This window comes from Mytilus edulis, chromosome 13, assembly GCF_963676685.1.
Source record: "Mytilus edulis chromosome 13, xbMytEdul2.2, whole genome shotgun sequence".
Lineage (NCBI taxonomy): Eukaryota > Metazoa > Mollusca > Bivalvia > Mytilida > Mytilidae > Mytilus > Mytilus edulis.
The window spans coordinates 22,752,065-22,813,012 of record NC_092356.1 but is presented as its reverse complement, the minus strand read 5'-3'; the positions used below and the strand labels follow the sequence as shown (position 1 = coordinate 22,813,012).

Below are 60,948 nucleotides of genomic sequence, written 5' to 3'. Positions count from 1 at the left end.
TTATACGTATGAAGGATGTGTCACGGTACTTGTCTATCCCAAATTCATGTATTTGGTTTTGATGTTATATATATATGTTATATTTGTTATTCTCGTGGGATTTTGTCTATATGTGTTACATTTTAGTGTTATGTCGTTGTTCTCCTCTTATATTTAATGCGTTTCCCTCGGTTTTAGTTTGTTATCCCGATTTTGTTTTTTGTCCATGGATTTATGAGTTTTGAACAGCGGTATACTACTGTTGCCTTTATTTTACAATAAACAATCGGATACTAAATGAAACGTCCTTAACCAAATAGTAAAATCAAAAGCTCAAACACATCAAAAGTATGGAAACAAACTTTCATATTCTTGACTTGGTACAGGCATTAATTTTCCTTATAAATGTAGAAGAATGATTCAAGAATGCATATAAAAAACAACAAATACAGAACGTCTGCCCCTCATCTTTTCTGACATTTCAACATTTTTAATGCGGTGCGATTGAGAAGAGATTCACGATATGATGTCAGCATCCCAATTGTGAATTTTCTATTTTTATGTAGCAGCATTAATTTCAGCAGCGCCTGCATACGGAGTATATAATATCTTTCAGTTGATAAGATATTCATGAACTTGTTTTTTTTTCTATCATAGAGGATTGATGTTTACAAGGAAGCTTTTGAACCAAGAATATCAATTGGTGAAGATAAAATTGTCCATTCGAAAATGTTACAGACGCCATCGAGAGTTGGTTGACCGTTTTGGAATATCTGTTTCACAGAATGTTATAGATATGTTTTAATTGTCATAAACAAAATCGGCCCTTTTTCATTGAATGTGACCTATTAAATAATACCTTTCACAGGGTTTGTAGTTACATGAACAACACGATGGGTTCAACATGTGGAGCAGGATCTGTGTACCTTTCCAGGCTTTTGATAGGCTTGTGTTGCTTGGTCCTTAGGTTTCTATGTTGTGTTTTGTGTACTGTTGTTTGTCTTTTCGTCATTCTGTTTTCTTGCTAGGGCATTGTTACTTTGAATCGATTTATGAGTTTGATTTTTTTAAACGTTGAAAAATAGAGCAGAAATGACATAACGAACAAGTTTTTGTCCACGTGCATTATGGTTGATCATTAAAGTTTCATTTGCGTCCGGTGGCAAATATCATGCAAGTTCATCGCGAAAACAAATTTGTTTACCCGTAAACGCATTATAAAATATACAATGCGAAATTTCTTCGGCTACTGGAACATGAGGATAAATAAGATAAGAGTATAATTTAATTTTGTAACAGGCAACCTACCGACCCCTCAAATAGTTTTTGCAAGAGTTCTGAACGTGCAGAGAGCGTGACATTTTATTTGCGATCCATCGGATTCAACGTCTGACTTGTTAACGGATTTAGTACGAATTAATACAACCTAAACAGCTACAAGAACGCCCGGGATTCATAAACAAATGAAAACAACACTTTTATAATAGACTGTATGTGTCAGAAGCTCTTCTCTTGATTAATCTTCACCAAGAAAGATCAAATATTTGATTGCCGAAGGTGTAGAAGCCAAATCCATCCATGGTCAACTTTGCCTAAGGGTGTTGAAACCTTAGATTCTTAATAATTTCTATATGTATAAACAGAAAATTTATGAAAGGTGTGTCATCAAACATGTCAGCTCCGAAGTGTTAACTTCTGAAATATTCACACTCTTGAGGACTGATAGTTCACCAGCAGCGGTATCAGTCAAGAAGAAGAACACCAAGGCATGAACATTTTCCTATAACCTAGTTCACCCTTTGTGATTCCAAGGACATTATTATTTATACTACGACTTTAATGGATGCTTTTACCTTTTACACAGACATCAGACAAATGAAATCGGAATCAATTTTGTTAACCATGGATTATCATTTGGTTGTTACTTTCTTCGTGGCCTTAATTATCAATAGAAATGAAACGTTTAGAAAGTTTGTATTGATGACACACCCAGAACATTTTTCTGGATCCACACCTGCTTACTGACAATAAATTATCTCACAAAAGGGCTGTCTTCTTGAATTCAAATTAAACAAGTTTTATATAGGCACGTAATACATAATGAGATAACTTTTGTGACGGAACTTAGTGTCCCTCGTCCCAACGACTCTCTGACCTATCCATTTGACCAATACCAATAAACGATGGAACTTAATGCCCTTCGACCAAATAACCCCTCAGACTGTCATTGACAAATACCACTACTGCTGCAGCATACCTTTTGTTGTTCTGGGGAAAAGCTCGGTAGTGCTAGGTTGGAATCTGCCTAACGACCTTTGTAAAAGAATAAACAACGAAAACTCAGTTTTGCTGGGAGGAAAATGATGTTTTTAATTATTCTTTCTTTTCTTTTCTTTTTGATCAAAATAATTTACAATACATTAATTATACACAATAACAACAAATAACATGATCTCTTGACAAATTACAAGTATTCCTGTTTCGTAAATTGCTGCAATTAACTCGTGAATTCCATGTCAATTAACTATGCCATGTATATGCATTTATGCAGTACGTATGAAACATCTGCTTTTTAACTTATTTATGATCATCCTATTTATTGTTGTGGGGTGAATAATCTCATGATATTATTTATTATAATGATTTTATCCGAATACAATAAAGTGTTAATATTTAATTTAATTAATAATTAAATAAAGAATCAAATTGATATATTATATTTCTTGAATTATATAGATAAATATTTTCTTTTATTATAACCTATATATTATTTCCTATTTCATTTTAATCTTAAATGCGTATACCTAAATTTTAAATGAATAAAACTAGCTTACCTTTGTAAAAGAATAAACAACGAGAACTCAGTTTTGCTGGGAGGAAAATATTGTTAGCGCGAACCCAAATATTTTTCTTTTATAGGTCCCGATGAATACCTGCATGACATCATTTTTTCCCCGTTCAAAACTAAGCCTTGTATTTTCTTCTTGTTATATTTTCTTATGCCAATAAGTTATTTGACATTTCTATTCTCTTTTACTTTTAACTGACTTAATAAATTAGAAATATATAATTTTTGTTTTAATAAGCTCTATTTTATTTCAATTTCTAAATATTTCTAAAAGTGTCCTAAATCCTTTCATAACATTACCCCCTTGTTAAGTTTGAAATCTCCTGATTTCATTTTGTTTCAAATTGTTTTGAATATAACTTTTAATCTTTGAATCTTATTAATTGTGATTAATTTATTTTTCCTATGAATTGTTTTTGCAATAAATGAAACACAAACACATATATATATATATATACACAAAAATATATGATGCATGCACAATAAAAAAAAAAATTTTACAATCAAGCGGTGCCGATCCTCTTCTGTGGAACAAAGTCTACCTGCGAAATAATGGAGATCTGTCTTTGGATGGACTCCAACTCGTCGCGACAATAAGTCATATGGAGATCTGTGTCTTATGTACTCCACATGTAGGGGAATAAAATGTGTTTTCTCTCTCTCTATCTTTCTCTCTATAAGTCCCCTGTACCATAGTGACACATATATTTGAATATGAATTTATTTAGAGAATTTAATATAATTTATTTCTTTTATTTGTTGAGAATATCGGACTTTATTGACATATCACCAGTAAATATGTTATAAAATTCCGGGTTTTTTTTTTTTTTTTTTTTTTTTTTTTTTTTTTTTTTTTATATGATACTGTTAAAATCATTTGCCTCTTTGTCTGCCCAAAGAATTTGTGAAGGCAGTATATTAATGAATTCGTCGCAATCTAAAAGGGTATAACTCAAATATGATAAACAAACATGAAACTCTAGGATGGTTATAAGTTTGTTTCTAGCACTTGTAGAAAATGGATTGATTTCCTGATATTTCATTTTTCTTCTCAACTCGCGATTTAATATTTCTTTAAGAAGGATTGTCTTCTGTACTTGTTCCATTATTAACCTAAAATATGGAATATTACGAAGATGTATTAGATTAAATAATTTTAGAAGAAAATACGGGGTTTGTTCTTTAAAACTTTGTTATTTTTATATATTATGCGTATATGTCTATAAAATTTACAAAGATTACACATACAGGTTAGCACGCGTTTGTTCTTATAATCGTACATATACATACGTTGTATATGCACGTCTCTATTCAAGGAAAATATTTTTTTATAATCTTGTAACACAAAATTTATGGTAATCCTACTCTGGATGATTTCATATCTTACACTTTTTGCTAATTCTGAGTAACCTCTTGAATTAAAATGTACAATCAGATTTATGTGATATCTTGCATTTTCATAATTTATTTTAAATTTGTTAATTATCAACATCACATCATGTTCATTAATATTTAAAAACGAAGATAAATGAATGATATCAATTATCTCCTTGACGGAAAGCAATTTGGTTTGACCTGAATGAAATATTTTATTCATATACATAAAAGCGTGAAAAGAAAAATCTGATAAATTAATTTCGTTTTCCCGAAACCGCAGTAGTCCTTGAAATATCGGCGCTTTGGTGATTAGAGCTGGGGTTGCTTTAACATGAGAATTTTTAAATAAGCACGTTATTTCCATCTCTGAAAATAGATGATACATTATTAATTTTTGTGGTGAAATCGAAATTTATTTGATGAACTCTGTATTATATAACTAAAGAAAAGAATTGTAAAGAATTAAGTTGTTATTTTTCTTAAATAATTAAAACGAATTTGTCTCAAACATTTGCATATAATGCATCTACACGTTAATTTTCTAGTTCTACGGTTAAATTGATATGTAGATAAAGTATGTACTGTTCTACTCAATGTAAATATTATTTTTGAATCAAAAAGTAAAAAATTTACACTTATCCTGGCATTTGTAATATCAAATAAAATAAAATCACTCATGTCTAAATAACCACTTGATTTCAGATGAACAATCGTACGTATAAAATAAAAAGCATTTTCATAAGTAATGTTAAACTTTCTAAAAATATACATCAAATTCGAAGAATCTATATTCAAAAAGGCAGCTAATTTTATTATATCGATTATTTCCTTAATATTTGGCCATTTAGTGTTCAAGGAGTTGACTCGTCTGTTTATGAAACAGAAGGCCTCTAAGGAAAAATCTGTTAAATTAATATGGGTCCTCCCAGAACGAATTAATCCCTGAAAAGTTGGACAAATTTGTGTACAAGCCGCCGTTGCACACACTGTTCTGTCTCCAAAATTACATGTAATCTTCATTTCTGAAAATAAATGACGTTCATAAAAATTTTGTATCTCTTCAAAAAAATCAAAAAGGAAAATTATTTTGTGAAGATTAATTTAAATTTTATTGAAATTGTAGTATTCTGACAGTAGCATTCCTTATCGTTTTACTACGATTTAAGAGATATTTGGATAAATTGAATAAGTCGGTGGTTTCGCGATTGATTTATTTCTTTCTTTGTAATTTGACCCCTCAGCGATTGGTTTAGGATTTTTGGTTTTTGTTTCCTTTGTGCCGACTGGATATTTTATGTTATGATGTACAACCATGATGTACGCGCAGAAAGGTTTCTTTATTATGCGACGTAGTAAGTAAGCTCTTAATGGTGACACTCGAATATACGGTTGAATTTGAAGATACTGGTCGGTATATTTATTTATTATAGTGAATTCAGAGCATTTTAAGTGAACAATAGGTCTGAGTAGTCCTGAAATAAATACGTCACTAACTTCAGCCGGGATTTTGAAATCGAAAAATGTTGGACACAATGGCAAATTTAGGATATTAAGAAGGAAACACTTTTCGCCATTAGTTATTTCTAAACAAATAATGGTGTGGAGCGAACGTTTATTTATGATATACAGAATTATGAAACATATGCCCACCAAACGGAAGAAGGTTAAGACAAAGATAATGTGATCCCACTTAATATTGTCGCTTAACACTTTTGTCCATTCATTGTTCAATGTATTTTGAGTAGTTGGGAATTCATAATTGAAGGAGTCTGCCTTTACCGGTGAATAAACTGACATAGCCGCTGCTATGATTTTGAATTTGTAAATCAGATATATTGTAGCTATTGCATTTAATGAAGCGATTACTATGGCCGATAATGACAGAATGTCTTGTTTTGTAAGCCAACTTTCTGGAAAATCTACTTCTCCATCTACTAATGAATCAGCCACATGAGTGTATATTTTACTTCTTTCTTTAGCTCGTTTTGCCATTTTTTTAAGACTCACATCTTCTTTCTTATCTGTCGCTATTATATGTTGAAATTTATGTTTATAAATTTCAAAATTTGGAAAATTGACCGAGACTGGGTCATCAAACGTCGTATTGCCTAAAATATCGATTAATTTTGTCGAATTGAAGAATTCTTGGAGGAGAGCCAGATTTACCAGATGCAGTTTGGTTGTCTCAGTGGAGTTTATTTCACAATCATACACATGTGCAGGGAAATGGGTTGTTGATGCAATAATTGCACAATGACATGGTATGCTAACGATACAAAAATCACAACCTGGGCGTACATATGAACCTGCATTGCAATCCAATGTGAAATTATATATCTTATAGACGAGAATTTTATTAGGCGCAATTTGTAAGATATGGGGATGAATATTGTTTTCCAAAAATCTAAAGTTACAGTTTCCCTTAATTCCCTCTTTGTTATTAAGAAATATATGTCTATAATGCATTCGGAAGTTTCTTCATCGATGTTGTGAAAAGTTGGGTTGGCATTGCAATGTCGTATATTTGTTGTTCTTTCACATTGTTGAATAGTAAATTTTGACAATTTAGTATAGAATTTGTTATCTTTGGTAACCAACAAATAATCAGGTATGTCTTTTAAAATTGAAGCATGATTACTAGTCTCATTTATTGGAACCATAAACGAAAGTACTTTCCAAACATGAAATTGTTTATTTAATGTGGAAACTGGGAATTTGAGGGAAATATATATTGTAGTGGAATTCCTATAAATCAAAAATTTACCATATCTATTATAATAATAAGAAGGGTCAGTTGATAGCAATTTGTATACTTCGAAATTTGTTTGTAACATTGTTTGTATATTATCTATAGCTGATGCTAAAGATTCTGGTGGTAAAATGAAGTGTGACAGTTTACCTTCTGCTAAATTTGTCAGTCCAACCCGTACATCATTTATGTAGTTTTCCATACCCCGTATTTCTTCCCCTTCAAGAGTCATAATTTGAGTGTAGTTTGCAAATATACGTTGAAAAGCAGCACTAATATTAGTCATCTCTTGTTGTAGAACTAGAATTTGGTATTTATTAACTATTAAACCCATCATTGTGTTAACAATTCTTGCGTTGTAATGGGTAACAAAGGAGTCGAAGTCTCCAGCATATTGGGCTAACGCTTTTAATACTGTATTTGTTTCTTTGCCTATTTTATTTACGTGATTAACTACACGTCTTAGGTCACTTTCCGTTGAAACTCCGAAGAGATCCGAAGCGATATCTCCGACGAAAGGCAGAATTGCTTTTCTAAATCGGGAGCTGTTTGTAGGTAAAGTTGGTATAATTTTGGTAAATAAATCAAATGTATGTATAATATGGTGTTTTACATTAGATTTCATATAAGTAACTTGTGTCAGCATTTGATTCATCAATATACAGGAAGGATTTTTCCTTTGTACGCACATTTCTTTCGGTAGAGTCACATTAGGATTTAAATGTAATTAGGGCCCATCCATTGCGGTTCCAGTTTCTTTTTCTTACCGTACCGAAACTTCATTATTTTTAGATAAACATGATCTCCAACTGCGAATTTTGGAATCTTTGACTTTTTATCATAATAAATTTTACTTTTTAACTGCGCCTATTTCATATTCTCTTTACCCGTTTCATGGATAATTTTGACCCTTTTAATTAGTTCATCAATGAACTGTTTAGGTGCTTTTTTCCATTTTCTGTGTGGGAATTAATTGAGTGTCAATAGATAAAGTCATTTCTTTCCCAAATAGAACATAATAAGGTGAATATCCTATGGATTGGGTGACTGGCGTCATTCGAAATGCCATCATTATACTAGGTAACACTTCATCCCACGTGTCCTGTTCATTGGAGCATAACGCTCTCAAGCATTGGGCTAAAGTAGAATTAACTCTTTCGCAAGAGGAGTTTGTTTGTGGGTGATAGGAGCTAGTGTAACTTCTAGCTACCTTGAATACCTCACAAAGTGAACTCACTATACGCGATAAGAAATTTGCTCCACGGTCACTCGTCAAATATGACGGACAACCATATCATGTGAAGATTTCTCTATATAGCACGTCTGCTATATGTTTCGCCTCCTGATTTTTCAGGGGGAAAGTGCTTCCCCAGTGACTCAGGCTGTCTGTAACCAAGAGGATAACTGAATTCCCGGAACGGGATTTACATTACCCTTCAAGGACATCGACATGAATACGCTCAAAAACGTTTACTACTGGCATCGGATGTAATGACGCTCGCATTTGTGGACTTGATTTTACTTCCTGAAATGTTTTACAAGACGTTACATAATTGTTAACTTGTTGATACATACCAGGCCAGTAACATTTAGCCTTGATAGCTTCATAGCTTTTAATAACACCTAGGTGACAAGAATTATCATGAAATGCAATCAATATGCTATTTCTTAATTCTTGTGGTACTGCAATCTGTAACTTCTCCTCTTTTTTTTTTTTTTTTTTGTTTAGCTCGTGGTTGAAAAACGTGGTATAACACTTCATTTAGCATCTCATATTGCATGCTTTCATAGGGAATATTTTTCTTTTTATCTAAATTGTCTGGTAATTTCCCTTCTAATAAGTACTCATATATGTATTTGAAATACGGACATTGTCTCTGTTTTATTCCTATATTTTTCGCAACGGTATCTACCTTTGTAATATTATTGATAGTTGGAAGTGCATTGACCTTAGAATCTGTGTCTGAATGAGAGAGATGTATCTCGAAAATCTGACCTTGAGGAATAAATGGAATGATTTCAGGGTCAATACTCTCTGCTTTATTGGGTTTATCATCTGTACCATCTTCTTGATCGTTTAAATCATATTTTCTCCTAGATAACGCATCAGCGTGTGTATTTTTGCTTCCACTTCTGTGACATACTTCAAAATTGTACTCTTGTACTTGTAAAGCCCATCTCATTAACCTCGTGGAGTTATTTGTGATAGCTTTTAACCAACATAATGCCTTGTGATCTGTATATACAGTAAATTTACTGTTTGCCAAATATATTCATGAAAGTAGGAAATACCTTTGACCAGTGCTAATAGTTCTAATTCTGTCACAGTATAATTACGTTCTGCCGAGGAAAGATTACGGCCCCCATACCCAATAGGTCTTTCTTGTCCGTTCTCATCTTTTTGTGACAAAATGTATCCTATCGCTTGTGTTGATGCGTCACATGCTAACATAAATTCTTTTTCGAAATCAGGATACTTCAAAATTTGGGCAGTAATCAAGGCTTGTTTTAAAGTTTCAAATGCCTCATTGCAATCACTTGTCTATATAAATTTCATGTTTTTCTTTAACAAATGGGTAATTGGTGCTGCAATTTTTGAATAGTTTTTAACAAATTTTCGGTAGTAATTGCAAAGACCAAAGAAACTTCTTACATCATGTTGGTTATTTGGAATTGGAAAGGATTTGACAGCTTGTATTTTTGAATCATCCACCTTAATTCCCTTATCGGAGAATATGTGTCCTAAATATAACACTTCTGAATTCGCATTTTGTAGGTTTGATTGTCATGTTGGCCTCCTGTAGTCTATCGAATACTTGACCTAAGTGTTTAATATGTTGTTCAAAATATTCAGACCATGCAATGATGTCGTCAATGTATACCAAGCAATGCTTCCACGTTATCCCCCTTAGTATCTGATTCATAGCCATTTGAAAGGAGAAACTGGCGTTTGTTATACCAAATGGCATGCGTTTGAACTGATATAAATTATCATGGGTAATAAATGCTGATTTTGGTCTCGATTCTTTGTCTAGACCTATTTGCCAAAATCCCGCAGAAAGATCTACGACCGAAAATAGTGTCGCTTTGGAGGATGCGACTGTGTCTATTATGTCCTCTAACCGTGGAATGGCGAAGGTCAAGGGAACCGTAAATTCGTTAATCCTGCAATAATCTATCGCGAACCTGAAGCCTGCATTGTTCTTTTTTCTTACTAGGACCACGGGGCTAGAATATGGCGAATTTGAAGGTTCAATAATGTCATGCTCCAACATTTCGGCCACTTATCTGTCTATTTCTGTTTTTGCTGTTGGGGTAGTTCTATATGGTCTAGATTGAAAAGGAGTGTCGTTCGTCATTTCAATCTTGTGTTCAAATACATTTGTTTTCCTAGCTTCTTTAAAGTAGTTGCAGCCAAAAAATTTTGAAAAATTTCTTTTTGTTCTTTTGTTAGAACCGATTTTGACAAATCAAAATCTATTGGAGGTGGTTTATATTCTTCATTAGAATTTTCGTTATTGATATTGACAGACTCGTTTGGTATAAAATCTAGCTCGTTGTCCTTCGTGAGGTTAAACACGGATGCCTCTTCAACAGTAGAGACAGTAGCAACAACCAAATCAATTTCTAGCGTAATCTCGTTATCTGATACATTAAGTATTTGTATGTATACTTGTCCAGGTATGTTTTGTATCAAGCATTTCGCAGGAAAAACATTTAAATCATAAATCTCTTCAGTAGGTTCTTATAAGACCAATTCATTTTTATTCGTTCGTGATAACTTTACTGGGACGTTCCGAACTGAATTTGGACTTAATACTGTTTTTACCGAGACCCTCGCATACCCTGGTGGTTGTTCAGTAAAATTGATATTCATTGAACGATCTTTTAGAAATAAACTGTTTGTCTCCCAATCAATGCATGCTCGATTTTTAGCCAGAACATCAGTGCCTAAAATCATACTTTGTCTGAGTGCAGGAATGACGTAAAATGTTTGCGTAAAAGAAAATTTGTTTATTGAAAATTCTACAGTGATTTGACCTGTAACTTGGTGTTTGGCTCCCACGGCCCTTTCTATTTTGGTAATTTTGTGCTTTTCAAGAGGTAGTGTTGAAAATTTAGAATTTTTAAGCATTGAATGATTTATACATGATATACTAGACCCAGTATCAATGAGTGCTAAGCTTGCATAATCCCTGAATCGGATAGCCAACAAACAAGACTGAATTGGCGCTTGTAGCGTCATGTTTTCATATTTCGTTTCATGCCTATCCGAAGTTATGCCTCGGACAGGCGCGCAACATCGAAATTGGGATTTCCTGGCACTCAAACATGCTTTTGAAAAATGGCCACGTTTTCCACATTCATGACATATTGAACATCTTTCGCAGGGCAAAAATTTCTTGAACGACAATATCCTAGACAGTATAAACATTGTTGATTTTGGTTATTAATTCTATTGAAATTTCCCCTTGGTCTGTTATCACAAAATTTCTCCTATCCTGATTTGGATTTTTTTTGTCCTGATATTGACCCCTATTACTCTGATATTGACCTCTATTGCTCTGATATTGACCTCTGTTCCCGAAATTTTGATTAAATTGTCGCGGCACAAAGTTTTGACTCCACCTTTGATTTGATCCATTTTGCCAATTTTGATTATAATTTTGATTATAAGGTCTATTTGGATATGAATCCCATAGAGGTTGTCTGTCCTTATTATTTGCCGATTGTTGTTGATTATTTTCTGGCATGTATGGGGAAGTAGCCATAACAAGTGAGTTGATATCCTCATCTGGTTTACATTCTTGTATCGCGTTGACTGATTTAATGTCATCTTTTAGCGATTTGATCTCTGATAACACCTTATCATATGATGTTTTTATTTCATTCGCGTGAGACGCCGTAGCATTTTCTGCTAAGTGAGCTGCATGCCTTAATTCTTCGATATTTTTAGGTTCTTTGGTAATTACTTATGCTTTTATACCAGCGTTTAACCCATTCATTGCTACTGCCAGAAATACTGATTCAGGGATGCTATTATTAGTTACTATTTTTGATAACCTACTTAAAAGAGGGACGAAAGATACCAAAGGGACAGTCAAACTCATAAATCTAAAACAAACTGACAACGCCATGGCTAAAAATGAAAAAGACAAACAGAAAAACAATAGTACACATGACACAACATAGAAAACTAAAGAATAAACAACACGAACCCCACCAAAAACTAGGGGTGATCTCAGGTGCTCCGGGAGAGTAAGCAGATCCTGCTCCACATGTGGCACCCGTCGTGTTGCTTATGTGATTACAAATCTGGTAAATAGTAATCTGATGAACTTTCATCTTTCTTTTGAGTGCATTGTAGTACTGATAAATCCATTGTATCGGAAGCTTTTTTAAATCCCTTTTTGAACGCATCTATTAAAGCGGCATAATTGAATTTTACTCTTTCCGATAACGTATCGTACCAAATTTTTGCGTGTTTTTCTAAATGGAAAGGGAAGGAGCTAGCCTTATTTTGATCCGAGAGTTCATAAATTTGACACCACTGTTGAAAAACTGATAGCCAATTTAAAGCAGCCTGACCTGATATAGTCCCTTCAAATTTTTCTAACTTTAATTCCGAAGCCATATTGATAGCGTTAGGATAAGATTGATATGAATATTGACTTTTTAAATTAGATGTAACTGATTTATCTCCTACTTGATTATTTTTATTTATCTCAACATGATCCTTAGTTTTAACACTAGTTTTAATTTTAAATGTGTCACTATGAAATGGACTTACTTTTTCTTCACTTTTTCGCTTTTTGTCATTCTTGTCTTTTCTCTCACTTGTAAGGTCGGGTCCTGCGAATATTTCTGAAAATTGATAGTAGAAGAAATGTCATTAAATGGTTCTTGCACGAATTGATCGTTATCAATTATTCTGTGTTGATGCGATTGTATCGGCTGTTTTTTTTCTGGTCATTTACATTCTCCGTGGAATTACGTAGTTCTAAAAAAAATTCTGACAGAAATTTGTCGCCGTCTAACTTAAATATATTATCTGATTCAGGTACTTTGTCCGAATTAAATATTGGAGGAGCAGAAGGCTCTAATTGTGCAAATTTGTCACGTACAATTTGATCCTCTGGAGTATGTGGATCAGCTTGAAGTTTGAAAAGTTCAGACTCCTTCGGAGTTGACGTTTGTCCCCTATTTTTGTACTTTCTGTTTCGATATCTGTATTAAAATTTCTTTAACATTTTCTCCAAATCGAAGATTTTGTTCCTCTGTTCTTAGAGCACTTGGTAAGAATTTAGTTAAATTAGCGGGAGAGATCTTTTTTTTTGCTAGCCCTCGTAAAATATTTATGTGGTATCTTAAATTTTTCTGCTGTTGTTACTTTCCTCATTGTCGTTTTCTGCGTCCACCATGTTGTTGTGACGGAACTTAGTGTCCCTCGTCCCAACGACTCTCTGACCTATTCATTTGACCAATACCAATAAACGATGGAACTTAATGCCCTTCAACCAAATAACCCCTCAGACTGTCATTGACAAATACCACTACTGCTGCAGCATACCTTTTGTTGTTCTGGGTAAAAGCCCGGTAGTGCTAGGTTGGAATCTGCCTAACGACCTTTGTAAAAGAATAAACAACGAGAACTCAGTTTTGCTGGGAGGAAAATGATGTTTTTAATTATTCTTTTCTTTTTGATCAAAATAATTTACAATACATTTATTATACACAATAACAACAAATAACATGATCTCTTGACAAACTACAAGTATTCCTGTTTCGGAAATTGCTGCAATTAACTCGTGAATTCCATGTCAATTAACTATGTCATTTATATGCATTTATGCAGTACGTATGAAACATCTGCTCTTTAACTTATTTATGATCATCCTATTTATTGTTGTGGGGTGAATAATCTCATGATATTATTTATTATAATGATTTTATCCGAATACAATAAAGTGTTAATATTTAATTTAATATTAATACGTATACGGTGCAGGAAATGCTTACCCTTCCGGAGCACCTGATTTCACTCCCGGTCTTTGGTGGAGTTCGTGTTGTTTCTTTTTTATTATTTGAAACTGTTGATGTCAATGTCTTTTGGTTTTATGAGTCTGTGTTTACTCCTTGGTTTGATTACTATTGTCTTGTTATTTTTACATGACTCTCAAAACCATTTTGAATGTAGAATCACAATCTTGGATTGTAAAATAGCAATTCACAGTCGGCTAAGTTTTTTAATATCTTAAAATTGCTTAAATTTGGAAATTAGGTGACAGATTGTCAGAAACAATTAATTTACAGAACAGAAAAATAAACGAATCCTAGAATTGCTTTGGTCACTGTTTAAACACATACCTGTTTGGGCGGAAAAAAAGGGGGGGGGGTAAATGTTTCAACTTATTTATTAAAACGGAGGTAACTCATTCAATATATCAGAGATTTCTTTTCTAATCACAAAAAAATCTGTTTTTCAGAAATAATCTATGATGGACAACTTTACAGTCCTTATAGCCTGAAAAAGGCATGGTTACCCATATTTAGTTAGCATTTCTGCATGTGTAAGAAAAATTTCATGGATAAAATTTAGTTTTCGACTAACGTAATTCACATTATAAACGTCTGCAGTAACGGGTATTAATTTTGTCATTTTTTTTGTCGGCAATTTTGTCATTTTTTGTCGGCAATTTTGTCATTTTTGTGCCGGCAATTTTGTCATTTTTTTTCGGGCAAATTAATCTAACTACGAGAGAGCGATCCAGAATCCTAAACAGGTTGAAATTCACAGAACTGTTTAAATCCGTCTACTAGTTTTTATAAACATTTAAATCTGACACACATTCAAATTGATCATTCACATGTATTCCCCATTCGATTTTCCTTGAGGAGAGATATATATAAATTCCTTACAACCGATTCCTCCGCTCAAAAAAGCAAACTTTATATCCAATAAAAATTCAATAAATAAATCTCCTTTAAAATATTGACAGGGATAATTTACTGATCAAGGAATAATAACGTCGACACTTTCTATGTAGTAGTTATTGAAGTGGCATGTTGCGTTAAAGTCTTTTGATTACAATCCAATCGTTGAAGTAAATTTTCGAAAAATAATACCTAATCATTTAATACCTCCCAAACTTTTACGCAGCCATATGATTTGAAATGCATTACATAATTCACGTTTGAAGAAAACGTCTACACCCCTAGAACCTCTCACCACATTTACATACGTAATTTCTCGTCTGTTAACAAATCATTAGTACATATACCCATTAATCTTCTACTAGAGCTTTCTTACATTTTGATGAATCGTCAAGGAAGCACGTATTACATTTCCACAATAACAATTAAGGAAGTTCGCTACTCATTTTCAAAATAACAAGCTTTTCATAACACTTGTATATATAGATAGGGGTTTCATAAAGGAACCAAAAAAGCCAAAAAAAATATATAAGGTCAAAAACTATTAAAATATAACAAATATTTTATAAGACTTTTACAAATGGCTCATAATTATACATATAAATGATTTATAAAAAAAATGAGGGTCAATGGGCAAAATTTTTTAAAGCATTCAAATGGATAAAACCAGAGGATTCTGAAAATCTGACAAAAATCCTAAAACAAGACAAGCGAACATCCTTAAGAGTCTTTGTTTTATCCGTTAAAACTTCACTCTTTTCTAAACCAAATTTTTCTTTCAAAATAAAGTATATATCGCAAATAATACATGCTTTGATGGTTGTCTTTTGTTTATGTGTTGCATATTTGTTTTTCGTTCATTTTTGTATATAAATAAGGCCGTTAGTTTTCTCGTTTGAATTGTTTTTCATTGTCATTTCGGGGCCTTTTATAGCTGACTATGCGGTATGGGCTTTGCTCATTGTTGAATGCCGTACGGTGACCTACAGTTGTTTTAAATTTCCGTGTCATGTTGGTCTCTTGTGGAAAGTTGTCTCATAGGCAATCATACCACATCTTCTTTTTTTATATTTTTATATTGTTTAAGGAAAATTTCATAATCCCCTCGAGTTAAATGCTCGTTCCCTTACACTCAAAACAACAACAAAAAGCTTGAGTATTTTTGAGTTTTTTTAGTCTCTCTATCTGACTTAATTGTATATAATAAATTGAGACAAAGATCTAGAATTGGAGGCAAGGAACGCGTCTGTTGAGTAGAATATTTCATGAATGGTCAGGACCAAAACGGATTTATACGCTAAAATAACGATTCCATAGGAGAGCAGAGCTCAAGTGCATGGACACATCACAAGGTGACAATGAATATCATCCAGGGAGAGGCGGTGATTCACAAGTTATCAAACGAGCATGAAAGGGCATAGTCTATATGAAGGTAGTCTTCACTTTATCATTTTGGGCGTTGCAAATATTGAATTAAGGAAGTATTTGGTTTTTTTTTCTTATTTTTTTCTGAGGGAAGTGGACAAAGTCTTTCCCTTGGTATTTTTTTAGGTTAAATAATACAACATTGAATTTTTTTTTAAAGTGTGGGGAGGGAGATTGGAGCCCTTTTTTTTTTAGTTTTTAGGGGTATTTTATCTCCTGACCACCCTATATTTAGAATTTTTTGTAGAGTTATCTCCTTTTACCTGGTGGTATTACATTTTAACCTATCGTACGTCCCGAAATCCTATATTTCACGAAAAACCTAATTTAATAAGTATCGTTACATGTAGGGCAAAGGTCCGTAATAGGCTAACGTTAGGGTGCAATGTCATAGAAGTTGCTTGACGATTATAATCATGTCAAAATAAAAGATCCCCAAAACGAATCTTACGTATGATTCGTTAAGCGTACGTACCTCACGTCAAATTATTAGAAAGCTAAAATACTGTGGCCCGTATGCATAAAAGTACTTCAATTAAGATTTGTTCCGGACAGATTTTTCCACATGCCTTCGATAGATTAGTACTACTAAATGATAATTTTTTATGTTAATTATAGTAGTTTCAAGCATATCCGCCCTATTCTTTATTATCTAGTTAAACGTTTTCATACGCTTTTATAAGGAAGCATTAAAGAAATTTTCATTTTTGCTTGCATTAAGAAAACAATAAAAGGGACCAGAAAATAGACTATCTTAATATATATTTAAATATATCTATGTGGTAAAAACATTATATAAAAACAGGAACTGCTGTAATTTTTATAACTATGTAAGCATGATTTAATATAATTTATGTGGTGAAACATTATATAAAACAATGAACTGCGGTATTTTTCATAGTTATAGAACCATGTCCTGTTATCATTGAAGACAAAAAATCCTTGACACAATCATGAGGGGCCTGATGGGGGGGGGTCTCATCACGATTCACGAGTTGATTTTTTTTCCAATCACGATTATCAGAAAATGAACTTCCATGATCACGGATTACGAAAACATTAAAAAAATCTGTAGAAAAGCGGATCACTATAGCGAAAATGCGCCGATCAAGAAGAACGAAAATAACCCATCAGGCCCCTCAATCATATTCCATCTAAATCAAAAGTGAAACAATATAAAAAAAAAAAAAGGGCAAATGATTTACATGAACATTTAAGCAGAATCTAGCCGCGGAATTGTTAAGTATACTAAATATGATTGTCTGGTATACAAAACATATAGTACATATAGGCAATGAAAACAATTAACACAATTACATCATAATAAAGCATGAATTTAAAAAAAAAAACAGATTATACAATCAGAATTTTTAAGTACGTCGAGTTCAATTTGAAAACACCATTATAATATTAATTATAAAATAATTATTCTAATTTCAAATCGCACTTGGTTTTATATTAGATTTTTCTGTTATATTAGAGACATGACAAGTTTGTGCTTTTCTCAAATAAAGGATGATCGTTCCTATTGTTTGTTTTTTTTGTCATTTATGTGGACTCTTTTTTCATACATTTAGCGCCATTAGCATTTTTTACTAACTTTCCCCTGCTTTTCTTTCCATAATTTTATTACATATAGTTTGAAAAGCAATATCTGAAAGTCATTGAAAGTCCTTGTTATTTTTTCATAGCTTTTGAAAATCAGGTGCAGATGTTAAAAGTATGAAAACACAGAGATAATCATTTTTCTTCCAAATTTCAATTGCTTATATCTCGAAAGTATGCACACGGACCCTTATTTTTTCTGTTTTATTAATCCCATTCTTATGTACTATCAATTGATAACAGTCTTTTAAAGGGCTTGATAGTTTGATACAAAGAAGCAAACATCTTAACGATTGGCACTGACAGTTTAAATGTAGTCATTGGTCAAAAATGAAAGTCTATGAATAGATAACTGTTGTTGTCACAATCAAAACTTTTCTCATTGAAAATATAGTGTTTGTGTCGGAAATTTGATTTTTGTTGAATTTATTCACAACTTTTCAAAGATCATAATTTTAAAAAATTGTCTTGTAATTATCTCATTTTTCTCAGAAGTGCAATACCGTATTTTTTCTCTTTTCCGTTGGTTACCGATTCAGATTTATTCAAACATTTATAGTGGAATTCGACGTGACTGTCATACAAGTGAGAGGTTTAGCGCTATAAAACCAATCCACCATTTTTTACATTTGAAAATGCCTGTACCAAGTCAGGAATATGACAGCTGTTTTACATTCGTTTGATGTGTTTTATCATTTGATTTTGCCATTTGATTAGGGACTTTCCGTTTTGAATTTTCCATTATAGGTCAAAGTACGGTTTTCAACACGTAGCCTTGGTTCACACCGAACAGCAAGCTATAACGAGCCCAAAAATTACTAGTGTAATAAAACCATTCAAACGGGAAAACCAACGTTCGCATATTTCCAATACTCATCGACACATGTCTAAAGACGGCAGGTATGTTACCAAGGATTTTATGTACCGTACAAAGTTTGCTTGTCTAGCCTTCAATCATCCGACAGATACGAACCAGGATGGGTACTTCATTAAACGGCGCCCAGGACATAGGCTAGTTCGTACCGAAACCCACCGTGCAATGGGATATTCTCTTGTTAATAAACGACACATTCAGGCAGTTGTTATTCAAACACTTATTAAAAAACACTCAACGATTGTTTTGGGGTGAAAAGTAAAATCACAAAAATACTGAACTTAGAGGAAGATCAATTGGGAAAGTCCATAATCACATGGCAAAATCAAATAACAAAACGCATCAAAAACGAATGGACAAAAACTGTCATATTCCTGACTTGGTACAGGCATTTTCAAATGTAGAAAGGTGAGAGATCCGTTTGCGCCAAAAAATGCGTCCTTTTGCGCCACAACTTTTTTTCTCCAATGCTACGTTTGCGCCACATGTTTTAAAATTACATGGTCTCATTTGCGCCAAAAATAAAACATACGATTGCGCCAATTAAAAGAAAAATGACTTCCCTACTCCTGAATTCGGACTTTGAACCGGCAGTTTACACGGCAAATGTTTCCTTTTCTGAAACATATCTTCTTATTACTGCTGCTGCAAGGGTTCTTCCCAATTTAATGTATGTAGTAGCTTGTAACTTCACTTTATTGTCCAAAAACACAAACATTGAAGGATAAAATGCATAAAACAGTCCATAATAATTCCTAATAATAATAAACCCCATACGCATGGTGGGAACAAAGCACTGTGTCAACAACATATGTGGCTAAAACACAATCAGCAAAAGCTTCTATTTTCATCTCTAATGGCATATATATATATCTTTATTAAATATTCATTTTAAGTCATTTCACTTCAGATGCTCATCTTCATGGTGAAAAATCTCCGAACATATATATGATACTTTTTTAGCCAAAATTAAGAATAAATATTATATTTATAATCATTCATTTCTATGATAGATATCTGTACAGGAAAATTGGTGCAAATGAGTTCTAAAGATTGGCGCAATTGATACATTTGGAAAACAAAATTTGGCGCAAAAGATACCCCGGAAAAACAGTAATTGGCGCAAAAGGACTGCTGCCGTTTTGGGAATGGAAAAAGAAATATGGTACCCTTGTCTTACCCCACCGAGCAGTAAACACAATGACAAATACGGACGTCCGATTGGCTGGGTGAAATATATGAATTAACGACATGGTCCAGGCCGAATATGGACGCTGAAAGTCATGCCCTCTGCATAAAACGAATCGATTGCAAATTTTAATACTCATTGAAAGGTTCGTATGGAGTTGGTATAAAGACCAAATAACTATTTATTTTCCACAGTCTTAATCCTCCCGTTTATCCCAGTATATACACTTGACTGAACTTATTAGAATGTTTGCTTGTTTGTTCTCGTCCTGAATTTGGATGACACATTTGCAATATAAATTTTAAATAAAAAAACAACAATAAATCTAATTGACTACTTTATTGTATCGAACATTTCTAAAAGAATGTTTGTCAGAAGATGGAGCATAATTCATTATGTATTATAACATTTCACATAATTTATTTAACATCAAGCTTGGTACTAGCATGTCTTCTTTTCCAATTTTTTTTCCGTTTATGGTGTATCTAAAATAAAAACAAAACAAGATCGTGGCAAGGTTAATCGAAAAAGCTGGCATCAACCATCTCCTTTAACTTGGACAGTAGTGTAACAGTAAAATATAAAAACAAACTATAGAATTAAGTTAAAAAGGGCTTGTACTGTTATACCGCTGTCCAAGGTTAGGGGAGGGTTGGGATCCCGCTAACATGTTTAACCCGGCCACATTATTTATGTATGTGCCTGTCCCAATTCAGGAGCCTGTATATTCAGTGGTTGTCGTTTGTTTATGTGTTACATATTTGTTTTTCGTTCATTTTTTTACATAAATAAGGCCGTTAGTTTTCTCGTTTGAATTATTTTACATTGTCTTATCGGGGCCTTTTAAAGCTGACTATGCGGTATGGGCTTTGCTCATTGTTGGAGGCATTACGGTGATCTATAGTTGTTAATGTCTGTGTCAATTTGGTCTTTTGTGGATAGTTGTCTCATTGGCATTCATACCACATCTTCTTTTTTATATTAACACAACAGATTAATACTAAGCTTATAAAAACCATAACAAAGACACCAAAAGACACAAATTAATATAAGAATATGTGGTCTGAGTTCCGATGCGACAACTCTCATCCAAGTCACAATTTGTAAAAGTAAACCATTATTGGTCAAAGTTAGGTCTTCAAATGGAGCATTGGCTCACACCGAACAGCAATCTATGAAGGGCCCTAAAACTGACATGTGTAAAACAATTCAAATGTGAAAACCAACGGTATAATCTTTATAAAAAACGAGGAACGAGACGTCATTTCAAAATTTTCTAACAGATGTTCTTCACTGAAATTTTAAAAAATCAAGAATTTAAAATTGATATGATAAGTCGGAAGATCATTAGAGAAGACACAAAATAAGCTAAAAATATTGATAGGTCATGGAGCTTTTTTTTATAGATATCTGGTTTTTTTTAAATATGGCGGGAAAAGGCTAACTCAGACTTATACCTTATATTGGCATTGGTATTATTTGGGTCTCAAATCAAAAGAAAAGAAATCAAGATTCTGCTTAGATTTCGGAAAATAACCTTTTATGAGCTATTCAGTCTTAAATGAAAAGATAAATGGGTGTTATGGGGCCAAATATTTCACCTTGTATCGTTTGGAAAATACAAAGGAGTCCGAACAGCTGACACAAATTCCAAAACATCACCTTAGTACATTCTAAAAGCATATTGATAAATCCTATTTTCTCATATTTTATTTCAAAATTCAAATAGATATCTTCTTATTTTCACAATTTTTTTTCGTGAATAATCTATGCAAAATTTATAAATGCCGGTTTTACAGTTTTCCGTTATTTGTTTCAATACCAAAAGCTATATTTAAATTGTTTCGTTTGTTTTCACTTCTTTCACACATTCCTGCTTTAAAGTGTTTCACTTGCTTCAAAATCCCACGTGCATGCAACAAATGCCAACTTTCAAGTGTCCCGTTTAATTTGATTGGATAAAACTTCCGACCTCTTTACTCAAGACCATCATACCAGTCTTTTGGAAATGGCATGACTATCCTGTAGTTTGTTTGCTTGCATGGTGGAATACAGTTAAAAAAGAAGGCTCGTGATTTGTCCAGGTGCTATCAATATTGAAATAATTTTATCAAATTTGCGAAGAAGTCGAAATCGTCCTCTAATATGTTTTCCCCGATGTCCAAATATATGGTCTATGCATGCGTGTGTTTTACCATGTGTCCACATAGAAAATATGTTAACTTGCCATTTTTCAGACTTTAGTCTTTTAAATTGTTTCTTTATAACATAATATTGTTAACACTAGAAATTTTTAGTTTGAAGCTCAAGATTTCAATACAAGTGAACTGAAAGATCCTCTTAATATATATTTAAATATATCTATGTGGTAAAAACATCATATAAAAAAAGGAACTGCTGTAATTTTCCTAATGATGTAAGCATGATTTTATATAACTTATGTGGTGAAACATTATATAAAAACAATGAACTGCGGAACTTTCATAGTTATATAACCATGTCCTTTTATCATTGAATAAATATAATTCTTGACACAATTATGAGGGGCCTGATGGGGGGCGGGGGGGTCTCATCACACGATTCACGAGTTGATTTTTTTTTTCAATCACGATTCTCAGAAAAATAAACTTCCATGATCACGGATCACGAAAATATCAAAAAAAGTCTGTAGAAAAACGGATCACGATAGCGAAAATGCGCCGATCACGAAGAACGAAAATAACCCATCAGGCCCCTCAATCATATTCCATCTAAATCAAAAGTGAAACAATATATATAATAAAAAAAAGGGCAAATAATTTACATGAACATTTATTTAAGCAGAATCTAGCCGCTGAATTGTTAAGTATACTAAATATGATTGTCTGGTATACAAAACATATAGTACATATAGACAACACTATTACACAATTTGTAGACGAAACGCGCGTCTGGCGTATATACTAAATTTAGTCCTGGTATCTATGATGAGTTCATTTACATCATAATAAAGCATAAAAAAAAAAAAAAATATACAATAAGAATTTTTTTAAAGTACGTCAAGTTCAATTTGAAAACACCATTATAATATTAATTATAAAATAATTATTCTAATTTCAAATCGCACCTGGTTTTATATTAGATTTTTCTGTTATATCAGAGACATTACAAATTTGTGCCTTTCTCAAATAAAGGATGATCGTTCCTCTTGATTGATTTTTATGTCAGGTATGTGGACTCCTCTTGTTTTATACATTTAGCACCATTAGTATTTTTTACTAACTTTCCCCTGCTTTTCTTTCCATAATTTTAATACATATAGTTTGAAAAGCAATATCTGAAAGTCATTGAAAATCATTGTTATTTTTTTCATAGCTTTTGAAAATCAGGTGCAGATGTTAAAAGTATGAAAACACAGAGATAATCATTTTCTTCCAAATTTCAATTTCTTATATCTTGAAAACATACACACGGACCCTTATTTTTTCTGTTTTATTATTCCCATTTTTGTGTACTATCAATTGATAACAGTCTTTTAAAGTGCTTGATAGTTTGAAACAAAGTAGCAAACATTCTAACGATTGGCACTGACAGTTTAAATGTAGTCATTGGTCAAAAATGAAAGTCTATGAATAGATAACTGTTGTTGTCACAATCAAAACTTTTCTCATTGAAAATATAGTGTCTGTGTCGGAAATTTGATTTTTGTTGAATTCATTCACAACTTTTCAAAGATCATAATTTTAAAAAATTGTCTTGTAATTATCTCATGTTTCTCAGAAGTGCAATACCGTATTTTTCTCTTTTCCGTTGGTTACCGATTCAGATTTATTCAAACATTTATAGTGGAATTCGACGTGACTGTCATACAAGTGAGAGGTTTAGCGCTATAAAACCAATCCACCATTTTTTACATTTGAAAATGCCTGTACCAAGTCAGGAATATGACAGCTGTTTTACATTCGTTTGATGTGTTTTATCATTCGATTTTGTCATTTGATTAGGGACTTTCCGTTTTGAATTTTCCATTATAGGTCAAAGTACGGTCTTCAACACGTAGCCTTGGCTCACACCGAACAGCAAGCTATAACGGGCCCAAAACTTACTAGTGTAAAACCATTCAAACGGGAAAACCAACGTTCGCATATTTCCAATACTCATCGACACATGTCTAAAGACGGCAGGTATGTTACCAAGGATTTTATGTACCGTACAAAGTTTGCTTGTCTAGCCTTCAATCATCCGACAGATACGAACCAGGATGGGTACTTCATTAAACGGCGCCTAGGACATAGGCTAGTTCGTACCGAAACCCACCGTGCAATGGGATATTCTCTTGTTACAATATCTATAAACGACACATTCAGGCAGTTGTTATTCAAACACTTATTGAAAACACTCAACGATTGTTTTGGGGTGAGAGATCCGTTTGCGCCAAAAATGCGTCCTTTTGCGCCACAACTTTTTTCTCCAATGCTACGTTTGCGCCACATGTTTTAAAATTACATGGTCTCATTTGCGACAAGAATAAAACATACGATTGCGCCAATTAAAAGAAAAATGACTTCCCAACTCCTTAATTCGGAATTGGAACCGGCAGTTTACACGGCCAATGTTTCCTTTTCTGAAACATATCTTCTTATTACTGCTGCTGCAAGGGTACTTCCCAATTTAATGTATGTAGTAGCTTGTAACTTCACTTTATTGTCCAAAAACACAAACATTGAAGGATAAAATGCATAAAACAGTCCATAATAATTCTTAATAATAATAAACCCCATACGCATGGTGGGAACAAAGCACTGTGTCATCAACATATGTGGCTAAAACACAATCAGCAACAGCTTCTATTTTCATCTCTAATGACATATATATATATATATCTTTATTAAATATTCAGCAAAGCAATAAGTTTTGTTCTCTCTCTGTACATTGACTGTCTAATGCATTTTAAGTCATTAAACTTCAGATGCTCATCTTCATGGTGAAAAATCTCCGAACATATACATATGTATATGATACTTTTTTAGCCAAAATTAAGAATAAATATATATTTATAATCGTTCATTTTTATGATAGATATCTGTACAGGAAAATTGGTGCAAATGAGTTCCAAAGATTGGCGCAATTGATACATTTGGAAAACAAAATTTGGCGCAAAAGATACCCCGGAAAAACAGTAATTGGCGCAAAAGGACTGCTGCCGTTTTGGGAATGGAAAAAGAAATATGGTACCCTTGTCTTACCCCACCGAGCAGTAAACACAATGACAAATACGGACGTCTGATTGGCTGGGTGAAATATATGAATTAACGACATGGTCCAGGCCGAATATGGACGCTGAAAGTCATGCCCTCTGCATAAAACGAATCGATTGCAAATTATAATACTCATTGAAAGGTTCGTATGGAGTTGGTATAAAGACCAAATAACTATTTATTTTCCACAGTCTTAATCCTCCCGTTTATCCCAGTATATACACTTGACTGAACTTATTAGAATAGTTGCTTGTTTGTTCTCGTCCTGAATTTGGATGACACATTTGCAATATAAATTTTAAATAAAAAAAACAACAATAAATCTAATTGACTACTTTATTTTATCGAACATTTCTAAAAGAATGTTTGTCAGAAGATGGAGCATAATTCAATATGTATTATAAAATTTCACATAATTTATTTAACATAAAGCTTGGTACTAGCATGTCTTCTTTTCCAATTCTTTTTTCCGTTTATGGTGTATCTAAAATAAAAACAAAACAAAAGAATGAAAAAAAACAAGATCGTGGCGAGGTTAATTTAAAAAGCAGGCATCAAACCATCTCCTTTAACTTGGACAGTAGTGTAACGGTAAAATATAAAAACAAACTATAGAATTAAGTTAAAAAGGGCTTGTACTGTTATACCGCTGTCCAAGGTTAGGGGAGGGTTGGGATCCCGCCAACATATTTAACCCCGCCACATTATTTATGTACGTGCCTGTCCCAAGTCAGGAGCCTGTATATTCAGTGGTTGTCGTTTGTTTATGTGTTACATATTTGTTTTTCGTTCATTTTTTTACATAAATAAGGCCGTTATAGTTTTCTCGATTGAATTGTTTTACATTGTCGTATCGGGGCCTTTTATAGCTGACTATGCGGTATGGGCTTTGCTCATTGTTGAAGGCCGTACGGTGACCTATAGTTGTTAATGTCTGTGTCATTTTGTTTTTTTGTGGGTAGTTGTCTCATTGGCAATCATACCACATCTTCTTTTTTATATTAACACAACAGATTAATACTAAGCTTATAAAAACCATAACAAAGACACCAAAAGACACAAATGAATATAAGAATATGTGGTATGAGTTCCGATGCGACAACTCTCATCCAAGTCACAATTTGTAAAATTAAACCATTATAGGTCAAAGTTAGGTCCTCAAATGGAGCATTGTCTCACACCGAACAGCAATCTATGAAGGGCCCTAAAAATGACATGTGTAAAACAATTCAAATGTGAAAACCAACGGTATAATCTTTATAAAAAACGAGAAACGAGAAACACTTATGAACCACACCAACAAACGAGAAACACTTATGAACCACACCAACAAACGAAAAACACTTATGAATCACACCAACAAACGAGAAACACTTATGAACCATACCAACAAACGATAACTACTGAAAATCAGATTATTCCTGATATAGTACCAATTCCCAGGATGTCTGAATGAAGTGCAACACCCATGACAAGATGTGATCGCCATGATAAAGTTTCAACAAGGAGTAAGAATATTCAACAGTGTTTTTTTTTAATTTTACAAAATACGAGCGCTATTTGTCATGACTATTGTCCAACCATCTTATTAGTTACTAGTTATCAAATGAAATAAAGAATATATTAACAGGAAACGAATTCATCCTTTTTATTGTTTTTAATGCTGTTAATGCGTTTAAATACGCTGTTTAAACCGCAACCACGCTTGATAAAAATGTGCCTTTACATACATATAACATTATAGAACGCTACTCATCTGCATTGTGCAAGACATGCGCACTACCTGTGCGAATTTCAAACGCGCAATTTTACACCAGTAATGAAAACCTACTTTCATTTATGGGTAGACTTTACATAGATAAATTCAGCCGTATAAGAAAAGCAAAATGAGAATGTTAAATTTGATGTATGCCTTTTTGTGCTACTTTGTTACATTTGTTGTTTATGTAGTGATATTAAGATGATAACACAATATTGACTGTTGTACCCCTATTTTTGACATTTTTACTCTTTTAGTATGTTTGTTTTGTTCATGCATCGTTGACAATGTAATGGAATTTGATGCGACTGTCATACAAGTGAGAGGTTTAGCTAGCTATAAAACCAGGTTCAATCCACCATTTTCTACATTAGAAAATGCCTGTACCAAGTCAGGAATATGACAGTTGTTATCCATTCGTTTGATGTGTTTGGACTTTTGATTTTGCCTTTTGATTTTTGATTTTCCTTTTTGAATTTTCCTCGGAGTTCAGTATTTTTGTGTTTTTACTTTTTTCTGTGTGAATAGACTTACAACCATAGATATAGGAAGATGTGGTGTGAGTGCCAATGAGACAACTCTCCATACAAATAACAATTTAAAAAGTAAACCATTATAGGTTAAAGTACGGCCTTCAACACGGAGCCTTAGCTCACACCGAACAACAAGCTATAAAGGGCCCCAAAATTACTAGTGTAAAACCATTCAAACGGGAAAACCAACGGTCTAATCTATATAAACAAAACGAGAAACGAGAAACACGTATATATTACATAAACAAACGACAACTACTGTACATCAGATAACACGCTTTCGATAAAGTTCCACTAGTGTTTGCTTACTTTGTATTGAGATACAGCTGGTTGTTGAGCCTCGTTTTGGAAATAAACTGCAGATCGTCTCAGCCATCTCATAATTAGGTATCTGATTAACTTTGCACTTAATTATGACCTCTGCAAGAAGAAAGCACAAAAAAAACTGTCAAAACAAAAAATAAATACGTATCTGATTAACTCTGCATTTAATTTTAAAATCTGCAAAAGGAAATCATACAAAAACTGTCAAAACAAAAAATAAAAAGTAAATAGGTATCTGATTAACTTTGCATTGAATTATAACACCTGCAAGAGGAAATTCTACAAAAACTGTCACTTTAAAAAATGAAATTTGGTAGCCATGCATGCAAAACAATTTTTTTTAAAAAGATTTCAGTAATTTCATCAAAGATACCAGTTTTATATATGTATACATGCAAGAAGGGCATTTCGTCTAAAAAGATTCATGAGTGACGCTTATCAAAAAAGTACCTGATTTATAATTTGATTTGAAATGTCATTAAAAGAACGATGTGACAGAGCCCCCTTAATGAATGTGACCTACTGAATTAGACTTTTTACCGGATTTGTTATTACATAAGCAACACGACGGTGCAACATGTGGAGCAGGATCTGCGTACCCTTCCAGAGCACCTGATATCACCCCTAGTTTTTGGCGGGGTTCGTGTTGCTTATTCTTTAGTTTTCTATGTTGCGTCATGTGTTTTTTTGTTGTCTGTTTGTCTTTTTTTCATCTTTAGCCATGGTGTTGTCGGTTTGTTTTCAATTTATGAGTTTGACTGTCCCTCTGGTATCTTTCGTCCCTCTTTTAGGGACAACATTTGAAAAGGATTTGCCAAAATCAGCTTAGATGGGTCTTGTGTGGACAAAACGCGCGTCTTGCATATTAAATTATAAGCCTGGTATCTTTTGATAGCCATTATTTGTGTGTTCCTTTGTCTTGTATGTTTTGCTATTTATTTGCATTATATAGTCCTGTCATGCAATGTTGTCATTGTAATGTTATATTTAACATTGCAATAAACGCAGGAGGTTTGGTTAGCCACAATCCAGGTTCAACCCTCCATTTCTTAAAATGTCATGTACCAAGTCAGGAAAATGGCAATGTGTCAACGAGACAACAACCCGACCATAGAGCCGACAACAGAAGAAGACCGTCAATGGGTTTTAAATGCAGCGAGAAACTCCCGCACCCGGAGGAGTCCTTCAGCTGGCCCCTAAACAAATATGTTACTAGTTCAGTGATTATGGACGTCATACTAAACTCCGAGTTATACACTAGAAACTAAAATTAAAAATCATACAAGAATAACTAAGGCCAGATGCTCCTAACTTGGGACAGGCGCAAACAATGCAGCGGGGTTAAACATGTTTTTTGAGATCTCAACCCTCCCCCTTAACCTCTAGCCAATGTAGAAAAAAAACAAAAACAAAACAATATTTATTCATGTATACCTCTACAATCTTCTTGACAAGGAGGCACCGTTTTACCATGTATACAAAGTGGAATCATTGTTGCACATCCAATCATTTCAGCGGATGCTTTCGGTATAGGACATGTAACAGTGTTTGTAAATATCTGTGTCAGAGCATTTTCAGCTTCAGCTAAACGGGCGTGTCCAATATAATTGGGAAACTTGGTAGAATTAAAGCCGTATTTTTCACAGTTGATGCTTTTAACTGGAACGCATTGAGCTAAAAAAAAATGAAATAATAATGAAATAAACGTTTTTTACACTGTCATCAATGAGCAGAAGTATGCCGTTTGTTTTCTCGATCGAATTGTTTTATATTTATCATATCCGGGCCTGTTATATCAGACTTTGCGGTATGGGTTTTGCTCATTGTTGACGGCCGTACGTTGACCTAAAATATGATTTTTTTTGTGTCATTTTGGTCTCTTCGGGAGAGTTGTCTCTTTTGGCAATCATACAACATAAGTAACCGGTGTAGATCAAATGCATCTAGGTAAGTTACAAATGTAACCAGATCATCTTTCGTATAATCATGTGTGGCGAGTTGCTTGACCCTTATGGAATTTCCGTTTCACAGATGATATTAGATATGTTCCTTATGTCCTTACTACAGTCCCGTTCCATTTTCACGAATTTGAATCAGACTCTATACCGGGTTTGTAATAACATGAGCAACAAGACGGGTGCCACATGTGGAGCAGGATCTGTTTACCCTTCCTGAGCACATGATATCATCCCCAGTTTTGGTGGGTTTCGTGTTGCTTAGTTTTTAGTTTTCTATGTTGTGTCTCATGTCATATACTACCGGTATCAATTGTCTGCTTGTCTTTTTCTATTCAAACCATGGCGTTGTCAGTTTTTGAGTATGAATGTCCCTCTGGTATCTTTTGTCCCTCTTTCGTATACTCGTGTTTTGTTATGTTTGTTATTTTAAAAACATATAAAATTATGTATTGTATAACATGTTGTAGTGGTTATAAATATATAACAATTCTGAAGGTAAACGTCGAGTTTTAAATTACACAGTGTATAAACATTGTATTTATCTAAGTTAATACTTTGATTTATACAAAATAGTCGTTAGTGTTTTGTTTTACAAATGTATTGCAGTTGCACTACAATTTAACTCTTTGTAGACAGTTACATTTACCTAGAGATCATTGACATATAATCCGACTTAATTTTAGAATAGGATATCATTCCATTGGTAAACAATATGAGGTCTTTGCAATTATTTCGTATTATAAAAAACATCATTTGCATATTTATTTATTTTTTTATTTTTTTATGTTGTTGGTTTTTTGTTGTTGTTGTTTTTTTTATTGTTTGTTGTAACTTTTAACGACTATATTCCTCCTACCTGATTACGGTCCACTGAAGGTACGACTACAGTTTGACTTTTCTTACTCCAACCAACTTAAAGATTAATTTCTGCCGAGATTTTCAAATGCATTTTTAAATTTAAGACTCATTTAAAGATGAAACATATTTCGTTCTTGTTCTTCAACATATTATTCATGGTATGATTAATTACCACAATGTCTCATTAACTGCAAAAAAGTGCTTTGTCAACAAGAATGTGGTTGACAAATATTTATATAACTAGTACAATTTACTGTAACAGTTATATTTCGAAGGGACCATTAAGTGTAGGTCGTAAGCAATATATTGTAGTGCCCACTTCTTTAATTTTCGAGAATATAGCTTGGAATTTTGAAATGTATTAAGACTGCAGTGCAACTTAAATCATTGGTGTTACTTTCTTTGTGAACCAATAAGTTAACAGCAATGCATGTATCTATTGTCATTCCCCATTGATAGAGCGCATGTATATTTTTAGTACAATCGGGTCGTGTGACTTAAAGGCTTAGATTAATACACGTTTTAAGTTTTTTTAAATATTAGATGATCTGTACAAGTTCATTCAAGCATTGCTATATCAAACTAAGGAATCTTCTTAGTAGTTTAGAGAACTATTTTCGAATTATTTTATTTAGTATTATATGCAAGAAATTAGCCTGTATGCATATTGCAGTATTGCTCTTGTTAAAATCTTAAAGAATGAAGAATATGGAAAATGACTTAAAACTTAAGTCTCATTGGTCAATAACATAAACGGTACCAATTTTTCTGCACCAAATGTGCCTATCATCAATAAATGTGTCTTCGGTGATGCTCGAGAGCAAAATATTTGAAAATACTAAGCTAGTTTACATTTAACTGGGACTGTGAAATTTTTCCTGACCACAATCTATCCTAATAACTTACGTATAGCGCTAAATATTCCTCGTATTGTATTGCCACTAGGCATAACAAATCCACCAGGTGGCTGTGCGTTCCCAGACATCATATTTCCACCAGGCCATTGCGGAATCCCAGTCATCATATTTCCACCTGGCATGTTAGCGCCGGTCCATTGAGCATTACCGTGGTAACATAACATCAAAATAACAATATAAATTTCAAAATTCAATTTTGTATTCATATTTGAATGTGACAAGAGTTTGATAAAAAATAGGAAAAAAATCCAATTTACTGCACTATCCCGTATAGAGTTATCTATGTGAAAATAAGCCGATATGGTATGAATGTCAATTGCCCATCAAAGTTCAAATAAAGTTGGTTAAAGCAATTATATGCAACCATGCGTCTTTCAACAATGTGAAATACCCATCCCGAATATTTAGCTATAAACTCCCAAAAATATATAAAAATTACGAAACAATTTATCTTTACCTTTTTTTTAATTAATGGTCAACTGTCATCATCATGTGATTACACAACTAGGATAGTTTATCCTTGTATAACATTTGTTTCCGTGTTAAATAGTATTTGAATCAATTTATTTGACATAAGAACGTATGCTGGCAGAGATTATTACTTTGTTTTTGCTGGTGCTTGTGCTTGTGCCTTTTTGGTGCATAGCTAGAATATCTATATATTTATTTTCATTACATTTATCATCTTGCACTCGATAACAAAAGAAGTACATACAACAATCATCTTAACCATGATAGCTATTTGTATATATTTTTCTAATCACCATAAAATTCGACATATTAAGTTATTTTGAGCAAACCTACGCGTGCACCATGTGCAGTAAAATATGCTTGCCATCCCGGAGCACCTGACATCATCCTAGTTTTTGTTATGGTTTATTTGCTTAGTAATTGTCTTTTACTTTTTTACTTTTTTTAGTCATATTTAGTCGGTCTCTGTTCGACTTGTGTTTTGATCCTCCATGTCAATCTACGTACAGCGCTCGTTTCCTTTCCGTATACTTAGTACACTACAATACAACAATGACATATTTAGTGTAGTGATACGATGTAAGTACGGAACGGATGTGAGCTCTGCGCCGGAGATTGCCTCCATGTGTACCTTCCACCTCTTGTTTTAAACTATACTGAATTCCCATCATACAACAAATTGTAATCTATATGACACGATCATGTCGGTCTGTGTTTTATATTCTAGATTATAGTAAAATGTATATTAAGGATATTCTCTGCTGAAATTAAAACAAAAATAGTTTGATAAATGTGTAACATGTAATATACATAAAAAAAAAATATGGAAAATAAATATAGGTCCATGTGTTCTTTTTTTTTTTTTAAACACAAGCATATTAAGATGATTGAGTGGGAACAAGATTTTTTCTATTTACATGAATAAGAATAATTGTAAAAAGTATAAAAAGGATATATGAATAAATATTTCTTTGATCAGAACTGTGTATGAGATACAAGTTTTAAAAAGTAAAATCACAAAAATACTTAACTCCGAGGAAAATTCAAAAAAGAAAGTCCCCAACCAAACGGCAAAATCAAAAGCTCATACAATACAAACAAATGGATAACAATTGTCATACAGACATTTTCTTATGTAGAAAATGGTCGATTGAACCAGGTTTTGTAGCAAGCTAAACCTCTCACTTGTATGACTGTCACATCAAATGTCATTATATTGAAAACGTTATAATGCTACATATTAGAAATATAGGGGTAGCTGGGTTTAAATACATTGTCTACAAGGGACAATACAGAGAGAGACCAATATCTTATTGTTTTCTTTCACATCGATTTGTGTATTTTGAATTGATTTAAGAGCTTTGAACACCAATTACTACTGTTGCCTGTAGTTCGTTGGAAAACCTAACGAAACACTTATTTTGGATTTACAAAAAGACATGCTTTGTCTCATACATCCTTAAACTAAATTCGTTGGGTACCTGGTAGACTTGTCTTATTTGCGAATACTGTTTATGTTTGGATGAAATTGAACTTTGAACAAGATTCAAGAAAATGCCAGTAGTCGTATTTCGGGTTTAATGTCATTTTTATTCTCGTTATTCAATTGTCTTTTGTGCTGCCTTTTTATTGCTCTGATGAGCCAAGTCTTTAACTGAGCTTACCCGTATGTTTGAAGTTGTATTTCTGCCTCAGAGAAGGGTTGTGTGCCCAATAATATGTTACAATTACTGAACTACATGCCCCTGACTTATGACATGCACATACAGAATGTTGCGAGGTTAATTAACATATATCTGTTAACTGCAACTAGTTCCTCTTTCAGGAAATCTTCATTCTGAATAACTTCTACCGTTTGCTACTTTATTATGCATATGAAGCAGTATCTGCTTACCCTTCAGGAGCACCTGATATTACCCCCAGTATTTGATGGGTTCGTTTTGCTTAGTATTTGCTTTTCTTCTTGCTTTTTTGTTTGTTTTTTTAACTTGATCAATTTACCAACTAAAGATACCAGGCTTACATATATACCAGACGTGCAATTTGTCTACAAGGACGCATTAGTGACCTTTAAATCAAAGAGAGTAGAGGAGACCAAATAACGTACGGCATTGAAGACATTTAGGACCCGAAATTCCGAAAGGTTTTGCCAGATATAGCTTACATAATTAATCATTTGATAGAAAATCTTTATTATTTTGAAAAATTCAGAGCGGTTTAGCACATACTTCATATTTGACAGTATTTCTTTTTTAGACACTAAAATCAGTTAGAAATTATTTTGACAATAAGTATCATATATTTCAAAATAAAACATTAGACTGTAAATCTTGTTTATATTTCATGATTATACCATTAAACAATACCAATTTTAATAGTATAAAGTAAAGAAATGCTTATCAAACAATAAAATGTTTTTAATTCAAATATCAATCAAAATTAGATAACCTTCCTCGTGACACGGTGACATTTATATGACCACAATTAGCAGTTATACAACAAGATCATGTGTGGCACTAATAAACAACTCGAAACTATAGTATTAAATGCAAATACGGGTCGTTGTCCGAAAATGAATTAATTGATATATCATTAAGTAAGTTTGATTTATTTGTTGATAAGATCATTGTGGGTTTTTTTTAAATAAATTAATAACATTGAAGAGAATGTAATGCCCTCACAATTCAAATGATAAGGAGACATGCGCATAGCTTGTTTATACGCCCCTTCCCCTCCCACTATTCAGTCTATTGTAATGGGAGTCCTTTTAGAATAATGCTAATTTTATTGATCAATAAATATCATTAGATAAAGCTTGCTTGCTTTGATGTTGACATTCATTTGCAAATAGCTATTTTTTAATTATGCTGATTTTATTGATGCGCTAATATAATTAGAAATGTTTTTAAACATGTATACCATCATAAATTTTGTACTTTATTTAAGAATATTGTACTGCATTTTTTTGCCTAAACTATTGTATGTGTATTTATATTGTATTTTTCTCTGTAAACTTGTATTTAGTTTTTAGAGAATAAAGTATCTATCTATCTATCTGTCTGATAAAGCTGCCTTGCTTTAAAGTTTTGATGCTGAAATTCATTTGCAATGTTACGAATACACAATAAAACGTCATAAATGTGGCATGTAAGTTTTGTCTATTTGTAACAGAAATGTCACATTCGTGAAAAGGCCACACTCGTGAAATAACTATTATATCACCTAATGATCACCGATCATGAAAACACGTTGATAGTCAGGAGAATCACGTTCAAACATTCTCGTGATAATTAATAGGTATCCCACAAGGACGCGGTGTGTCAGTGTAAGATCACCCCGATGGCCGGAGGCCAGAGGGTGATCTAACACTGACACACCAAGTACGAGTGGGATAACTATTTTACATCCCAGCTGTTTTAGATTAGACGAAAAAACATTTATAAATCATAAAATCTAGTTTAGAACGCCACACAACCATTATAATATACTTTATATATTACTTTATGATGTATACCATTTATGACCCCCCAACTCGTTGAGTAGATATCAAACAATGTCAACATGCCTCACTTGCCCATACTATACCGCCACTTTATAAAAAAAATCGCCCCATTTTTGAAAAAGTGTAAAATCAAATTGAACAATCAGTCTGACAACTCACTTCTTAACGGAAAAAAATTAAACCTCACTGAATAAAGGTCTGCCAACTCGCCCCACTTATAAAATGATCCTTCCTTTAAGTATGTTAAATTACTGTTAGTTCGTATCCAGTCGCCAGTGTGTAGTGGTATGTGTCGTGGCTTTATATGCTTAAGGTCTTGAGTTCGAATCCCATACACTGGATTTTTTCTACGTGAATTTTAATAGATAGTTTTTTCCGTATAAATAATTATAAGTTTTATAGCGGATTTAACATTCCCGCCAAAATATTACAGAACAAAGGAAAGCATGCATAACAGAAACTCAAACTAGGGTGATCTGGTAGGGGTGATCCGTCTCAGATCATCCCTGTTAGAACACAGGAGCTGGGATGTAATTATCATACAAATTATATAATGTCGATATCAGTCGGTTTTGTTTTAGGGGTACACTTAACATTTTCTACAGGGTTCAAACGATGTTAAATTAAATCAGGAGTACCTACTCATTTTGAGATTTGTTTAAGAGAATAATATTTCTTTTATATATGGAATAAATGAAAATTGAATAAAATGGATATAAGAATTGTCATTTATTTAATCAGAAGTAAGTTTGTGTGATACAAATTGTTAACCGTATATTAGAAATATAAAGCTTGCGGTGTTTTTAAAGTATATTGTACAAGGGAAAGTACAGAGAGAACACATTATGTTATTGGGTTGGGTTTTTTTGCCACCTGTATTTTGATTGTTATATAGATATAGGAAGATGTGGTGTGAGTGCCAATGAGACAATTATCCATCCAAATAACAATTTATAAAAGTAAACCATTATAGGTCAATGTACATATGAATGGATTTATAAGCTTCCAACAATGGTTAACTACTGTAGCCAGTAATTCGTTGTCATACATATTGACGATACCTTTATTTTGGACTTATGCCCTTACACTAAATTCGTTGGGTACCTGCTTGACCTTTTCTTATTGGCAAATATGGTTTTGGTGCAAATTGGGCTTTGAACCAGATTCCCTAAAGAGCAAGTATTCTTTATATCATTTGTCTTTTTGTTATTCAATTGTCTTTTGTGCTGCCTTATTGCCCCTCTAATGAGTCAAGTCTTCCAACTAAACAGTATGTTTTTAAGTTGTGTTTCTCCCTCCTGTCGAGAAGTGTTGAGTGTCCACCAACATGTGACAACTATTGAACTACAGGCCCCTGACTTTGGACAGACACAAACATAATGTTGCGAGGTTAATTAACATATATAGATCCGTTAACTTCACGATCGTGAATTATATGGTATTTTTACCGCTGGTTCCTTTATTAGGAAATCTTCATTCTGAGTAACTTCTTACTTTTTCCGACTGTATTAATTGACATGATTACTGATATGATCAAAATAGAAGTAAATAAGTCACAGATTATGCAGCAATACGAATTTAATCTATTAGAATAAATATGGAACCTTTTTAACATAATTTGGTCTTCCAATATTCTTGACTATTAAACATATTTATGAAAATCAATCCGATTATCTCACCTCTTGTAGAAATCACCATGACAAACATGCAACCATTCGTTGAAAGTGGTGTGACCGGTGTCATATTTTAAATTCTCAAATACCCATAACTATTGATAATCTTAATCAATGTACGACGAAACTATATTTTACATAAAATTTTCTTATAATGTCCATACATTCCTCTTGTTTGTGTTTTTTGTAACTTGTTTTGACTATATCTAATCACTCATCAATTTATTTTACACTACACTTATATTTGATTTACAATAACTACTGTGGATTCATTTATTTTCGAGGGTATCAATTTTCGTGGATTGAGGAAAACTTGCTTTTTCGAGGATATTTGATTTCGTGGTTTGGCCAATTTCTGCATGCAAAACCTATAGTAAATTTGAAATTCGTTGAACATTTTAAATTGTGGTTCCACTGTACCCACGAAACCAACGAAAATTCGTATCCAACGTATACACGAAACCAACGAAACTTCGTATCTATCGAATAATAATGAATCAACAGTAATCAAAGATGCTTGAATCAAAAAGGGAAAAAAGCCCAAATAAAGTACAAAGTTGAAGAGCATTTATGACTCAAAATTCCGAAAGGTATTGCCATAAACAGGTTACTGTTTCACGTTAAAGCCTTTTCAGAATCAATTGTATTTTTACTAGAACTATGTTTAAATTCTTAGACCTTTAAATACTATTATTTCAATAATTATATCACTTGCTTTATTTTATTTTTTTTGCTTAAAGACCAATTCATTGCATGAAAGCAATCTAAAATTAACGATTTATGAATATGACCTATTTTATGTCCTTGTAGCCTCTTTCTGAAAGTTTTTTCGACAATTAATATTATATTGTCAAATAAAACATAAGGGTGTAAATCTTGTTAATATTCATGATAATACCATTGTTGAAAGTAAATTAATGTTTAATACAAAGTCGATCAACAACATTAGATAACCACCCTTGTGACACGGTGACATTTACATGACCATAAAAAGAAGCAGTTACACAACAACGTCATTAATAAGGCAACGGGTACACGTGTAAATTTATATAATCATAAGCACAGTTACACAACAAGTTCGTGTTTAGTATTAATAAGTAATGCAACACTATTTAACAGTTTAATGCAAATGATGGGTCGTTGTCCGAAAATGAATTAATTGACATGTCATTAAGAAAGTTTACATATTTTGTTAAATAAGAACACAGTAGGTAAATAAAAATAAATTAATAACATTGAAGAGGTTGTAAGGCTTACATAAATCAAAAGTGGAGGGGCCACGCGCATAGCTTGTTTGCACGTCCCATCACCTCCCATATTTGCAAGTATAGTCCTTGTAAAATAATGCTGATTTTATTGGAGAAGTAGTAGTCAAAGGTACCAGGAGTATAATTTAGTACGCCAGACGCGCGTTTCGTCTACATTAGACTCATCAGTGACGCTCATATCAAAATATTTATAAAGCCAAACAAAAATAAAGTTGAAGAGCATTGAGGATCCAAAATTTCAAAAAGTTGTGCCAAATACGGCTAAGGTAATCTATATGACTAGATATAGCCTGTTGCTTTAAACCGTTGATAGAATTATGCTGAACTTGCAATGCCACGAATACACATTATTATATATCGGTTAAGAATAAGCTTCTCTTATTAAATAACAAGGGGCCATATCACATTCTTTATTCTTAAGTAAAAAATGCCATCGATCTAGATGTTTAAGAGAAAAATAGCGCACAAGAAAAACGAAGCCAAAATCGTTAACGGACTCTGTTAAGAGTGGTGTCCCTTTAATAAAACGCAATTACGATTCAGACATTTGACACTGGACAGCGCGACACGTAAAATCACAAAAATACTGAACTCTGAGGAAAATTCAAAAAAGAAAGTCCCCAACCAAAATCAAAAGCTCATACAATACAAACAAATGGATAACAATTGTCATACAGACATTTTCTTATGTAGAAAATGGTGGATTGAACCTAGTTTTGTAGCAACCTAAACCTCTCACTTGTATGACTGTCACATCAAATGTCATTATATTGAAAACGTTGTAATGCTACATATTAGAAATATAGGGGTAGCTGGGTTTAAATACATTGTCTACAAGGGACAATACAGAAAGAGAACAATATCTTATTGTTTTTCTTTCACATAGATTTGTGTATTTTGAATTGATTTAAGAGCTTTGAACACCAATTACTTCTGTTGCCTGTAGTTCGTTGGAAAACCTAACGAAACCTTTATTTTGGATTTACAAAAAGACATGCTTTGTCTCATACATCCTTAAACTAAATTCGTTGGGTACCTGCAAGACTTGTCTTATTGGCGAATACTGTTTATGTTTGATGAAATTGAACTTTGAACAAGATTCCAGAAAATGCCAGATGTCGTATTTCGGGTTTAATGTCATTTTTATTCTCGTTATTCAATTATCTTTTGTGCTGCCTTTTTATTGCTCTGATGAGCCAAGTCTTGAACTGAGCTTACCAGTATGTTTGAAGTTGTATTTCTGCCTGAGAAGGGTTGTGTGCCCAATAACATGTTACAATTACTGAACTACATACCCCTGACTTGGGACATGCACATACAGAATGTTGCGAGGTTAATTAACATATGTCTGTTAACTGCAACTAGTTCCTCTTTCAGGAAATCTTCATTCTGAATAACTTCTACCGTTTGCTACTTTATTATGCATATGAAGCAGTATCTGCTTACCCTTCAGGAGCACCTGATATTACCCCCAGTTTTTGATGGGTTCGTTTTGCTTAGTATTTGCTTTTCTTCTTGCTTTTTTGATTGTTTTTTTAACTTGATCAATTTACCAACTAAAGATGCCAGGCTTACATATATACCAGACGTGCAATTTGTCTACAAGGACGCATCAGTGACCCTTAAATCAAAGAGAGTAGAGGAGACCAAATAACGTACGGCATTGAAGACATTTAGGACCCGAAATTCCGAAAGGTTTTGCCAGATACAGCTTACGTAATTATTCATTTGATAGAAAATCTTTATTATTTTGAAAAATTCAGAGCGGTTTAGCACATACTTCATATTTGACAGTATTTCTTTTTTAGACATTAAAGAACAATATTGTTTTCAGACTATTTTTTGTTCTTAATCTTAAGATTATTAAAAACTTTTATTTTGAAGTTTTTTCAGTATATATTTGTTGCCTTAAAAAAAATTATGTCGTAAAAGGAAATACAATTTTACGATTTATGAACATGCCCTTTAAAAGTGAAAAATGTTCGGTCGAACTTAATCATATTTTATCTCCTTGACGAAAATCAGTTAGAAATTATTTTGACAATAAGTATCATATATTTCAAAATAACACATTGGACTGTTAATCTTGTTTATATTTCATGATGATACTATTAAACAATACCAATTTTAATAGTATAAATTAAAGAAATGCTTATCAAACAAAAAAATGTTTTTAATTCAAATATTAATCAAAGTTAGATAACCTTCCTCGTGACACGGTGACATTTATATGACCAAAATTAGCAGTTATACAACAAGATCATGTGTGGCACTAATAAACAACTCGAAACTATAGTATTAAATGCAAATACGGGTCGTTGTCCGAAACTGAATTAATTGATATGTCATAATTTGTTGAATAAGATCATTGTGGGTTTTTTAAAATAAATTAATAACATTGATGAGAATGTAATGCCCTCACAATTCAAATGATAAGGAGACATGCGCATAGCTTGTTTATACGCCCCTTCCCCTCCCACTATTAAGTCTATTGTAATGGGAGTCCTTCTAGAATAATGCTAATTTTATTGATAAATAAATATCATTAGATAAAGCTTGCTTGCTTTGATGTTGACATTCATTTGCAAATAGCCCTTTTTTAATTATGCTGATTATATTGATGCGCTAATATGATTAGAAATGTTTTTAAACATGTATATCATCATAAATTTTGTACTTTATTTAAGAATATTGTACTGCATTTTTTTGCCTAAACTATTGTACGTGTATTTATATTGTATTTTGCTCTGTAAACTTGTATTTAGTTTTTAGAGAATAAAGTATATATCTATCTATCTGTCTGATAAAGCTGCCTTGCTTTAAAGTTTTGATGCTGAAATTCATTTGCAATGTTACGAATATCCAATAAAACGTCATAAATGTGGCATGTAAGTTTTGTCTATTTGTAACAGAAATGTCACATTCGTGAAAAGGCCACACTCGTTAATAACTATAAGTATTATATCACCTAATGATCACCGATCATGAAAACACGTTGATAGTCAGGAGAATCACATTCAAACATTCTCGTGATAATTAATAGGTATCCCACAAGGACGCGGTGTGTCAGTGTAAGATCACCCCGATGGCCGGAGGCCAGAGGGTGATCTAACACTGACACACCAAGTACGAGTGGGATAACTATTTTACATCCAAGCTGTTTTAGATTAGACGAAAAAACATTTACAAATCATAAAATCTAGTTTAGAACACCACACAACCATTATAATATACTTTATATATTACTTTATGATGTATACCATTTATGACCCCCGAACACGTTGAGTAGATATCAAACAATGTCAACTCGCCTCACTTACCCATACTATACCGCCACTTTATAAAAAAATAGCCCCACTTTTGAAAAAGTGTAAAATCAAATTGAGCAATCAGTCTGACAACTCACTTCTTAACGAAAAAGGTTTAAACCTCACTGAATAAAGGTCTGCCAACTCACCCCACTTATAAAACGATCTTGCTTCCTTTAAGTATGTTAAATTACTGTTAGTTCGTATCCAGTCGCCCGGGTGTAGTGGTATGTGTCGTGGCTTGATATGCTTAAGGTCTTGAGTTCGAATCCCAGCATATACACTGGATTTTTTCTACGTGAATTTTAATAGATAGTCTTTTCCGTATAATTAATTATAAGTTTTATAGCGGATTTAACATTCCCGCCAAAATGTTACAGAACAAAGGAAAGCATGCATAACAGAAACTCAAACTGGGGTGATCTGGTAGGGGTGATCCGTTTCAGATCATCCCTGTTAGAACACAGGAGCTAGGATGTAATTATCATACAAATTATATAATGTCGATATCAGTCGGTTTTGTTTTAGGGGTACACTTAACATTTTCTACAGGGTTCAAACGATGTAAAATTAAATCAGGAGTGCATACTCATTTTGAGATTTGTTTAAGAGAATAATATTTCTTTTATATATGGAATAAATGAAAATTGAATAAAATGGATATAAGAATTGTCATTTATTTAGTCAGAAGTAAGTTTGTGTGATACAAATTGTTAACCGTATTTTAGAAATATAAAGGTTGCGGTGTTTTTAAAGTATATTGTACAAGGGAAAGTACAGAGAGAACACATTATGTTATTGGGTTGGTTTTTTTTTGGCCACCTGTATTTTGATTGTTATATAGATATAGGAAGATATGGTGTGAGTGCCAATGAGACAACTATCCATCCAAATAACAATTTATAAAAGTAAACCATCATAGGTCAATGTACATATGAATGGATTTATGAGCTTCCAACAATGGTTAACTACTGTAGCCAGTAATTCGTTGTCATACATATTGACGATACCTTTATTTTGGACTTACGCCCTTACACTAAATTTGTTGGGTACCTGGTTGACCTTTTCTTATTGGCAAATATGGTTTTGGTGCAAATTGAGCTTTGAACCAGATTCCATAAAGAGCAAGTATTCTTTATATCATTTGTCTTTTTGTTATTCAATTGTCTTTTGTGCTGCCTTATTGCCCCTCTAATGAGTCAAGTCTTCCAACTAAACAGTATGTTTTTAAGTTGTGTTTCTCCCTCCTGTCGAGAAGTGTTGAGTGTCCACCAACATGTGACAACTACTGAACTACAGGCCCCTGACTTTGGACAGGCACAAACATAATGTTGCGAGGTTAATTAACATATATAGATCCGTTAACTTCACGATCGTGAATTATATAGTATTTTTACCGCTGGTTCCTCTATCAGGAAATCTTCATTCTGAGTAACTTCTTACTTTTTCCGTCTGTATTAATTGACATGATTACTGATATGATCAAAATAAAAGTAAATAAGTCGCAGGTTATGCAGCAATACGAATTTAATCTATTAGAATAAATATGGAACCTTTTTAACATAATTTGGTCTTCCGATATTCTCGACTATTAAACATATTTATGAAAATCAATCCGATTATCTCACCTCTTGCAGAAATCACCATGAAAAACATGCAACCATTCGTTGAAAGTGGTGTGACTGGTGTCATATTTTAAATTCTCAAATACCCATAACTATTGATAATCTTAATCAATGTACGACGAAACTATATTTTACATAAAATGTTCCTATAATAGTTATCAAAACTTATATGTCCATACATTCCTCTTGTTTGTGTTCTTTTAACTTGTTTTGACTATATCAAATCACTCATCAATTTTTTTTTACACTACACTTATATTTGATTTACAATAACTACTGTGGATTCATTTACTTTCGAGGGTATCAATTTTCGTGGATTGAGGAAAACTTGGTTTTTCGAGGATATTTGATTTCGTGGTTTGGTCAATTTCTGCATGCAAAACCTATAGTAAATTTGCAATTCGTTGAACATTTTAAATTGTGGTTCCACTGTACCCACGAAACCAACGATAAATTCGTATCCAACGTATACACGAAACCAACGAAAATTCGTATCCAACGTATACACGAAACCTACGAAAATTCGTATCCAAAGTATACACGAAACCAACGAAACTTCGTATCTATCGAATAATAATGAATCAATAGTAATCAAAGATGCTTGAATCAAAAAGGGAAAAAAGCCCAAATAAAGTACAAAGTTGAAAAGCATTTATGACTCAAAATTCCGAAAGGTATTGCCATAAACAGCTTACTGTTTCACGTTAAAGCCTTTTCAGAACCAATCGTATTTTCACTAGAACTATGTTTAAATTCTTAGACCTTTAAATACTATTATTTTAATAATTATATCACTTGCTTTATTATTATTTTTTTTTTGCTTAAAGACAAATTCATGGCATGAAAGCAATCTAAAATTAAAGATTTATGAATATGACCTATTTTATGTCCTTGTAGCCTATTTCTGAAAGTTTATTCAACAATTAATAGTATATTGTCAAATAAAACATAAGGGTGTAAATCTTGTTAATATTCATGATAATACCATTGTTAAAAGTAAATTAATGTTTAATAAAAAGTCGATAAACAACATTAGATAACCACCCTTGTGACACGGTGACATTTACATGATTATAAAAAGAAGCAGTTACACAACAACGTCATTATTAAGGCAACGGGTACACGTGTAAATTTATGTAATCATAAGCACAGTAACACAACAAGTTCGTGTTTAGCATTAATAAGTAATGCAACACTATATAACAGTTTAATGCAAATAATGGGTCGTTGTCCGAAAATGAATTAATTGACATGTCATTAAGAAAGTTTTCATATTTTGTTAAATAAGAACACAGTAGGTAAATAAAAATAAATTAATAACATTGAAGAGGTTGTAAGGCTTACATAAATCAAAAGTGGAGGGGCCACGCGCATAGCTTGTTTGCACGTCCCATCACCTCCCATATTTGCAAGTATAGTCCTTGTAAAATAATGCTGATTTTATTGAAGAAGTAGTTGTCAAAGGTACCAGGAGTATAATTTAGTACGCCAGACGCGCGTTTCGTCTACATTAGACTCATCAGTGACGCTCATATCAAAATATTCATAAAGCCAAACAAAAATAAAGTTGAAGAGCATTGAGGATCCAAAATTCCAAAAAGTTGTGCCAAATACGGCTAAGGTAATCTATATGACTAGATATAGCCTGTTGCTTTAAACCGTTGATGGAATTATGCTGAACTTTCAGTTGCAATGCCACGAATACACATTATCATATATCGGTTAAGGATAAGCTTCTCTTATTAAATAACAAGGGGCCATATCACATTCTTTATTCTTAAGTAAAAAATGCCATCGATCTAGATGTTTAAGAGAAAAATAGCGCACAAGAAAAACGAAGCCAAAATCGTTAACGGACTCTGTTAAGAGTGGTGTCCCTTTAATAAAACGCAATTACGATTCAGACTTTTGAAACTTGACCGAACTGGACAGCGCGACACGTCTGCTAATCATCGTTTTGCCGAATATTCCGATGCTGATGAAACAAACTACTCAAGAATCATAAACTTTTCGAAGCCTCTATTTGTGTATGCATACACTGAAAATTAAATTTAAATGAATGGCATTAAATGAATATGCAAGTTATAACTATGACTGATCTCCCCTATTTCCTTAAGAAATCGTACAATAACTTATGTTTGCTTTGAACAATTTGTAAAACATGGTTTCTCAGTGAAATAAAAATAAAAGGTACTGAAGAACTAGTCATTATCGTGATACATGGACTTCCTATTTTTTGGTAATCTAAATCCAGTGGTAGATTTTAAAATTTTAGATTTTAAATCCAGACCATCACAGTTATGAGGAAAATTCGATTGACATCGACATTACCTAGGTTGTATGATTATCATTACGAGGAGATGTGAATGTGTCACCTGAATATCATAAAACGTAACATTGAAATGTGGAAATTGTCAAAGAGACATCAACCCGACTAAAGGATAGAGTCGAAGGACACCAATTCGGGTCTTCATCACAAAGAGAAAATCCTGCATCCGGAGACGGGTTTCAGCTGGCCGATCAACAACAATACAAAAATGTGTACAAGTTCATTGAAACGGGACATCATATTAAACTTTAAAAAAAGAGCGAAAGAAACCAGAAGAACATTCAAACTCATAGATCGGAAATAAACTGACAATGCCATGGCTGAAAAGAAACAAGACAAACAGACAAATAACAGCAGACAATACAAAACATAGCATGGAACTAAGCAAAATACCAAAACTAGGTGTGAATTCAGGTACTCCGGAAGGGAAAGCAGGTCCTGTAAATGTTTTAAATTCTCACTTTCTTCAAAATACCCCTGGCAAAATACCCATGGTACTTTCTTTGAATTACCAATGGCAAATTACTCATAAACATGCATTTAGTATTGTGAAAATGTATGAAATCAAAAGCCGCTTACGATATTGTTTGGTACATTTGCAGAGACTAATAATATTATAGTTCTGAAAGTAACTTTCACCAATACAGAATGTTCAATGGATATATTATACGTGCTTATTGTTGACAATCTAGAGCCAAGAGTAGAGATATTTAAATAAAGGATCATCTCTGATCTCATCATTGTATCAATGATTTACTAGACAAATTAAAAGCTTTTCTAGTATCGTTTTCACTAACAAAAAGAACATTCGGAGTAAATGTCTTTTTAACTGTTCAAATTATTAGATAGTTTGCAGGTTGGTAGTTATGTTGATAAAATGTTAGCTTACATAGTTCATCAAGCAACCTTCCAAGCAAGCTTAAGCAAGCAAAACACATGTTTTATTTAGAAGATATGGAATGACTTTCTTAAACAATTATTTACTGTAACAGTTTTTTGCTTAAAAGAGTATTTGATATTTATTAGTAGGGTATAAGAAAGTTTATAAAATCTTTTTTTGTAGAAGTTAATACTCATTTCGTTTTAATTGCAGAGGATGTATTAAAGTTCTTTTGATGAATTTCTAAGTATTTTGATTTTATAATCCGTACCAAAATGATTGATTGCTTTGATAGTGTTCTCAAGTTTAAATAAGACAATATCGACCAATAGAAAGACAGAAATCAGAAGTCAGATTTGTTATAATAAAGGAATCATTTGTTTTGCAAGTTAGAGGGTCGTTTACTCCATACATGGTTAAACATGACAACATTCCTTATGTGCCAGTCACAAACCAGAACATGCTATTAATAATTTTTCGAATTAATTAAAGCATAAATTAATGTTAATTAGGTCTTTTCACTTTTCGTTGAAAGACCTTTTGTTTTTCTTCTGATTATTATTTTTTTTTTTTATTTTTTTTTTTCTTCTTCCGTCTGAGATGCTTTTTTGTCTTACAACATATCGAATGGATTTTTTGGCCAATGATGTTGTACAGTAATGGGGGTTTAAAACTCACCCTGTGTGACCGAACACTTATTCTTATAGGAGTTATCTCCCCGCATCCCCTTTTTCTTGTTATCTTTATATCTCTAAAACCATAAAAGATTTTAACAAACTGTTTTCACCAAATTGTTTGTCTACTCTTGAGAATGATTTGGTTTATTTTGACATCAGTGATCAGAAGACATCTTATGGGAGTTATTTCCCTTTGAAAATTCAAGATAGTCGATTTGTTGGATCAATTCATACGTTATAAGTCGTAGAGGACTACAGTCTTTTGATATGAAGTCCTTGGTCCATTTGAAGGAAATTGAGGTCAAGGTCAAAGGTCAAGGTCATGTTCTAAATTTTGAATTTTGCTTGTTATTGTTATAACACAGAAACTGTGACAGTAAATGATATGATGTGTTTGCCAAGTAACTGTTTACAACAAGGCGCAACTATAACCTATTTCAGTTAAAGTGTTTTGGCTAACCTTTAAAGGATTTGTCTCCCCTTATGTATTTCAAATCAGTATTTCTCCACAACCATACAAGTGATTGACCTCCGGTCTTCCGTTTTGAGTTCACTGACCTATGACCTTAAAATTGGGATCAAGGTCGAAGGTCAAGGTCATGTTATAAATTTTTGAATTTTGCTTGTTATCGTTATTCAAAAGCAACTGTTACAGTTAATGATATGATTTGTTTGTCAAATTACTGTTTACAAAAACGCGCAACTTTAACCTATTTCAGTCGAAGTGTTTTGGTTAACCCTTATAGGAGTTTTCTCCCCTTATGTATTTGAAATAAGTATTTCTCCACAACCATACAAATGATTGACCTGGGGTCTTTTGATTTGATATCACTGACCTAAGACCTTGAAATTGAGGTCAGGTCAAAGGTCAATTTGACGTTCTAGATTTTGACCTTTGCTAAAAATAATTTTCTGTTCATACTAAAACAATTAAGTCTTCTGCATATACCTATTAATCTATTTTTTTTTATATCAATTCGAAGAACCAAATAACATCAACAAGGAGTAACATTTTCTAACATCTTTTTTTTTAAATTTCATTCTTATTATCGAGGTGGAAAGACCTTCAATTGTTCTCTGAAGAATTGGTTTTTAATCTTCTGAGTTATTTCCCCGCGTCCCTTTTTTCTTGTTATCGCTATATCTCTAAAACCGTACAAGATTTTAGCAAATTGTTTTCACCAAACTGTTCGTCTACTCTTGAGAATGATTTGGTTTATTTTGACTTGAGTGATCGGAAGACATCGTATGGGAGTTATTTCCCTTTGAAAATTTAAGATAGGCGATTTGTTGGATAAATTCATACGTTATAAGACATAGAGGCCTACAGTCTTTTGATATGAAATCCTTGGTCCATTTGAAGGAAATTTAGGTCAAGGTCAAAGGTCAAGGTCATGTTTTAAATTTTGAATTTTGCTTGTTATCGTTATTCCACAGAAACTATGACAGTAAATGACATATGTTTGCAAAATAACTGTTTACAATAAGGCGCAACTTCAACCTATTTCAGTCAAAGTGTTTTTTGGTTAACCCTTATAGGAGTTTTCTCCTCTTATGTATTTCAAATCAGTATTTCTCCACAACCATACAAATGATTGACCTGGGGTCTTTTGATTTGAGATCACTGACCTATGACCTTGAAATTGAGGTCAAGGTCAATGTGACGTTCTAGATTTTGACCTTTGCTAAAAATTAGTTTCTGTTCATACTAAAACAATTAAGTCTTCTGCATATACCTATAACTCTTATTTTTTTGTATCAATTCGAAGAACCAAATTACATCAACGAGGAGTGAAATTTTCTAACATCGTTTTTTAAATTTCATTCTTATTATCGACATGGAAAGACCTTCAATTGTTCTCTGAAGAATTGGTTTTTAATTATTTTTGTTTCTTCTTCTTCTGCCGTCTGAGATGCTTTTTTGTCTGACAACATATGACAATACATATATGTGTGTTCATTTGACATGTAAATAATCAAAATGGAAATAACACATTAATATTTCACTGCATACACCTATCTGTGTCCATTTGACATTTACATAATCATAAATTATACAGCAACATTGTGTGTGTCGTAAATAAATCTATGACATATGGTCACATATACATGCACATTCAGGATTGTTTGAAGGAAATGGCGCATGTTTGACTTCTTTTTTTAAGTCCTTATGCACTGTAATGCATGTCGAATTGTAGGTTAATGACATTTTGTGTTTCTTTTTAACTTTCTTTATTTTTTTCTTATTAATTTCTTCGTATTCAGTCTGATGTTCATATCACATGTATCATATGTATTAAGAATTATATACAGTTTGAAACATTACTATCATTAACTATCATCAATAAGGAAAAGACCAGACAATCAATCAATTATAGAATACATAGAATTGAAAAGGAAAAAATGGAGTAAAACCAACAAAGATATAAGGCTCATGTTTGAGTTAATCAAATGTACACCTATTTGTTCGTAATGAAAACGAAGCAGTTCAAATCAATAGCAATCAGTGAAAACAACAAACATTACACAAAAAGGCCTTTTGTTGTATACTTAAACCATTAATATATATCAAGGTCGAAATCATCAGTTTAATAAACGTTATAACTGAATATCTGGATTTTGAATGTTTGGTCAAATTGACGGTTAAAGAGTGGCCCAAGATACAAGAGGGACATTCAAACTCATTAATCTTAAGCAAACTGATAATGTCATGGTTAAAAAAATAATAAGACAAACAGACAAATAATGCTACTCAAGACACAACACAGAAAACTTAAGACTAAGCAAAGCGAACCTTGCCAAAAAACTGGGATTTCAGGTGCTCTGGAAGGGTGAGCAGATCCTACTCCATATGTGTAAGAATCTGCATACAACTATTTTTAACTTGTATATTTGCAGTGTTATTTAAATATAGAAAAATGAAATGATAAGATTTCCTATTTTCTGTAAAATGTAAACAGTGGACGTTACCAATTATTTGTATTTATGATTTCATGTAATAAAAGTTTTGACTATTTTTTTCAAATGAGATTCCAGAATTGATATTTATCAATTATATCACATTGATTACAATGTAAATTGTCAATACATACACGAGCTAAGCAAACCAGTTTGGTAATGTTGTTAATGTATGAGCGTTCCTGATGACAGTAAATACAGAAAAACAAGAACGAAAGTTAAAAAATTGTTATTTTCATTTAATTAATTGCAGAAACTCCTTCCAAAAGTTGTTTGTTAAGTATAACATTAATTAGTTATTAGTTTAAAAGTTTGCATAAAAAGTTCGTTGACTCTGACATTACTTGAATGGCATTTGTATTACGTAACTTGCGGTAAAATATATCAAGCTATTTAAAGGAGCACTAGCTGTCAAATTCATGTTCACCGATTTAAATCAAATTTGCATGTTTGATTTATAACAATGTAAAACATTTATCCAAACTATTAAAAGTCTAAAATAAACAATTAACAGGGCACGGGCATGAAAATGCATAGCTTCGTTTCGTGCGTATTTCAGTCTAGACGCCATCTAATAAACTATCGATTCGACCTCTAAAGTCATCCGATGACCATATAAGCGATGTAAACATTAATATGGATATAAATAGATTAAGCAAACTCGTGCTGTTGGATTTTTCTAGGTCTATTTATTTTCATATTATAGATGAAAAATAAATGTTTATCATCGTTTTACCTGTATAAGAATATTTTTTTGTGGATCGGACCAGCCAATCAAATGTTGACATTCTTTTCCTTTAAATAACTTTACACATACAATTCTCGTGTTATCCATCTCAAGCTTAGGGGTTAAATTGAAGTTCACATGAATACGGAGTCAATGAGGTCGAATTATTCACTTGCAAGTGAATAATTGATAATCAATGTTTTTAAGCTTATTTTGACAAAATTGAACCATACTGGCAGTTTAAAACGAATTCATATTTCACTTTTGCATTTCATTAATGATTCAGCAAACAACATAATATATTAGATTTTTTATATACCTCGTAGCTAGTGCACCTTTAATTTGAAATAATTCCCCTTCGTTCGTTTATATATTTCAGGCTTTATTACATATAATTAACTTCAATAGATTTTTTTTAATTTTAGCTCGTATTTCTGTATATTTGATTTTTTTCACTCTCCTCACAAACAAAAGATTTAAAGTGTGAAGACATGAAAAAATGGAGAATCTATACTATTTAGCCTCTTTAAAATGTGGTGTTTCTATTCTGCAGACAAAATTTATGAATACTTAATCGGAATTGATTCCGCTCAATTGTCTTTTTATCTACCAAGACATAGATACAACGTATCAAACTATGGTGCAAAAGTTGAAAAAAGGCAACTTTGAATTAACCAATATCGGTTAAACTTAATGGTTCAGAAACTAAACATCAGGGAATATTTCAGAAAACATAAACAAAAACATGGTAATCGGCTTATATCGCCTTAATCAATTGAATTTAAACCGATGGCAGGGTTTTTAGTCATTTTGGAAATTTGAAGAAGTCCATTTCTTTCTAACCAATGTTTAGTAGACGTTGTGTGCGGGATAATAGCTTCTATAGACTATTTTTAAGACAAACAAGACTTCTCTCGTACATAATTGTATTGTCAGTTCTTCGTCTTCATCAGATGAATGTAAAATAGCAGCACTGAACGAAAGGAGGGCATATACCTAATATACCTAAATTTTAAAATTGTTTACATTTGAGTTCTGACAATCAAGATTATAGCGCTCTTTCTTTCATCGGAATCGGAATTTTAGTGGGAAAAACATGAATAGATTTTTTTATTCAATGTTAAAGTTAGAAAGAAATGCAAACGGCGAAACGAAAAACCGTCACTCAACGAAAGAAAATTAGGAATATGACTTTAAGACTAATTCATTACACATACTATACTTATATGATGTGATTGTTGATTTCAAAGTTTGAAAGGTCATAATCAACACGAATTACTCCATTTTTTAATTTTCATTTACAAACGTTCGTCTCATACTTGATAAAAAAAAATATATGACAGACTACAAGATTCAGTGCGCACGTACCATATAAATTGACTGCATTTGCGATCCCAGGGACATTAAGTGCATTATACATTTTTATGTTAAGAAGCACATACATCACCGAAATCCTAATCATTTTTTTCATTTAGAGACATCTCTACGTGACTCATCTGTTGTGTGCGTAATTGCATTCAACACCTTTTTTACGAAATTTTGTCTTAGAGAGTATATAATCGTACCGCACTTGACCTTCCTGTTAGCATCATATTTATCTTGTCCAATTACATTCAATTTATGTTGAAAATTTTAACCAACTTTAAAGTTAAGGTCTATGTTTGTACAACAAAGACTTTCGATTCCATTGAAACCACATAACAATAAAGAAAACATAGTTAGATAATTATAGATTATCGTTGATCATCTCAACGAGATTGATTTTCTCGCTTGAACTGGCACGGCGAAAGCGAGAAAAGCAATCGAGTTTAGATGACCAATGATAATCTGTTTATCGCTATTTTACCTATTTTACAATTTCATGTCAATTGCATTAGCAACGCAACGTGCCTCCTTTGTTTCTAGCGATAATTGTTCATCTCAAGGGTTAGAGTAAGGGTTTGATATAAAATATTATCACAAAAAAAGATCAAAGGAAAATGCATAAGATAGCGATAAAGAACATTACATAAATCTGTACTTATATATTATGCATTAAAGAGAATATAATGGTTGATTTTTACTTTCCTTTTTGGGCGGTTTTTGAGTATTCAACTTTGTTTTTTTCAGGTTAGGCCGTTCCTGTTCCGGATGTGCTAAGATGTACGATAAGGATACATTAAGTTTTTATAAGTGGTGTTTTCATCATCTTGAATTTAACTTTACCTGTAAAGGGTCTTTGTCATTATATAAAAAAAAAGAAGATGCGGTATGATTGCCAATGAGACAACTGTCCACAAGAGACCAAAATGACACAGACATAAACAACTATAGGTCACCGTACGGCCTTCAACAATGAGCACAGCCCATACCGCATAGTCAGCTATAAAAGGCCCCGATATGACAATGTAAAACAATTCAATCAAGAAAACTAAACTCTACAATCTAATAAAATAAAAATCTGTTAGCTTTTATTTTTAACTTTATAAATCCGCGGTTTTAGACTTTTATGTTAGTTGTGCTGGAGATTTATGATATATGTTTACACTATTCTGACTGTTTGGTTCCAGTCATTGTCACGTTAACCAACTATGTATGTTTGGATTGCTCAAACAATTTGGTTTATGTAATTAAACCATGAATGTCTGTCATACAAGTGGAAGGTTTAGCTAGCTATAAAACCACTGGTTAACTCTTCGGACAGTGTTTGTACCGGTCAGGAGTATGACACCTGTTTTCCATTAGTTCTAATGGTCGATATAGGAAGGTCTAGAAGGGCTAGGGGATTAAGGAAAAGTGAATATTTTCCAAAAAGTGCAAAATAAAGAGCAAGAAAATAAAGGATACAAAAAAATAGGTCATCAATAATAACAAAAGATAATAATGGGCATATTGAATGAGGAAACGAGGGGGAAAGGTATAAAGAAAAGGGTAAAGAAATTTAAGATATCTTCCTCTAGACCCTTATTTTGTAGAGCGTTGTGTATCCTATGAGGGACAAATTACACCTTTTTTAATTTTCCTTGGAATTTGGATTTTTTTTATACTTTCTTAACCTTTCAAATGATATGTCTTAGTATCAAATCATCTGTCAGCAAAATAATGAAATACATCGTGATACTGATAGTATATATAGTATAAAGGAAGAACGGTATTTACATAATCACAACCCATGTTCTACTTAATCCTTAAAATCCTATTTTACTTTCACTAAAGGCATGTAATGACAGATACTGTATTTTCTTTAAAATTCCTACTTTCTAACAACTTACTTTAAAGAGTTGATTGCTATATAATATAATGTATTGGATACTTGGAAAATGATATAATTAACAATTTGCAGAACTTTTAACAAATGTGGTACAAGTGGGATGTTAAGCTAGCTGGAAAATCAGAAGATGCCTGTTCCAAGTCAGGATTATGACGGTTGTTTAGTATTGTTCTGTTTGTTGATGAAGTCTCACGTTTGATTTTATCAGTTTTTATTTGCTTTCCATTTTTGATATACATACACATTCTGAAGGGAGTTTAGAATGTTGTAAACTTAACGCTACGTTCTAGCTTCTTTTTTATTTAACGGAAAGCAATTTGGTGACATGTTCTAGTAACAATAGGTCCTTTATCTTCTGCTCAGATGCTAAAGCTTTTGAATAAAAGAATGAATCTTTATTTTAGACATGCTATGGCAAAATTAATAACGTATATTACATAATAAAACATGCATTGACAACAGAGAACAATAGAAGTACAATACAATGACATATAAAGTTATAAGACTATTTAAGATCGAATATTCCATGCAGATTTTACATAATTACACAATTTGATAGTAAGAGACTTACTTTTGATATTGTAACATATTGAGAAATAATGTCAAATTCATTTGAACAATTGAGTGTATGTATCTTTTTCACTTAAATGACGATATGCAGAGTAAATTTGCATTTACTTTTAGGCGAAACTATTTTTCCGAAACAAAGACAACAGTAGTTTACCTCTATCCATTAGTGATAGATCGAATAAGCGAAAACCAATCCGGGTTACAAACTAAAACCGTTAAAAACAGAAACACAAACCTGAAACGAACGATTGAATTGATAATAAACAAATATGATATTTAATCAAATTGAGAATGGAAATGGAAACAAAGACACAACAGCCGAAAGCCACCAATGTGTCTACAACTCAGTAGGCTTGTATACATATTTTTAAGGGGCAACTGAAGGACGCCTGCGGATGCGGGAGTTTCTCGCTACATTTACGACCCAATAATGGCCTTCGGCTGTTGTCTACTCTATGGTCGGGTTGTTGTCGCTTTGAAACATTCCCCATTTCCTTTCTCAATTTTAATGCTTCATGAACTACAATTATAAAAGTCAGCCCTTGTGCGCGCGGTATTTTTTTTAGTATTCCGGTTTTCAAAAGTCATAAATCGATTGAGAGTATATATCTTGATTACAAATAAAATCGAGGGCAGCACATCAACTATAAGAGGAAAACAAGGGACCAACAGAAACACTGCAACAAACTTAATGCCAACCTACAAAGAAACGGACTAACCGGACTTGTGTTGAAGACCGTACTTGGACCTATCATGGTTTGCTTTTACAGATTCTGACTTGGATAGATAGTTGTCTCATTATGTCTCTTACCACATCTTCTTATATATATATTGGTACAGGACATTTAAAAAAATAATGGTGTGTAAAATATGTTTATATTTTGTAACACCATGTTTAATTAAGAATTAACTTATATGTTTCAAGTAAGTTTGCTCCATAAAATTCAATTTTAAAATACTAGCCTTTGTACTTGATTGGTTAATGTAACAATTACACACAATATAGTGTATCATTCTTTCCGCATGATAATAAAGTCTAAAGAGTGATTTAGTCAGTTTTGCTTATTTTTTATGGACACCCCATTTTTAATTTTCCATTGGCGCTCGATAGTTTTGTTTTTACTTTTTGAGGGTGTACACAAATTTAAAAATAAAGAGAGTGCATTCACATGTCCTACAAATGAACGTGCTATATCAACGAATTCTAGATACAAAGATTTTAAATTACATCATCATTTCAAATACTGAACTTTTGTCTAATAAAACAAAGAATGACATATATGATATATGACTAAAGCTGTCTGTGTCAAACAAAGAAGTGTGACTAGACCTGTTATCACATTAACTGAGCCAGTTCCAAGTTCTTCATGTTCTAGCAAAACAGACTTAAATCAACGTTTGTCGAAGCAAAGAAAATTGATTAGCTTCACGAAGAAACGATAGGCATATGTTATGGCATTGTCAGTTTCTGGGTTTTTTTTCGATTTATGATCGTTTATGAGTTTAAATGTTCGTCTGGTTTCTTTCCTCCCTCTTGTATGGGTATCTATGCATTTAAATCCCCAGAGTCCAGTCAATCTGGCATAGATTTGACCCTAACCTTGAAGTAATTGCAACAGAAGATATTCAAGTTTGAATCTTAAACATTATACCCCAAAAATACATAGAACAAGTCAAACAAAATCTAACTTGAGGAAAACTGAAAAAAAACGATTTCAGAATTCCTATGGAGATTTGCATTGAAATGGGACACAACGTTGCAAAAAAGGCAGAAATATCAATAAAAAATTATAGAGAATTATAACTTTACCGCTTCTGTTCAACAGAATGTGTTGATTCTTGATATTTTAGCCGTCTTTAGAGTATAACAAACAACTCTAAAGATGTTTCATATCTTCTATGAAGCTGCAACCTAAATTTCATAATTCATGAGTTTACCATTTATTAGATTTTTCAACATGCCAAGATAAAGAATCTCTAATTTAATAAAAATAATTAATCATCTCTTCTTTTTTTTTGTGGCTTAAAGTATCTTGAAACAAGGTAGATACTGAACAAATATAATTTACAGACATAAACAATACCACATATTCACATTATTTTTTCAGAATGGTCACAACGCAAAAAATTTGCAATTTCTTTAATGAAAAATGTGAGAACAAAAAAAAAAAGACTTCGGTTTTGTGCATTTTATCAGCAGAAGATTATATAATGTAGTCAAATACGAACTTATAACCCCATCAAAGTATCATACTTTACATGAATTTTAAGAAAATCAACCAAAATTTGACAAGAAAAAGACTCATTTTTGCGGAGTTATCTCCCCTTCCAATGTTTATTTCCATAGGAAATTAGAAATGCTGATTTTGAGTTTTCCTCAAGTTAGATTTTATGGGACTTTTTCTGTGTATCTTTGGGGTTAAATGCTATAGGTTAGAACTATCACATTTTCTGTTACAATTAATTTGATGTTCAAACTTTGTTTGAATGGACTATAGAAATGTACATAATTTAAATATTTAAATTGATTTTCTAGCTTTATGAAAAGGATGACCCTTTTTCTTGGTTCGAAGAGATAACATATTAATTCTCGCTCCTCCGACAATGTGCATGGCATTGTTTCCATCCTTCAGTTTAAGTTAAACACTTATTACTGTCTGCTCACCCTTCCGGAGCACCTAAGATCACCCCTAGTTTTGGTGAGGTTCGTGTCGCTTATTCTTTAGTTTTCTATGTTGTGTCATGTGTACTATTGTTTGTCTGTTTGTCTTTTTCATTTTTAGCCATGGCGTTGTCAGTTTATTTTCGATTAAGAAGATTGACTGTCCCTCTGGTATCTTTCGTTACTCTTTTCTAAAGCATTTGTAATCGAAATGGCTTAGTATGGACCTCGTCTAAGACCCAAAAATTAACTGTGATGTAAACAGAAGTTCTAATATTACCGTTCAGCACAGAAGCAGAATAACATGATACTTTATTAATATGCTATAGAAATAAAGCAAAATATATATTTTATTACGACTATTTTTTTGTACATTAGTTAACTAAATGCAGGATATTCTTCATTCACACAATAGAAATCGGAATACTAATTAAAAACTTCATTTCTAATTATCTATGTTAATTGTTTGAAGTATTGAAAAAAGACAAAAGCAATTTGATATAAATTGTGACGTTGGTAATTTTTATTGTTTTGTAAAGAGCATGTTCAAATGTTGAGTTTCCAAATATCTTTTCACTCCTATGTCATACCTATAAAAAAAAGATCAGAATTAAATGTAAATTTTTAAAAAGAGAAATACATGCAGTACAAAACAAAATATCTTTTAAAGTAATTCTAGATTGTTCTACTATCAAAATAACGAAAAAAATTAGCGTCAATATATGATAGATCTATGATACATGAGCATACCTCTTCCAACATCGGAAACGGGCTTCCTTTAAATTGAAAATTTACTCTGCGTTTTAGTGTGTGGATGTTTATTCCAAATTGGCTAGAGATATAGAGGATGAGTTGAGATCACACAAAGATTTTCATCCCCGGCACATTTTGCGCATGTCTCAAGTCAGGAACTTTTAGTCTGTGTTGCGTTTTTGTTTTTGTTTTTAGTTTTAGTATTTTAGATCATTTGAATGTTTCGTAGATAGTGTGGCATCCCTTTTCACTGAACTAATATATCTTTTTTTAAAGGTCAGCTGAAGCCTTCCTCCGGATACGGGATTTTTCGTTGTGTTGAAGACCTATTATAGTAGCCATTGGCTGTTTTCTGGTTTTTTTTTGGGGGGCTGCTGTTTCTATGACGCAGTTTGCATTTCCATTCTCATTTTTATAGGGTTTCGTTTATTTTTAATATAATTCGAATGGCAATAGTTATCTTAATTAACTAGACTATAACACTTTTAACATATATATTAATGCAAAGCACCACCTACTATGTGGATGAATTGCAGTTCACAAGTAACCATATTATCACAATAACAGTAATGGTTGCCTACCTTATATTCTGATACAATTAATGCCTGACAACCTTTTTGGAAATAAAGTACATATTCTGAGAGACATCTCATATCCTGGGGATTGATTAACTCTGCATTGCGTGATAACATCTGCAAAGGGAATAAAAATGAAAAGTAAAATCACAAAAAAAATGAATTCCGAGGAAAATTCAAATGGACAGACCCTAATTAAATGGCAAAATCAAAAGCTCAAACGGTACTGAAATAGTATACCAAACTCATTACAAAAACTAGTAAACAAACCCATCATAGATACCAGATATATGTTTTGTACGCCAGATGTGTGTTTTGTCTACAAAAAAAACACATTCATCAGTGTCGCAGAATCAAACTAGATGGGTCAGAGCGACACGAATGGCCCGTCTCAAAAAGTTGAAAAATCTGCAAGTTCAATAACACATGTGGACAGAAACATGATGGTAGTCTCACATATTAAAAATCAGCTCAAAATATGGAGGCGTATAGAAAAAAGTGCGTATAACTGTGATTTTCAACAATTTTCATATTTGTAAACCCTTAAGTTTTGGCAAAAATTAGCGGAACAGAATGAAACTTGAACTTGATCTGTAACTCATCATGGTTAGCTCACAAAAAGAATAAGTTTGCCTGCATATTGTTATTAAAGCATTAGAGAAACAGATTCAACCACCAAATCTCGTGTCATATGATATTGATCTACTCTCCGACAGTTACATTTTAAATACTTAACTGTTTCGAGTGGATAAATATCGTATCACACTAAATGCAGTTTTAGAATCTGTTTATAATTCATGGATCAAAGGTCAATATGATCAAATTTTCGTGTAAAATTCATTAAACGGCATTTTGAAAATCAACAAATATCGCGAAAAAGCAAAAAAATGCATATAAATGGGAAAAAATTTTCACATACATCTAGAAACAAGATATGACTACGTCTGGCAAACATTAACTGCAATTTTTATAAATTGTATTATACTTTTTAATTGTATTCAATCTTATGTCAGTTATGCTTGGTTGTTTTGTTTGTAAAACCTAGTTTTCTGCTTTCCAGTACGACCATTGAAGATGTCTCTTCAGTGATTTTCAAGGCCGTATTTGAAAAACCAAAGCCTATATAAACGACAGAGACTAAAGATCAAACTAAAAATGTTGGAGTACTTTATTAACTAGATCCTCGATAGTAATATCAAAGAATGTCATCAAAAATATTGAACATACAAAATACTTATAATACTTTATGTTTTACCTGTGCAATCCTCCTGGCATGGGGGCACTTTTTTACCCATTTCACAAAGCGGAAGAATAATGGCACATCCTATCAATTCGGCAGATTGTCTTGGAATTGGACATACAATAGTATTTTTAAATGTGTGAGTCAGCAGGGCATCTGCAGCTTCTACATTTAGATGCCCAAGAAAAGTCGGGAACATCGTGACATTGAAACCATATTTTTCACAGTTGATACTTTTGATTGCACTGCATCGAGCTTAAAAGGAAAATAAATTTGTTGTATTGAAACTGAGCTGAACGAGCGAGTAGTAAATCTTTTGTAATTGGTGACAATTTTTAAAAAACTGACACCATGTATATAGATTATGTTTACCAACGTTTATTTTAATTTTTTCTCGTATATATGCCATTTTGAACATTGTGTTATATCATATGCGAAACAGTTTATTTTACTTTACTCCACTGATTATATGTATCAGCCTTTTATTTTAGTTTCTTGTGTATATTTGGGAGTTAAGAATGACGTCCATTATCACCTAACTAGTATATATTTTTGTTTAGGGGCCAGCTAAAGCCCTACTCCGGGTGTGGGAGTTTCTCGCTGCATTGAAGACCCGTTGGACTTCGGCTGTTGGGTGATCTTTGGTCGGATTATTGTCTCTTTGGCATTTTTCCCATTTCCATTCTCAATTTTACTTTTTTTTTCTTCGTTATTTCTTACACCACTAAAGTCATTATTTTTGTAAAATTATACAAAAGTGTAGTAGATTGACACACTACACTCTTATTAAACTGTGAATGACATTACATCATAACTTAATCAAAGATAGTTAATGACATTGTATAATGCATTGGTGAAATAAAATGTTGTTATTAGACATTTTTTATTTCATTTGTCGGTAAAAAAATCTTGG

At 32.6% G+C, this 60,948-nt stretch overlaps 1 protein-coding gene and 2 long non-coding RNA genes across 6 annotated transcripts in view; all 3 read right to left on the bottom strand.

Annotated features, from left to right (window-relative positions):
• Window positions 1-2,323: 2,323 nt before the first annotated feature.
• LOC139502361 (uncharacterized) lies at window positions 2,324-15,209 on the bottom strand. 3 transcript variants are annotated; one of them, XR_011658807.1, is made up of 4 exons: window positions 15,081-15,209; window positions 13,525-13,580; window positions 12,745-12,818; window positions 2,324-5,226 (listed from the first exon to the last, which is right to left on the bottom strand). It is a non-coding gene; the product is annotated as an uncharacterized lncRNA (long non-coding RNA). The 3 variants fall into 3 exon arrangements; XR_011658806.1 differs by having other exon boundaries at window positions 15,096-15,192; XR_011658808.1 differs by having other exon boundaries at window positions 2,324-4,570; window positions 15,096-15,192.
• A 5,173-nt stretch (window positions 15,210-20,382) lies between these two features.
• LOC139501423 (frizzled-4-like) lies at window positions 20,383-31,969 on the bottom strand. Of its 2 annotated transcripts, none has more exons than XM_071290500.1 (4): window positions 31,557-31,969; window positions 29,269-29,508; window positions 27,820-27,930; window positions 20,383-20,466 (listed from the first exon to the last, which is right to left on the bottom strand). In XM_071290500.1, exons 1-4 carry the CDS (start codon window positions 31,771-31,773, stop codon window positions 20,456-20,458), a joined length of 579 nt encoding a protein of 192 aa, XP_071146601.1. In that variant the 5' UTR covers window positions 31,774-31,969; the 3' UTR covers window positions 20,383-20,455. The 2 variants fall into 2 exon arrangements, with proteins under 2 accessions (XP_071146601.1, XP_071146600.1); XM_071290499.1 differs by lacking the exon at window positions 20,383-20,466 and adding an exon at window positions 25,559-25,702.
• A 25,999-nt stretch (window positions 31,970-57,968) lies between these two features.
• LOC139500795 (uncharacterized) overlaps window positions 57,969-60,948 on the bottom strand; it is a 4,718-nt gene continuing 1,738 nt past the window's right edge. The window contains exons 2-4 of the long non-coding RNA XR_011658364.1: window positions 60,051-60,290; window positions 58,802-58,912; window positions 57,969-58,057 (exon numbers count right to left, since the gene is read on the bottom strand). This is a non-coding gene — a long non-coding RNA (uncharacterized lncRNA). The remainder of the gene's footprint in view (window positions 58,058-58,801; window positions 58,913-60,050; window positions 60,291-60,948) is intronic.

Bases quoted from the DNA above. Each gene is read 5' to 3' on its own strand.
- LOC139501423 (XM_071290500.1), bottom strand. From the start codon at position 31,773: ATGAATACAAAATTGAATTTTGAAATTTATATTGTTATTTTGATGTTA. The intron at 29,509-31,556 runs GTAAGTTATTAG...ATTTTTTTTTAG, and splicing joins AGGAATATTTAGCGCTATAC to CTCAATGCGTTCCAGTTAAA. The intron at 27,931-29,268 runs GTATACATGAAT...TTCTTCTTGCAG, and splicing joins TTGTCAAGAAGATTGTAGAG to AGGTCATAATTAAGTGCAAA.